This window comes from Nuphar pumila, chromosome 10, assembly GCF_984573655.1.
Source record: "Nuphar pumila chromosome 10, dmNupPumi1.hap1.1, whole genome shotgun sequence".
NCBI classification, from domain to species: domain Eukaryota; kingdom Viridiplantae; phylum Streptophyta; class Magnoliopsida; order Nymphaeales; family Nymphaeaceae; genus Nuphar; species Nuphar pumila.
This window is the reverse complement of record NC_143258.1, coordinates 99,579,702-99,651,790: the sequence shown is the minus strand read 5'-3', so window position 1 is coordinate 99,651,790 and position 72,089 is coordinate 99,579,702. Positions and strand designations below refer to the sequence as shown.

The following is a 72,089-nucleotide window of genomic DNA, read 5'->3' as shown; positions in this document are numbered from 1 at the left end:
TTTGAGACTTGATTGTGAGTTTGGGTCATGGTACTTGATGTAGTCAGTTTTGAGTCTGATAGAGCCTGACGTCCAGTTAGGAGGATTACGGTTCCTTGGAGTCCAAGTTAGAATTTAGAGTAAATCTATTAACACAATTGTAATGGGATTCATAATCAATGAATATTAATTAGGTCCTTCCCACCGAAGAGAAAGAAGTATGCGTGCGTGATGCATGGTGCATTTCTCTTTCTGGCCCTTTCTCTCTCATCATCTTCCTTGTTTATCTTCTTTCCCTGTCTTCTGTTGAGGAGTACATTATCATTCATGATAATAGACTTATTCTAGTTAGGTTTGACGTTTTTTTGTGTAAAGACATTTTGTTTATAGATGAGGGGCAATACTGTGCCTCCTTGTAAAACTCTGGTTCATACTCAACAGGGTTTTTCCTCGCTTCGAGTTACGCAATAAATCTTTCCCCTAGTGACTTACACTTTTCCCTTATCACTTGGGCGTCATCAAACATGTTCCTTATATTGTTGTACGAATTGATTAATTTAGGCCTGATCTCCGAATAAAGGAAAAGAGGATAGTGAAACCCATAGAGCTTCTTCCCTTCTAACTCTCTCTTTTGTCTTCCCTACTCTCTCTTTCTCTCCCTTTTTTCTATTCTTCCATTTCCTTGCACTAACCTGTCTTGTGCAGCCACTAAACATGAAGAGAAAACAAGGTACCAAAGGCATGCTTGTGAATATTTGAAGATCTTCGACTTTTTCTCCCATCCTCTTCTTCTCCTTTGCCCCTCTTATCTCTCTCACACTCTCCACCTCTTGTCCCTCCTCTCTATCTATCTCCCTTGTTCAAGTCACACCCTGACCTAGGTATAGACAAGCTGAACACAAGGCAACCAACCCACCATTCAAGCTGATCAATTGGCTGACTGCCCAGCTTGGCAACCAGCAAGTACCTTATGCCAGTAAATTGTAGGTCAATTTCTGGAGACTTTGACTGCCTAGCCATAGCAGGCCATAGTTTCCTAGCCATGTGCTATCACAAAGTCAATGTTCAACATACAACAAAAAATAAAAAACCATGAGCTCATATATTGCAAAACTAAGAAAGCAAACCTGGAATTTTAAAACAATTCTATTGATTTTCACTATACAAGAAATAGTTTTCATGATTATATTTCACAAAAAATAAACCAAGGGACTTGACATTTACCGTGTGGAATTGTTGAAACAATCACAGCAAACCCTAACATTGTAATTTATTCCAAATTGTGGCAGTGTCTGCACTAAAGCCATTTAAAAATAATTAGCACTTCAAAGAATGTTTTAATTTTTATTAAGATCAAGTAAACAAGAAAATACACAAATACATTATGCTAGGAATGAAAAAATCACCATTTGATTCGATGAATGTTCATTGCATAGAGTCCTACCACAGCAACGACAGTGATGCTGCATAAGAAAAAGGTTGCAAGTTTTCAAAAGGAAATTCAGGCTGAAGATTCCATGTTAACAAAACTTGCTGTATATTATAGAGACAACTGGAACGAGAATTTCTTTCAGATATGTGATTCCACGTATTTCACCTCATGAGTTAATGGAAGATTGCAGGCATACGTGGAAGCCATGACCTTGTACGCACTTACAGGAGCAAAGTTCACTTATCAGAAAGATTAGAGATGCCAGAATCGAGAAGTCTATTCTCAAATTAACAATTCTAGTTTCTAGAACAAGTACAGACCACATGAACACAAGCATGCAGACAGATAACCCGAGTCTAGCTACACCAAATAGACACCGTTTTAGTAATATTTTTTTTATTTGTTTCATTTACAGAAGTTAAAATCATAAGTTAAGCAAAAGGAGAAATTCACAAGAGAACCTACCCTGCGCCTGAAAGTATTAAAGCTGCATTTGCAAACATCACAACGTGAGGCTTCTTGAAAACATGGAGATTCATCCATTGTATCTCTTTCTATTAGATTGTGTGTGTGTGCGTGTGTAAGTGTGCTTTATCTCCCTTGATTGGAATTCGGAAGAGCTTCCCCCACACTTGAGTCTGCAAGTTAATAGGAAAAAATGAATGAACGTCAGATACTCCTCTCATGGGATGACCCAAAGCAAATAACCAAACGAACAGATACAATTAATGTTCGGCCACTCGACTGCCGCCATCTTTCTTCATCCTAGGGGCTTCAAATTTTACTTGTTATTGCACTATTTGTCAAAAAATCTAGAACTGTTTGGCCTGAAGTTCATGGTTTCCAGTGTCTAGTAACTTTCTCTCAATTATTTAATTGTTTCCCTGTCTCCTTATCAAAATTCAGCAAAAACTTACACCATTATCAGCAACAAAAGCATTATCTCCCTCCTCTGTTATTACAAAACAACATTTCAGATGAAGGGCTTAAGAGAAAGAGTTGCAGGTTACATTCCTACAATTACAAGCATTCTTTAAGCATAATCGAATAAAACAGCATTTCAGAGGAAGAGTTGCAGGCTCAATATCTAGAATTACAGGCATAGATTACGCATGACAGAATACGACGAGCTTTTTCGTAACTGCAGGCATCTTTCCTATGTGCAAGCCTCTCATTGAACAAGCGGTTCGCGTGAACCGCACAATTTCATACTTCTTCACCTGAATTGCATCCCTATGTCATCTTCCATGATCCCTCAAACATCACCATTGATCGGTCCGCACGCACGCAGAAACTGGTAATGAACTAACAAGATCAGTTGTTGCAATACAGCACGCACGATATCGGCGCATAGAATCTATTATGCATAACATGAAAAATTTCGTCCAAAAACAACGATGCCAAGATCATCAAACAATCCAGATAAGAATTGGATAGACACCATCACGGTGGATCAGAAAACCAAGACATGGACATCTCTACTAGTTTTCTTCCCCTATGCGGCCGAGTACAGTTGAGCACTATTTCCAGCCACACGGATCTATGTATCCATTGATGAGGAAGAAGGTTCCCTTGCAGACGTGAAGGAAACAATTGCACGAAAGTGGATGCCCAAATCCCATAACAAGCATTACACAACTCATCAAACAATGGCAATGAATAAGCAGAGCGCGTGATCGAATTTACTCACCAAAATCGTTCAGATCCCGTCCTCTCGACGGACAGCGCCACCACTGTATCGTGTCGATCCTCGATTTCGGGCTGCCTGTGGGGAGGAGGCTGAAAGGGGGTGTCCCGTGTTCTGGTCTGCCCTCTCCTCCTCATCCAATGGAACCAGCCCCCTTTGTCAGACAGACAAGAATTTCTTTGCTTTACTCTGTCACAGGGACACGTCAATTTGGTGCGTGTCCCTGGTGACATCAGAAGACATGCAGAGAAAGACAGACACTTATGGCTATCGTTTAATATTTTTAATAATGTTTTATGGTTTTTTAATAGTAATTCAATAAAAATGTATTTTTATTATTAAAAAATATCCAAATAACTTTTTTATTACTTGAAATTTAAAAAATTTCATGTCTTTATGTCTTATTTTCTAAAAAAAAGTGAACTAGTCCAACTAGCCTCACATGTCCTCGTGTCCATGTATCTTCTAGTGGTCAAATAATCGCCGGGCTACATGTTTGTGGAAGCTTGATCGAACACTTGTTTATATGGAGTTTGTTGCTTTTTCTTGTCCCATATTTGCCTCGGATTCGAAGACTAGTTTCTATACATCCTTCTCTTCAAGAGGTAAGTTTTCCAATGTTGGTCTAAGCCCACTTGGTGGCAAGTGGGTTGCTTTACATTTGGAATCTACAACGATATAAATGGTTTTATCTAAAATTTGAAGAATATTTGTAATTAAATCTTTAGATGAGTTTTAAGACATCATTATCTTATCTTAATTAATTATCATATGAGTTGTAGATAGAGTTTTTTGTTTGGATCTTAAAAATGTATAAATATGTAAATTGGAGAGTGAATAAATGAGAAAGAAAGAGAATGTGAGCTTTTTTTCATTGATGTAGGCATTTAGCCAAACCTAGTATATTTGGTGTGTTTATCATTTTCTCTTTCTTATACTTTGATTTTATTTGTATTCAATTTCTATTTTATTTTTTAATGTAGTATTAAAGCTGATCTGTCTTTATCAACTTGAAAGCAACAATTTTTTTTTCATCGACAAGTTTATACAACAATCAACACGTTGTGCATTTTTCAATGACTTTGGTTAATATTGTAGCTCGATGCTTTATTGCTCATTGCTAAAACATTGATGTCTTCAATCTAAATCAATTATAGTGTCCATTTTCAAGTTTCAAGTTCTTTTTGTTCACCTTCCAACTTGAAGGAGTGTGTTGAAATCTACAATGATATAAAATATTTTATTTAAATCTAAAAAAAAAAAATCAGTTACAACCTTTTAAAGATTGGATGAATTAGATGAGCTTTAAGCTATCATTATTAGATAAAGTTTCTTGTTTGAATCTTGAACCTCTATGACAAATATCGCAATATTTATAAAAATATCATCGATATATCGTGAGAAATTGCCTAAAAGTTTAAAACGATAATTTCTCATGAGATTTTCAAACGGTGATAAATATTGCAATATTTATATTTTTAAAATATATTTATTGTGAAAACTCTTGAGATTTTTATTTTTAAGTGTGTTTTGTTTATATTTTCTTATAAAAAGTATTTTTATATTATTTATTTATTTTTTATTCTCAAGATTTTGCCAAAAATGAGAAATTTATGAAAATTTTCAAAATCACCAGAGTTTTTTGCCTATCGAGATTTTGCCATTTTTTAAACTTTTGTCAATGTGTCTTGAACCTGTATAAATATGTAACTTATGAGATTAAATAAATAAGAAAGAAAGAGAGTGTGAGTTTTTACTCGTGGTGTAGGCCTTTTGATCAAACCTCATATATTTGGTGTGTTTATTCTTTTTCTCTTTTTTTATATGCTGATTTTATTTGTATTTAATCTTTATTTTATTTTTCAACAAAAAAGCTAAAAGTTTTTCAATCACATGAAAATCTGAGTCCCCAACCATGAATTTGATAAATTTAAAGAGATACATATATGGGTATAAAGTTTGTTAATTTTACAAGCTAAGTTGGGTGCACTATGGCCGGATGACCCTTGTAGAGAAGGCCTAGCTTCTCATATTATGGGGGAATGTTTCCTATCAAAAAGTATACTTTTTAGAAAAACTCTCTAGCGAAAAAGTCTCTCTTGTCCGGAAGAGTAAAAAAATCTATATGAATTTTTCATTTTGCATCACTTTTCCTACCTCTTTCTCGCTTCCAAACGTGTTCTTGATCAACCATGGCATCCCAACCTCATGGCAAGCATGGTAAAATGAAGAAATCGAAAATTGTCCATCATTCGAAAGAGTCCAAATAACAACCGATTGCTACTCATCATAAGAGATGAAATTGTGGAAAATGCTAAATGCTTTGACAATGTCCTTCCAAACTTGAGAACCCTACATACTGACTTTATAACCCAGGCATTGGGTGGGCAGTTAAACTTGTATTTTTCCTTAAGACATCAATAAACTAGTGCTACGTTGAGCTTAGAGAGCCGTCTAATGCCTAGGCCACCTTTTTTCAAAGGGCTGATGACCTGATTTGGAAGGGTATGATCCACTCCAAAGGAAGTTTCTAAAATTTTTATTTAGATTTGCCTCAACTTTCTTAGGCATGTCAAAGAGAGCAAGATGGTACATCAACATGCAGCACAACACATGATGAATTAAAATGGCTCTAGCTGGCTTAGAGAGGAATTTACCATCCCACGATTTCACCTTCGCTTTCACCTTTTGAACAAGGTCAGAATCGAACTTTGACTGCCCCTCTAGCAACCTTTAGTTCGTCCTCCTGAGACAGAGAGAGAGACCCACCAACCTTTCCTGCTGGGTTCAAAAGACCCGAGAAGAGTTGTTTAAAATACTTGGTGATAAATGGCATGCTACTAGGCCTAGGTGTGGCAATCGGGTCGGGTTGGCAAGTCGGGTCGGTGGGTTGGCGGGACAGAATACCTCAACACGAACCCGACCCGTTTATTAAACGGATCGGCTGTGGCAAACACGAACCCAACCCATTTATTAAACGGGTAACCCAACACGACATGGTTAACCCGTTTAATAAACAGGTCGGGTAAACGGGTTGACGGGTTAGTGGGTCGGGTTCGAGTAAACGGGTTGGCGGGCGGGTTGGGGTCGGGTAAATGGGTTGGTGGGTCGGGTTCGGGTAAACGGGTTGACCCACCCGCCTAACCCATCTATTAAATGGGTCAGCCGGGTTGGCATACCCCTAACACGAACCCAACCCGTTTAATAAACGGGTTAGGCGGGTCGACCCGTTTATGACACGAACCCGTTTAAGCCAAACCCGAACCCGACTAAGAAGCGGGTTGGCGGGTCGTGTCAGATTTTGCCACCACTAACTAGGCCCTTTCCTGGTGGTGCATCTACATTGGGAGGACAGAAGATGGGAATGTTTGGTGTTTTGGTCCTCAAATTTCAGCCAAGTAATGCTGGACCATTGACGCTACATGACCTCTTCCCGAAATCTCCAAGATTGAATATTCTAAACCAATACTATCACCACCACCCACCCACCATCTCACCCTTACCATCACCCTCTCTCTTATCTCTCATTTTTTCACATTTTGCCACTATGTTTTTCTGATGCTACACAAACAAGCGATTTTTTTTTTTTTTGAGAACTTCTCATATCAAAAACTCTCTTAGGCACAACTTTTTTTTCCTGTGAGAGTTTTTCTCTCTTCCGCATTTTTGATATGAGTTCTTCAAAAGAAAGTTTTTCGCTTATTTGTTTAGCATCAGAAAAACAAAGTGGCAAAATATGAAAAAATGAGAGAGAAGAGGAAGGTGGTGGTGATGGTGAGATGGTGGGTGGTGGTGGTGAGATGGGTGGTGGAGAGTGTAAGAATAAATTTTCTCTTGGTAGGAAATTAACATTCCTCCACTACCCCTTCATGGAGAAATGTTTCCTATCAAAAAGTGTACTTTTCAGAAAAACTCTCTCAACAAAAAAGTCTCTCTAATTTTGGAAGGGTCAAAAAATCTGTAGGGATTTTGCATTTTGCATCACCTTTTCTACATATTTCTCTCTTCCAAACATAACCTAAGGGTGCCCTTTGGAGTAGTGGCCCCTCTCCCCGAGTGAGGTTTGTTGAGATTACGATAAGTTTTATCCTTATCTGATTAAATCTCCTTAGCTTAAGAAAATCATAATCATAATCTCTTTTGATTAATTAAGGAGAATCATAGTTATCTTCTGTCTAATGTTACCTTTTGTATTTTTACCTTCCTTTTACTGGGGCTTCTGTAAGTCCGATATAAACAAATTGTAATGTTGATAAAAGATAGAGAAAAACTTTTCATCTATATTTTTTTTATAAAAGTTCACATGGTATTAGAGCCTAGCATCGATCTCTTTGCTCATGCCCTTTGATTGCTTTTTTTCTTTCAGACTTCTTATAGTTGAGGTATTGTGCCTCACTTGCTGATGTGGAGACACGATCGTTCTTGTTGAAGCGGCATGCAACAGATGTTCTAGTAGTCGTGTTCTTCGCTCAAGTTGTTATTCCAAGCATCCCACTGATCTGACGTTGTGATGGTGTTGCCCTCAAGCTCCTGTTGTACCAACCTACTCTTTTGCTGCAGACACTGCTCACTGATTCAACGTGCCACACCATGTCTACTACAGGCTGCCCACTGACCTGATGTCTACCTGCTGCTCAACCCTCTCCAAACAATTGTCTCCTTAGTTTATGTGTGCCATGGTTATGTTGAACCTGTTGGCACACTTTAACCTGTTGAACTCGTTGTCGTAATGACTCTACACAAATCGTGTGTAGATATGCTCATCATAGTCCATTAATTTGCTTACCATTTCAAGATTTTATTTAGAGATAAAGTAATCTCCATGTCTGTCTGGTTTCAATTAAATGGCTGCATTGGTTTTTATCCGTCCAAATTCACCTGATGAAACTGCAAGCTCATTTTTATTGCATCATTCAGACAATTTTGGATATGTCATTGTGTCTCAAACCCTTGATGGAGATAACTATGCCACCTGGAGTAGAGTCATGATTATGGCTCTAAGTGCTAAGAACAAAAACGAATTTATAGACGGATCTGTCTTGAAACCTGGAAATGATTCACCGAATTATCCTAAATAGGTCTAATGTAATAACATGATTCTATCATGGCTGTTAAACTCGATTTCTCAAGATTTGTCCAATAATGTCACTTATGCCACCACAACTCAGGAAGTCTGAGCAAATTTACATCAGCGATTCTCACAAAGTATTGCACCTAGGATTTATCAAATCCAATACGCAATAACTCATCTTCAGCAAGATTCTATGTCGATAGTCATATACCTCTCTAAACTCAAAGGATTTCGGGACGAATTGTCTTGGTATAATCATTTACCCTTGTGTACGTGTGGTGTTGTCACACAATTGAAAGATCAATAGAAACGTGAAAACGTTTTCAGTTTCTTATGGGTCTTAATGACTCTTATGACACAGTAAGGGGACAAATTCTCCTTAAGGATCCATTATCGTAAGTTGCCAAAATATATACCTTGGTTATTCAAGATGAACTAAGTAGGGAAGCTTGGTTAATCCTATAACTGAAACAAATAAATCGGCCTTGTATTTGAGTTTTCCTCATAATAAGCATTGAGAGCCATCAGTTAGTGCCATCCAATTTAGCACAAATGAGCGAACCAAAGATGTAAGACATGGTAGACAAACTTGTTCGTATGTGGTATTGTTGGACATGTTAAGAAAAAATGCTTCAAGTTGAGTGGATATCCTTCTGGACATAGATTTCATAAACCAATCCTGAGCAAATTCACCCCTACATCATCGGTTAATGCATTAGTACTACACGAAGGTGAAGCGAAAGGAGGCCCAAATGAGACTATTGTGTTCACCTGAAGTGAGTACAATACTCTCATGACCTTCATCAAAAGCAAGTCATCTACAACCAATTTTGTAGGTTTGTCCTTTCATTCTCCTCCAAATACATCTTAGATCATTGACTTAGGAGCCAGTGATCATATTGTCACTTCTTCTGAGTTTTTTGACAAATATGAAAAATCCACTATTCATGTCAAACTTTCAAATGGGTCATTCGTGGGTTCATCACATCAAGGTTTGGTGAAAATTTCATATTCAATCTCCTTGCAAAATGCCATGTGTATTCTTTTATTTAAATTCAATTTAATTTTTGTTAGCCAGTTAACCAAATTCTTGAATTGTTCAATCACTTTTTTTTTCTAACTCGTGTGTCATTCAGGACCTACCATCGAAGACGAAGATTGGTGCGGGTGAAGAACAAGATGGGTTGTACATGTTGAACGTCTCACCACCTCTTGTTGCATCATTATCATCTCCTATGAACAACCCGGATATTTGGCATCAACGACTTAGACATCCCTCGACTAGTCGTATAAAACTTTTTCTTAAGTATGATTTTAATTTTTTTTCAAACATTTCATGTCAATGTGATGTGTGTCATTGTGCTAAACGGACAAGGTTATCTTTTGGTTTAAGTGAAATATCTACCAAAAAAAGTTTTCGAGTTGGTGCATGTTGATATTTGGGGTCTCTACTCTCAAAGCTCCTTAAGTGAGGCCCATTACTTTCTCACTTTGGTAGATGATTTTTCTCGGTGTGATTGGGTGTACTTGATGCATCATAAAAGCGAAACAAAACATCTACTTTAGAATTTTGTTTATATGATCCAAAATCAGTTTCAATATCATATTAAATCTATTAGATCTGACAATGGGTCAGAATTTTTTTCTAAGTTTTTTTGAAAATAATGGAATTAACCACCAATACAGTTGTGTATCCACACCTCAACAAAATGGTGTTGTTGAACAAAAACATCGACATTTGTTAAAAATAGCAAGCGCTTTAATGTTTCAAGCTAGCCTACCATTCAAGTTTTGAGGTGAATGTATCTTAACCGCTACTTGAACAATCGCACTCCTACTCCTTGTTTAGGAGACAAATCACCATATGTGGTTTTATTCAATCAAAAACCAACTTTCAATCATCTCAAAGTTTTTGGATGTTTGTGTTATGCTACTAGCAGAGATCAAAACAAGTCCAAGTCTGATCCAAGAGTCAAAAGATGCATTTTCATTGGTTATCATTTTGAACAAAAAGCTTACAAAGTATACGATTTGGAATCTTACTCAACATTTTTCAAGCATGATGTTATTTTTGTAAATCAACCTTTCCATATCATATGCTTAAAGAGGGTGACAATGACATAGTGTTGCCAATCCTTGCTATCATGGATGAATTCTCTATAAATCATGATCAACTTGAAAATTGTTCTGTGTCAACATCCACTTATGAAAACACCATTTCTGAAAGTAACCATAGTACCCAATTACCTAATGTTGAACTAAATATTCGAAGATTAGTTTGAGAAAGACGTTTTTCTATCATGTTAAAAGAATTCTATTGTACAGTCACTCAATCTAATCATAATCCAATCGAAACTTTGACTAATGGACCAAGAGGTACATATTTTCCCTTAGTCAATTGTGTATGCTTTCAAAAGTTTTTTGCATCACATCAAAATTTTCTTCTAGCCATCTCTATTATAGATGAACCCACATCGTTCCATAAAGTTGTTCAAGTTGATTGTTAGCATGATGCTATGAGTAGGAAAATACAAACTTTGGAGGAGAACAACACCTGGTTTGTCACTCATCTCTCAAACAGAGTGAAACCTATTGGGTGTAAATGGGTCTTCAAGGTAAAATATAACTTTAATGGTTTTGTTGAGCGATACAAGGTGCGGTCTGTGACAAAGGGACACTCCCAATTCACAAGAAAGGTTAGATTACAATGAGACATTTGCTCCAGTGAAAAAATTAGTTTCAATTCAATGTCTCCTTGCTGTCGCAACCATTAAAAACTGGTCTCTTCATCAAATGGACGTACACAATGCCTTCTTGCATGGGGATCTTGATGAAGATGTCTACATGAAATTGCCTCTACGGATTGGCAAACAGGGAGAGAATTTGGTATGCAAACTCAATAAATTATTATATGGCCTCAAACAAGCGCCCAGAAATTGGTTTTCAATTTTTTCTACCACCTTGACTCAATATGGTTTTTCTCATTCTAAAGTTAATTACTCTTTATTCACATTTTGCAATGACAATGTGTTTATAGCTCTTTTGGTTTATGTGGATGCTTTAGTGATAACCAGAAATGATGATGCAACTATTATTGAGTTGAAAAAATATCTAAATCATAACTTTTGTATGAAGGATTTGGGTCTATTAAAATATTTTTTGAGAAAAGAAGTATTCATATCCAAGTGTAGAATATATTTTACTCAAAGAAAATATGCCTTGGATATCTTACATGAAGTAGGATGTTGAGAGTCAAGCCAATTGATTTTCCAATGGACCAAATGTTATCTTTAACATCATCTGATGGTGAAGAATTGAAAGATCCCTCTATGTATAGAAGATTGGTCAAACATTTAATATATCTAACTATTACACGTTCTGATATCATGTATGTAGTTCATATTCTAAGTAGGTTTATGCAGATGCCAAGAAAATCTCATATAGAGGTTGCATTTTGTGTGATATGTTATTTAAAAAAGGGTCCAGACCAAGGAATTTTGCTTTCAGTTGTGTATGATCTTCATGTCAGAGCATATTGTGACTCTGATTGGGTTGGATGTTTAAAGTCCAGAAAATCAGTAACTAGGTATTGTATTTTTTTGAAAAAAAGTTTAATTTCATGGAAAACCATGAAGCAAAGCACAATTTCCCAATCATCTGCAGAAGTTGAGTATTGAGCCATGGTAAATATAACTTGTGAAATAACATGGTTGATGTTTCTCTTTAAAGACCTTCAAGTGAAGCTGACGTGGACTGCTCATCTTATATGCGATAATCAGACAACTATTCGCATTCCTGCCAACCTTGTTTTTCATGAAAAAACTAAGCACATAAATATTCACTGCCATCTTATTCGAGAAAAACTCATCAAAAGTGTCATCCAAATAAGATATGTGCAGTCAAAAATTCAGATTGCAAATCTTTTTACCAAAGCTCTGGGGAAAAAAACAATTTTTGTTTCTCACAAATAAACTAGAAGTTTTGGATCTGCACTCTCTAATTTGGGGGGGGGAGTATTGAGATTAAGATAAGTTTTATCCTTATTCGATTAAATCTCCTTAACTTAAGGAAATCATAATCGTAATCTCCTTTGATTAACGAGAATTATAGTTGTCTTTTGTTGTAACCGTCTAATATTACCTTCTATATTTTTACCTTCCTTTTACTATGGCTTTTGTAAATCCTATATAAACCTATTGTAATGTTGATAAAAGATAGAGAAAAACCTTTCATCTACATTTTTTTATAAAAGTTCACAAGGTTCTTTGTTTGGGTCTTGCTCGTGAGCCAAATCAACACCCTGGACCCAATTCAGAGAATGGGAGTCTCTTTGGTAAATTGGTGCTATATGTGTGAAATGGAATCCAAGTAGGCTACCAACATATTTTGGTCATGTTCTTGCTTCCAGTTTATATTCAACAAAACACGGCATGGTGGTGAATCCAGGAAGAAAGGAACAATCATATTTTCAAAGATACTCGCAAGATAGTGGAATTGGTCATCATGTCCATTCGATCAGATTTGTTCATGTTCACAAAACTGACATGGGCAGAGTCAGATCTCTCATGGATTGGTGCTCAGTGACTAGTCCGTTCATTTCTAAAAAAGTCTCTTAAGTGCCAATAGTGTTTTAGGAATATGTTCTTTGTAACCTCATTGCAAGTTTAACTGAATCTCTTCATCATTTGTGCTCCTTTGCTTTGCTTTAATAAAGTTTTATTTTCCTCTAAAAAAAAGACAAATCCACAATGAGTGCCAAGATTAGATTAGGGTTGCTTTAGAGACCAAGTCATAAAGCTGGCTCACAAATTTAGTAATTAGTATTACTACGTTTAGATTATGATGACAAGCCTCATCCTTATGCAAAACCTCGGTGAGGCACAATGTCATGATACTTTCAAAAGTCCAGTTTTTTCTAAGAAATCTTCATCGATGAGCAGTTAGTGCACATCATCTTGTGTTGGGACGTTGCAAGTTCGAATCCCAATGGTGTGGTTGTATAATTAGTAGGGGTTTGCCTAACCGCAACTTTCTATGTCCAAAAAAATAGTAATAAAACATAATTCATTAACATATAACATATAGACAACTTTCTTTGGACATGTCGAATACCGGTATTGGGGTAGCGCTCAGCTAAGAACAAGCCTAGCCACATGAGGGTGGATGCTTGGCACTGGTTGCAGCGTGTGACAATAGTTGTGAGGCAGGGGTTGCCTACCATCGTCATTGCAGCAGGCAACTCCTTGGATGCACACTCTCCTCTTTGGGTTGGCTTTCATGGGGCACATGGCCTACCACAACCTCCATATTATGGGTTGTGATCTCTGCCACTAAGATATCTAGCTTCTTGAAGATAGCGTTGGCCTTTAGTAGTGTAGGATTCTTTTAGGTCTCTATTCCAGAAATGGTGAAGGGTTACTGGACAATAGGGCATGTGCGCTAGGGGGGGTTGAACCTTCAACCTCGTGAAGTCACACGCTCTACCTGATTGAGCTATTTTAACTCAACTCTAAGTGTGAGTTTCTTCATAATCCTCCAAAAGAGCTCAAAATAGCTATGTTGTATAATCTGTCACAATCATGGTCTTCTTATATAAGCAACCATGGAGGATTAAACTAATTCCAACACTAATTAGAGATAGTGCCCCATAAAATCCAATAACCCTCTCTGTAACCATTCTTTAGGTTACATGCAACTCATAAAAATATATAATTATATTTTATAATTTAGCTTAATAAGCCCGCCATTCTTGTAGCTCTTGAGGTTTTATTTGTAAGAGCCTATGATCACAATAGAACCAATACCAAGATCCCACATCTCTCACTTGGCCATATGGGGCAAACATTAGCATTATGAGGATTTCTCACACACCAAGTGAATTATTCACTTATATTCATTTATACTTACTTCAATCTTATTTGATTCACATGTCTTGCAAAGACATTTTCAGAAACTAAATTCATCAATGGATTAGCTACTATGTACAACGAAAGTAAATAAACAATGATGAGTTTATCCTTCTTTAACATACATAGCTAGACATCAACCCAAATAAATTTGCATATTTTCAAGAGTTATATCATATTTTTAATCATGAGATTTTTTACACATGCTATGGATTTATTTATCACATAATCATATGAATTATTCTATCATACCAGAACCCATCATTTCATGCATGAAACAAAATGATCATAACATCTCGAGAATATATTCATCAAGATTTATTGATTTATCAAGTTATCATGAATATATGATGTGACCATGAGACTTATTCACATATATTATGCTTTATTCAAGACATCGTGAGATATAATATATTGTGTGTATGATTTATCACGAAACTATTTTGCATAGTTATATGAATTATTCATCATGTCAAGATTTCAATAATACCCGTTAATGTGAAATTTCATGTGCATGCTTTCATTTCACATTTACTACATCAACAACTATGCAATCTATAACTTTAAAGCAAATAAATATACATCACTATATTGAACTATTTTGTACATGTATCATTTAAGTTGTCTTGCTTACAATACATTATAACATATGAGTCGCACCTTCTTAGTTAATCATGGGGTCTCTTATGACTCTTCCATGATCATACGTCATCATATGCCAATTATCTTGCACATAGTCCATATATGCACACTAATGGGGTAATATGGATTTTCAATTCATGGATCCATGATCATATTTGATTTATCAAGTTTGGCAAAAACTCTCATTTTTCAAGTTTTTTTCATAGATTGTTCTCTCACTATTCATGTGCATTATACTTAATATCACATGAACATGTTTTAATTTCATCAGGTTAACCACCACCTAAACATTTTAGATCGATATATCTAAATTCAAATAGTGATTAAAAAACATAAATACAACCATGTTGTATACCATGCATAAAGCTTCTAAAGCATGAAAATATATTTTCATGCATTAATAGAAGCAAACCATAGGAAACACAATTTATGATGATTTATTTATCATCATATCCACATGCATGTGCAAATAAATCATCTTTCAGTTTTTTAACACATTGTATTTAAGCAATATATATTCATTTTAAGACATTAAAATCAATATGCCTTAAAACTAAAGCTCAAGTCCTCATATCTATATTCAATTTGAATGTGCACCATATCCATAAACAATTAGAGTTGTCATCTTCATTTTCATTATCATTTAGATATGCCAACCATTATAAGCTCATTTATTTTCAAGGCTTTTAATATTATCAATATGATAATGAGTAACCAAACCACAAGCATGTCACAATATAAGTACAGATTCATTAACATATCTAGAACAAAAATATATATCTAAATCTATTAGATTTTTATGGCTCAATCACCAAAACCAACTTGCGATGTTATCGTCAAGTCCAAACATGGCCCATAAAGACTTCATGCATGTTTAGATAACTCAAATAAAATCATGAGGCATATAGGATTTGACTATAGTCTAAATCCATTAGATCCATGGATCTATTATATTCCACACGCATTTCAGATATATCAGTTAAGAGTGGACACTTGACTCATATCATGGACCATCCACAAGGAATATCCAACAAAATATTCTAGGATCTCATTGTGTTGTTACTAATTAAGATAATCAAATCAATACATTCAAAATAAGCTCAAATCTAAGCACAACGTTGATGCTTATGTCATGAGTCTATTACTTATTTGGATTTATGCAATATTGAGTTTGGACTGATTATTTATCAAGTTCATTCTCATATTTAATCACGGGTCACTAGTTTTTTACTATAGTCTAAATCTGAATGAATCCACAACATACATAATTATATCCAAACATATCTAGCATTATATTATCCAAATCCATCTTAAAAACTAGACCAATACTATGTTCATACCATAAAGGCATCCAATGGAGACATATATCATGGTGTCTACAGTTACCTAAACTAAATAATCTTGAATCCACATAATACTAGTTTGAATCCAAACTCACCCATAACATGTAGTGATTCAATTAAACCATAACTAAATCCAAAGTATACTTTTGAGTTTTGTGTCAACAATTCTAAAGTTGGATCACAATATTCAGATCCACTGTTGGGTTACCAGACCCAACCCAAAAACACCCACAAATTCATAAGTTTGACCCATACACATATGATAATCAACATAAATCCAAATCATCATATAAATAGTTGAGGACTTACCTTGATATCATACAAGCAGTAATCTATAATACATGTATGTGGATTCCATATTAATAATTTGTCTAGTTTTGATCCTAGTCTCATAGGTGCAAACCAATTTGAAATAAGTCCACTCAGTCCAATCTATTTAACCGGATCCAATATGGTTCAATTGTATCTTTGAGCATGTTGTACTTGATCACTTGTACCTATATCCAATTTGATTTGGTCCATATATATTTGATCCATATCCATGGATCTAATCCATTTGCTATTATTTAAGCCATATTGAGTCATCATATCCAGTTCAAGGAGACTCGCTCCAATTTTGACCCAATAGACTTGACAAATCTGATATCTTTCGAAGATCTTGTCTGGTCCAAATATGATTGGTGGGTATATCAAGCAACCAACAAAGAGTGAAGCACCATATAGATCATCCATGATCCATGTGGGTTATAGCTATCACACAAGGTTTCATGAGGTCCATCTAATACCAGTTTGATTTGACCCAAATTGAATAGAGGCTTTATGCATACATGGCCCACTCTGAATAGGTTTGATTTTAATCGGTCAATTTAACCACAACTTGTACCATAATCTTGCTTATCAAATCTGGTTCAGGTATGATTTTTTTGATTTGGATCTAATCACCATAAATATGACTCGATCTTATCCAGTCAATCCAATTCAAGACCCATAGAAATCCAATCCTATCTTCTTGGTCCAAACAAAAAAAGTTGTTTTGATGCAATTAATGCCCAACTAGATCCAAATGTGATTATTGACCATCAAGTATATGAATCTACTTAGATCCAAATAGATCCAATATGACCATCAAGTCACTGGATCCACTTAAAACCAAATAGATCTAATAGAAAATGAACCCTTAGTGAAAAAATGCAATATTTTTATTTTTTACATTTTTTTTTTGCACATATGACCCTTCGGTTGTGATCTACATATTAAGTTTAGTATAAACTGACCTTTGGATCATGTTTTATAACATATATGTCATTTATGATGATAAAAAAACCAATGGCCTACATTGTACTAGATTCTAACATATATGTGAACTGAAAAAATGTAGTTCTTGGCGATGCGATATGGGCAGAGACATGATACAACATGATGGTGCAAATATTTGTGCAATCATATTGCACCTGATTTTTTCACCACAACCATGGGATTTTGTTGTAAAAATGTATTTGAATGTCTTCGTCAACATATCAACATTAAGTGATGGCAAGGCACTTTCATAGCAAGAACAACAAGCAATATACTAAATTGTTTTGGCCATAAGTTTTGGCATGATTTTTGTTGTGTTAAAAAGCAAACACCCTGCACCTTGAAGGAACCCCTTAGTGCGAAAATGTAACTTTTATTTTTTAATATTTTTTTTTGCACATATGGCCTCCACTTGTGATCTACATATTAAGTTTAGTAGAAAATGACCTTTGGATCATGTTTTCTAACATTTTATGATAGATTGAAAATCCAATTTAATAGAAAATGACCTTTGGATCATGTTTTTCTAACATATATGTCAGACTTTTTGATGATTGAAAAACCAACAACTTACAATGTACCAAATTTTTTATAGTAAAAAAACGTATTTCATGTTAAAAAGTATGATCAAAAGGTCAATTCTTACTATTTTGACCATGATAAAGACATCCATGAGGTCAAATTTGGTAAAAACAACCTCCCCCTATGAGTTCAAACCAGGGGTTCCTTGCCCACGAGGAGAAATGATATCCCCTTACATTAATATTTCTCTTTAGTGCAAAATAAAAAAACATTATTTTATAGCCAAAATGGTGTTACAATCCAAGGTTTGTTGGACATTATGGGTTAAGGGTCCAACCCACAGTGTCACCCGATTTGACAACCATTAGTGGGTCACATTAGTGGCCACATAATGGGGTTAATGGGTGGGAGTTACATGAATGTGAAGAGACCACATTCACGTAACTGCCTTATTCTCTCATTATATAAAGGGGTTGGTAGGCTATGAAGATAATGAGTTATTCATAGCAATTATCTTGCCAAAACAATTTCACATTTTGATATCGTGGAAGGGTCTTGCTCACCATCGACCTAAGGCTTAGGCTCATTGTGGGCGTCGACCGACTGAGGAGAACGTTGAATTCCCTACACGTAGTTGCGATCCATGGCGAATTTAGGTACATTTCTTGCATTTTGTTTCACTGGATTTGCCAACATTAGTTTATGGGCCCACGCCACGCATTTTTGCTGCGTGTGGCCGTGTAGAGCCTTTCGGCGTTCGCTCTGACATTATCTGAATTCTGCCCTCTGACAGCATGTCATCGTGGGGTGACATTCCGGCAGACTGTCGCAAATAGTGATGTTTGCGACAGAGGATGGCGATCATTGTTTTCCGCAAACTATCATCGTGGGGCGACAACCTTCACCTACGACAGAGCCATACTAGTTTGTGACCGCCTGTCGCTATGGGGCGATGTTTGGTCATCGGAGGTCGGCAACTGTCGTCGTGGGGCGACAAACATCCCGACAACAGATTAGATCCTTAAAAACAAAAAATGGGAGGATCGTTGTATACCTGTGGCCATCGGACTGCAGGGAGGTTCTGTCAGCACCGGGATCGCCGCTGGATGTGTCGCCTGTGGAGGAGTGTGGTCGTTGGGTCATCGATTACCGGTCGATCATCGCCGGCAGAGGTAAGTCCCCGCATCTTCTGTGGTCGTTGGGCTGTAGAGGGGTTTACCCTCGTCGGTGTGTTTTAAAAGCAGGGGTTTCAGTTGTTGACTTTTCGCCGGAGAGGCGAGACGGCGGCCTTGGCGTCGTCGCTGAATGCCCGACATCATCGTTGATTCACCGACAACTCTTTCTGCATCTCGGACACCGAAGGGGCTTTTGCCCTTATCAGTCGCCATCGCAGGCGACTGTTGTCCGAATCGAGTCCACCACCGATGTTGGTCGTCGTGGGGCAACGTCAGTCATCGGTGGGGTGACGCAGGTCGTCGGCAGGCGACGTTGGTTGCCATTTGGCGACGTGGGTCGCCATTTGGCGACGTGGGTCGCCGTGGAGCCGAAAAGGGTAGAAACTCTTTCAGTTTCTCTGAAAATGCAAACAGAAACCCTTAGGTTTCTGTTTCGTTTTAACTTGGGTACCGGATCAGGTCTGGCAAGGTGACCCGGTGACAGACCCGATCCAAACCCATTTTGGGTGGATCGGGTCTGTCGTTTATTCTTGGATCTGACCCAAACCCATAATGGTTCTGGGTCTGGGTCTAATCCGAAAAGATCTGGGTCCCTCACGGATCGGGTTGGGTCCAGGTCCATTTAGGACCGGGTCCGACCCAGGTCCATTATGAGTCGGGTCCGACCCGGGACCATTTCGGAACGGGTCTAACCCGGGTCCGGTTCGGACCAGGTCTAACCCGGGTCAAGTTCAGACCGGGTCTAACCCGTATCAAGTATGGGTCAGGTGAGACCCGAATCCTATTAGGACCGGATTGGATCCAAGTACTGTTTGGCCTGAACCTGATCCGGCCTTTTTCGGAACCGGTTTGGAGCCATTTTTGACCAGTTCCTTTCAGTTTTTTACCGGTTTTGAGATGCTAAGACCCTGTTTTCAAGAATCTATAAAGATACAGAGATTTTGGCATACGGTTATAAGGTTTTATGAACTTTTGTTCATATTTAGCATTGGTTCATAAAGCTTAGAGCCGGTTCAGACCTTTTGATGATCGGTTCGGAGCGATTTCAGACTGATTCATGGTATTTTCAAATCGGTTCCTACATGAGGAGCCTGGGTTTTACCCATATGAGCATGCTTTTGTTATTTTTTATACTTTATAATGTGTATAATGCATGACTTATGCATGTTAATTCATGTATTCTTAGTTGGTTAAGTTGTGCATGATGGTTTAAGCATGAATTGTAACTAAATTCATGACAATTAGTTTATATATATTAGTTAAAGCATGAACTTATATTATGTCATGAATATACATGCATTAAAATGTGTGCATGAGCATGCTCCATAATACGAATAGAATTTTCAGTAAAAGATCTTGATTGACCGATTCATGTAATCACCAAGGTGATCTGAGTCGTATTAATTAAGGATTCTTTAGACCGTATTAAGATTCGTTATTATGATTGTGTGTGAATTTATGAAACATCGATTCTACCCAAAGGTAGGTCGTTGTGTTCCAAATTTATACAGGGTGTGATAGTAGATGTGTATTACAGCCCATGAAACATGTTCGTACCCAAAGGTACAGTGTTGAATTGTCTCTGGTTATATAATCTGCTAGTTTCACCAACTGAAGTCAATTTCTTGACAATTGAAGAGACAGAGCAACTACAAGTATTGTCATTTTTACCAAAGTGGAACGATAATGTCTCAAGTAAGCTTGTCTCAGAAAAGGTAAAAATAAAGGGTCTCAATTTTACCTTTTCATCACGAGTCTCGTCTGAGCAATAATAGTAATGTCTTTCTGTTTTTTGTTCCTTGTTTTATCAGGTTCTTTCCTTATCGACGGTTCTAGTAATATCTTTATTTTAAACGGATCAAATTTTTTTGATTGGAAAGAAATTGTATTATTCACTTTGGGCTATATGGATTTAGATCTGGCCCTTAGAATTGATGAACTTTCTGCTCTTACAGAGCAGAGTACAGCTGATCAGAAGGTTGCTTCTGAGAAGTGGGAGTGCTCGAACAAACTTAGCCTATTGCTTTTGCAATCTCGAGTGGTTAAGAATATTCAAGGTGTCATTCCTCGCTGTGGAACAGTGAAAGAATTTCTGTGAGCCATTGAGTCTCAGTTCGTCACTTCTAATAAAGCAAAGGTCAGTACGCTCATGTTCAAATTAGTGTCTATGAAATATGTTGGTGACAGCCACATCCGACAACACATTTTGGAAATGAGAAATATTGTGACTCAAATGAATGACATGAAGTTCGCCATCTCTGACTCCTTAGTTTATCAGATCCTAACTTCGTTACCTACTGAGTATGGACTCTTTAAAATCTCCTACAACACACATAATGATGAGTGGTCTTTTAATGACCTCTTTGCTAAGTGTGTTGAGGAAGATGAGAGATTGAAGGATGAGAGGGTGTGAAGTGCACATATGATCTCTCATAAGGATAAATAGAGGTTGATGCCAAAGAAAAGCTTATTAAAAAAGAAGAATCAGAAGAGAGCCACTGGGGAGAGTTCAAACTCTCAAGCGAAAGCTAAATCCCAGTTAGGAGGCTCTTCTAAAAAGTGTTTCTTCTATAAAAAGAAGGGGCATAAGAAGGTGGACTGTTTGAAGTACAAGAAGTGGCTCAAAAATAAAGGTAATAAGTCATTCATTTCTTATAAGTGCAGTCTAATTCATGTTCCATTGCATAGTTGGTGGATTGATTCTGGTGTCACGGTGCACATTGTCAACTCTTTGCAGGCATTTCTGAATAAAAGGGAACTAACAGAGCATGAAAAAAGCATCTTCTCAGGAAATAAGATGTGTTCGCATGTCAAGAGCATTAGGACCTGCAGAATTGTGTTAGAGTCGGAATTTATATTGGATTTGGTCGATACATTTTATGTTTCATCTTATAGTTGGAACCTAATTTCAATTTCAAAACTTGATAAGTTTGGTTTTGCTTTTAAATTTGAAAAATCTGAACTTATTATTATGAAACATTCAATGAATATAGGTTCTGCATAAATGTGTGATGGTTTGTATTGATTAAGAACCAAATTTCAAATTCAGAAATCTCACTTCATTGAGAACACAATGATTGGTAATAAACGTAGCCTAAAGGATGATCAATCCTATTTGCTTTGGCATCGGAGGTTAGGACATATCTCGAAAGAGAGAGTCCAAAGACTCGTGAAAGAGGGAATCTTCAGATCTCTTGATTTTACGAATATAGAACCATGTGTTGACTGCATAAAGGCTAAGCAGTCTAACACGTATAAGAAAGATGTCAAACGCAACAATGAAAAGTTAGAAATAGTGCATATGGATGTGTGTAGCCTTTTTTTACCATGTTATACAGGTAAAAAATATTTTGTCACCTTTATAGACGATTACTCATGGTATATGTATCTCTACTTATTATCTGAAAAATCAGAGGTCTTTTAGGTTTTTAAGGACTTCAAGAAAGAAGTAGAGAAACAAACAGGTGAAGTTATTAAGGTTGTCAGGTCTGATAGAGGTGGTGAATATTATGGCCGTTTCACTGAGATGGGACAAAAAGAAGGTTCATTAGCGCGGCTTCTAAAAGACAAAGGCATTGTACCTCAGTATATCATGTCTGGTAGTGCTTACCAGAATGGTGTAGCTGAAAGAAGAAACCGTACACTTAAAGAAATGGTTCGAGCGATGTTGAATCACTTAAACCATTCTTTGACCTTGTGGGGTGAAGCTCTTAGGACAGCAGTGCATATTCTGAATAAGGTTCCTACGAAGTCTGTTTAAAAGACTCCTTATGAGTTATGGACAGGTAGAAAATCTTCTTTGTCATATATGCACATATGGGGATGTCCAGCAGAAGCTAAATTGTATAACCCACATATAAAAGCTTTTGATCCTAGGACAACTAGTGGTTTCTTTATTGGTTATCCAAAAAGATTGAAAGGCTTTAGGTTTTATTGTCCATCTCATACACCACAGATAATATAAACAGATAAAGCAAGATTTCTTGAAACTGGTTCTGTTGGAATAGATGCGTCTCAAAATATTGATTTTGAGGAAATGCAGGATTCAGGTTTCACGCCTGCTAAGGATAAAAACCTAATTTTCTTTATCATTGTTCCTTCAAATAATGTAAGAGAAAGTTCAGTCAATGAATATCAATCCCAACTAGATCTGGTTGTTGATGAGGATATACAACAACAACAAGATACAGAGGCTCATTTTGAACCACCTGTAGCACCTGTATGGAGGTCCACCAGAATCAGAAAATATGCTATCCATCCAGACTATATTGTGTATTTACAAGAGTCAAATGATTTCATAGACATTGATGAAGATCTTTTCACATTTGCAGAAGCCATTGAAAGTGAAAGATCAACACATTGAATTAATGCCATGAAAGAAGAGCTTGACTCTATGGCAAAGAACCAAGTGTGGGATCTTGTACCTCGACCTGATGAAGTTAGACCTGTTGGTTGTAAATGGGTTTATAATACCAAAACAAACTCTAAAGGTCATGTAGAGAGGTACAAAGCTAGGCTTGTTGCAAAAGGTTTCACACAGATAGAGGGCATTGATTATAATGAGACTTTTTCTCCTATCTCAACTAAGAAATCATTGAAGATAATCATGGTCGTCGTAGCTTATTTTGATTTAGAGCTGCATAAGATGGATGTGAAAACTGTCTTTCTGAATGGAGATATGGATGACGAGGCATACATGCAACAACCTCCTGGTTTCAATATAGATGACTCGAATAACTTAGTTTGCAAATTGAATAAGTCAATTTATGAACTTAAACAGGCCTCCCATCAGTGGTATAAGAAGTTCAATCAGGTAATAATGAATTTTGGATTCACTGAAAAACATTGTTGATCAGTGTAGTGGGAGTAAGTTCATAATTTTGGTTTTATATGTTGACGATATTCTTCTTGCAACTAATGATTTGAGTCTATTACTTGAAACAAAAGATTTTTTTCCTCTCATTTCGATATGAAAGACATGAGTGAGGCCACTTATGTCCTTGGAATCGAGATCTGTCGAAACAGAACTAAGAGTGTCATTGGCCTCTCTCAGAAATCCTATATCCTTAAGGTTCTTAAAAGATATGGGATGGAGAATTATTCTCTTTGTTCAGCACCTATAGTGAAAGGGGATAAATTGAGCTTAAAGAACTGTCCTCATGATGATATTGCGAAGGCTCAGATAGATGTTGTCCCATATGCTTCGACAGTTGGGAGTTTGCAGTACGCGCAGACCTGCACTCGACCTGATATAGCATTTGTTGTAGGAATGCTTGGTAGATATCAGTCAAATCCAGGCATTGCGCACTGGAAGGCAGCAAAGAAGGTTATACGCTATTTATAAGAAACGAAAGACTATATGTTGACCTACAGAAAAGTTGATCATCTAGTGGTCGTTGGATACTCTGATATGGACTTAGGTGGGTGTATTGATAGTAGAAAATCCACTACTGGATACATTTTCCTACTAGCAGGTGGTGTTGTCTCATAGAGAAGTGGAAAACAGTCTACCACTGTTGCTCATACCATGGAGGCAGAATTTATTGCTCTATATGAGACTTCGTCACAGGCCATTTGGATAAGAAACTTCATTATGGGTCTTAGTATAGTGGACTCTATTGAGAGACCACTAAAGATCTTTTGTGATAATGAAGCAGTCGTGTCCTTTTCAAATAACAACAAGAGTTGAACATCGTGTCGACACATAGAGTTAAAATATTTTGTTGTTAAAGAAATGACTAAGAATCATCTGGTATGTATTAATACAATTGGGACGAAGAAAATGATTATGGATCCCCTTACTAAAGAGCTAGCACCGGGATTGTATTCCCAACATGTAAAGAAGATGGGTCTTTTTTATTAATCACATTTGTGTTTATGGTTTTGATTCTCTAAGGTTTCATGTTATTGTTGATTTTGCATAAAGAATCTCTCATATGGGTTAGAGAGAATAGCAAAATAACAATATTAAAGGACCAATAAAATAGGTGAGAGACCAACCTATTCATAAAGGTAATTTTCTACATGCTTAAGCACTGAAGGTGAATTGTAGTGTAGTACATGAGAATATGACATTTCATAAAGGAGTGTTCATATCAATGACTCATATGATTCATCCTTGTGATAAAGGGTGGCATGTGAACCCACATGAAGAATTAAATCGAGATAACGGTATACACCTTGATTTAGTACACTTTTGGTATCAATAGGTCAAGTGGGAGAATGTTGGACATTATGGGTTAAGGGTCCAACCCACAGTGTGACCCGGTTTGACAGTCATTAGTGGGTCACATTAGTGGCCACATAATGGGGTTAGTGAGTGAGAGTTACGTGAATGTGGAGAGACCACATTCATGTAACTGTCTTATTCTGCCATTATATAAAGGGGTTAGGAGGCTATGAAGATAATGAGTTATTCATAGCAATTATCTTGTCAAAACAATTTCACATTCTGATATCGTGGAAGGGTCCTGCTCATTGTGGGCGTCGACTGGCTGAGGAGAACGCCAAATTCCCTACATGCAGTTGCGATCCATGGCGAATTCAAGTACGCTTCTTGCATTTTGTTTCACTAGATTTGCCAACAAGGTTATCTATTCCAGCGTGTTTTGACACTAACTTTTGTTGTCACTGTCAGAATCAAATAATTCTTGTTTTATTTGAAATCAAATAAATACCTTCTAGTTTGTTTTAAGTTTATTTCCTGCAATTTCTGGGTTTCAAGATTCATCTTGAACTTATTTTCTTGAATTTTAGTTTTCCATGTCTTGAACTTATTTTCTTGAATTTTAGATTTCCAAGTCGAAATTGGAGTGTCTACAGAAATTGACCATACTCAATCTCTTCCTCTCACTCTTAGCATGAAACCCTCTGCTATTTCTCTTCTCCACACCCTAAGTTGACACCCAAACCAACATCTCTCTCTAACACTGCATTGACTCGGTCAGCACCAATCCATCCAACCACGTACTCCCCATATGGACATTAAGCTAAACCCAAGGACCACCCTCACCAATTACCTATCCCTAGCCTTGCACACCATTTTCATTACCATTTCCACCCAATGTGGTCTAACTACTACAACCGACCTCACCCAGTTTAACTCAAGTGTCAATGGATCGGGTATGACCCGAATCCAGCATGTACTGGATCCTATAGGGTCAAGGTTTGGTTACAAAGAAAGGGGCTGATTAACTATCCGGGTCGGACCCATGAGGTCTGATTATTAAATGGGTCAGGTATGGTTTATGGAATTTTATACCAAATCCAAGTCGGACATGAGTTTCAATTAAGATATGTATTTTTTCAATGTACAAAAATTAAAAAGTATTATTTTATCGGGTATGAATCGGGTCTGGTTTATGTAATTCATTTAGATCTGGGTATGGTTTTTCTTATGAAAAATCTGGTCAGACCCGAATCCAGGTCTAATACCTGCATCACTTTGTCGGATTCGGGTTTGGACATCCATTTTAGTGGGGGTCCAACCCGTTGTCTCCCCTAGACTCAACACACAACCAAAATCAACCTACCTGACCTGCACTACTAGATTTGTGACCCGATTCTAACCCATTTGGCTCACACACAACTTGAACCATAACTATTCTAACCCTTATTTCTTGGATCTAAAACAACCAGTCAAATTGGGTCTAGGGTATTGACCTAAGTCAAATGCCTAGAGATCCTGGATTGGTATACGCAATATGAAGGGCCTGATGACAATAAATTTTAGTTCCAAGATAAGGTTGTTCCAAATTCCCCTCCCAACCCTGCATACCAAAACAACCCAGTGATACAACCACAATTTTCCCGATGGAACAAAACAAGGCTAACTTTTGTTAGGCACGTTTGAAAGCAAGAAAAAAAATTCTCATGAAAAGTTTTGATATGCTAACTTTTCTAAAGAAAGATTTTCATTTGTTGAAAAAAATAATGAAAAATATGAAAAAAAATGAGAAAGAGAGAGAGAGGTGGTTGACCACACCAGCTAGCGACCTAAAATGGCGGTGGGTGGGAGGATCAGCCCAAAGAGAGAGACCAGAAAATGGTGGTGGGTGGGAGTAAGATAAAGATGCGATAAGCTTTCTTGTGGCAGCTCAAGTAGAGGAATTTTGTTTATAAAAAATATTTTTTAGAAAAAATTTTCTTTCAAAATTTTGCTCTCGGTTGCAGTAATTGAAAAAGTTATCTTAATTTACTACTTGCATTTTTCACCATTTTTTTCCGCTTTCTTAACTTTCCATCTCCTATTCTCATATTTAAGTTTTTTTAGGCTTTTTTTTCTTTTTATTTCTTTTTTTTTTTTGATAGACCAAGATAAACCCTCCATCAGTGACTCCTCTTTTTGTAGGCATCTGCACGGCTTTTGTGGTTTTCCCTTGCCATTCAGGTGTGGCTTCCAGTCAATGGCTCCTATATTTTTTGGCCTTACAGCAAACGACATTCCATGTGGCCCCCAGTCAACTTGTGATATCCACATATAGGAGCCATTATGAGCAGATTTTTATTAATATTCTACTTATTACCTAATGTCCTTTTTTTATCTTTTTACATGGGCTTCGATTGTTTGGTAGGAGTTGTTAGTGCACGTCACCATGTGTTGAGACGTTGCAAGTTCAAAACCCAATGATATGTTGTGTAACTGGTGGGGTCTGCCTAACCCCAGCTTGCCTGCAAGGAAAAGAAGACAAAAACAATGATGCAGCATCACATGGCACACTTTGAGACAGTATGTCAGTTGTAGGGCCCAAAAGTAGATGGAAGGCAGCCAGGTTCAGAGGCACTTAGAAAGTAGGCCATGTGATGGCACTTGATCCACCCTTTTTTTCAGCTTGGACTTAGTGGTAAGGGATGCATCCCGTGAGGTTTTGAACCATGGTGGTTTTATTTCAGGTGACAAACCACAGTTGCTCCTGTCCAGGAAGGACCGACCCTTGTGGGCAGGTTCATTGAATCTGCTTTTAAGGCTATCCTTGTTGGAACGGCTGCTTTAGCTGGGTGGTCCTGTAGCTGAATGAGGTGGGTCTAACTTTATTTGTTTGTTCAGATTATAGGGTCAATGACTGCACCCTTAACACTTCCGTGAGTGGGACAAGAGGGACGTTTTGGCAGGTCATGCAGTGTCAGCTGGGACAGGGCGTTCTTCTGGGACACCTGTAAATAGCTTCGAGACAAAAACATTATCTCATTTTTTATACGGGGGCACTTTCATGCTCCCGCTGCTGATGACCATCCATTTCAACAAATTTTTTTTTTTTGAGATAGACACCACGGTGACCTGCCCTATCTCGAGAAATGCCAAGGTGGGTAGCTATCAAGAACGCCGTTGTTGTCCATATAATATGAAGACTCATCCCGATCCGGTTTCAATAACTGTGGACCAAATTGACGTGTTGGGTTACTCGTCGTCTGGGATGGGCTCGATCTGATACCAGCTAACCCTTCATTGGGAGCTCAATTAGGGATGGCAGTGGACCGGGGCGGAGGTGGGGACAAGGTCTCAACTCCTGCCTCATCTCAAAATTTTATCCTCCATCTCTGCATGTGTTTTGATTTTAACCTCCATCTTTGGTTCATTTGTCGTTTATCCTGAGACTATTTCTCGTTTCATGTCCTTCATTTTCGGTTTAAACGGGACAAGGCAAGGCGAAGCCTCATTTTCCTGATTTTTTAGAGTAAGGAGATGAGAGAAATGAGAGTTTGTGCAGCTGGTTAAAAGAAGGAGAGATGAGAGATTAGAAAAAGGGTTTTATGTTAGGGTTAAGAATATATATAAGATTTTATAATATGTATAATGGTATAATAATAATTTTCTCAAGGGTGAGAGGAGGCAATAGTAAGTTCATCCCCCGCACGGGTTTTGATTTTAATCTTCATCTCCGATCCATTCCTCGTTTCATGTCCTCCATCCTCATTCCAAACAGGGTGAGATGGAGCGGGACCCCATTTTCCCCCCAATCCACAGCCATCCCCTAAGCTCAGTCATTGGCAGAGCCTTTTGGTTGGCTGCCTATTTTCTCCCTTATAGACTGATCATCTAAAAGAGGGAGATGGGTGGTGTGCATGTGATGGAGTACCAATTTTGACTTTTTCTCCCTACTATTTGAGAAAAAAATCACTGAGGGTAGGAATGGCATACCTCCGCACTGCCCCGCCCCATCCTGTCTTCGATCTTCGTTAAGAAAATTATTAGTATACCCTTATACATATTATAAAATTCTCTCTCTCTCTCTCTTTCTATATATATATATATATATATATATATATATTTCTAATTTTAACTACTCTAAGGCCAAAGTGGAGGAAGAACAGGAGAAACAAGGTCTTGCCCAGCCTTGCCCCATTTAGACCGACGATGGAGGACATGAAACGAGGAATGAAAACTAAAATCAAAACCCTTTCAAGGATCAAGACGAAGACGAAGGGCAAAATTTTAAGATGAGGCAAGGGCGGAGACCTTGTCCGCCCCACCCCTACCCTAGTCCACTACCATCCAGGGACTGTTACAAACTTTTTCTCCATGATAAGATAACCCCATTGAAGGGAGTGGCAAACCAGATTATACAGCAACCTCTTAAAGAGGTATTTGTATAGATGACAACAATATGCAGATGGATGGTGATCTTGTTTGGAAATATGACCACATTTGGAAGGATAAATCTTCGAACTAATCTATAATGCGTTATATATTGTTTTCTAATCTCTGTTGGAAGAACCAACGAGGCCTCCCTTTGTCTGGCAGGACCTGTTAGCGGACGTCACTTTGTGTTGGGACGTTGCAAGTTCGAACCCCAGATGCTACGGTTAGGGATGGCAGTGGGGCGGGGCCCCGCCCCGCCTCAAAATTTTATCCTCCACCCCCGCCCCGCCTCCGCGGCGGGGATGGATTTTATCCTTCACCCCTGCCTTCATCCCCGTTTCATGTCCTCCACCCCCGCCCCGTCCCTGTTTCTGCCTTCATCCCCGTTTCATGACCTCCACCACAATCGACGCAGTCTGCGCCCGGTATGCCTCCTCGAAGGCGGAGTTGAACCGCCTGAAAGCCCGCCTCCCGCTTTCGGCATCGATCACCACCGGCATCTCCGCCATGGCCGTCACGACCTCGCTCCACGCCATGCGCTCGTAGTTAGCGACGTACTGTCGAAGCTTCTTGGTGTGCATTCGCACCCAAGCGTCGCCGAGGACGAGTCGGAGATCGGAGCTCTGCACCTTAACGATGATGTACTGAAGATTGTTCGTAAGAAAGAGGTAGGAGAGGGGTACGTCTCGGTAGAGCTCTGCCCTCCCGTCGAGCTTGCAGAGGAGGCTGAGTATGAGGGTGGAGGCCTCCCCCTGCGACGGCCAACGGTGGTCGGCGACGGTCCGGCTACAATGATAATGCGGATGGGGAAGGAAAAGAGGCGACGGCCCGGCTCGGCGGCTCCAGGGTTAGGAAATTAGGAAAGGAAGTTAGGGTTAGTAAACAGTAAAAATATAAAAGGTTGGGGGCGGGGATGGGGCGGGGCGGGGCCGGGACGGGGATGGGCCGGGGCCGGGGTGGGGCGGAGGAACGTGCCAGTCCATCCCCGCCTCCACCCCCGGACGGGGATAGATTTTAACCTTCGTCCCCGCCTCCATCCCCGTTTCATACCCTTCATTCCCGGTCCAAACGGGGCGGGGCCCCGCTTTCCCCCGGTCCACTGCCATCCCTAGCTACGGACGAAATTATGAAGTCACGTGTTTGGCGAGTTTTTTGTTGGCACATTTGTTTGGCGAGAAAAAGGGAAAAAGCAAGGTATTGTTCGGCGAGAAAAATGATTAAAAAAAAAGAAGGGTGCGGCCAACAACCGGGCCCCACCTTACTTTGGTTCCACGTCTTACCGCGTTTGGTCTTTGATATTGGAAAAATATATATTGGCCAAAGTACGAGCACGTGCGTGAATTATCTCTCTCTCTCTCTCTCTCTTCATCAATCGCCTGTTGCTTGCCCTACCTTCTTATTGATCACCTTAACTCGGCATTTGTCTACTCTCTTTCAGAGAACCTGAGAAAAAAAAAAAAAAACGTTGTGTTCTTTTTCTCGATCTCAAGAGAGAAGAAAGAAAGAGAAAAGAAGAAGAAGAAATCAGCGAAGTTGGTGGCGTCGGTAGATGATGACGACGATGGACGGGTCTGTCCCCTTGAACATCGTGAGGACGGGGAAGGAGGAGGAGGTGATTCCGGGAACGGAGAATTCCGGCTTCGGAGAAGGAGATCGGCCGAAGGTGGCGGGTGGCGGTAGCGTTCGCGAGAGCTTCAACCTCTTCAGCAGCTATTTCCGCGAGAGGGGGAGGGAGAAGGAAGGGTTTGAGGACGGCAGGGCGTCCGTCGACGCCTACGCCAACCAGATGGCGCAGCTCGGCTGGTTTCTCAAGCATAACACCGCCTTCGCTGCCGCTCCCTCCGCCCCCATCACCCAACCCAGCAGGTACCCTTTCCATCCCAAAACTCCCAATCTGGTTTTCTATACATCATTTAGCGAAAAAGTGGCAAAGAAGAAGGAAACAAAAACAAGCAGCCCTTCCTTTCCTTGTTCCCCTCGTTCCTCACTACATAGTCTTCATCCCGTCACATGTGGGTCACGTTCTTTCCCTCTTGAAGTCCAGCTACATAGGGACAGCATCCTGCAAGCCTTATCACCCTTTTCCCAGACATTGTTTTTTCTGAGAGCAAAATTTGGGCTTTTTTTTAAGGAAAGAACAAAATTTGGGTTGTTATTGTTATGATCCTTGTTCACTCCACACAGCCACCAAGATGGGAAGAGAAGACCCCCAAGAGTTTCCCACATGTTCTTGGGCTTGTGGGTAGGGAGCTTTCCCCCCTTACCCAAGTTGGGAGTCTCTATGTGGGCAACCCCTTCCGCAAGGATAAGCATGAAGAGGTTCCTTTGGGGACAAAGGGTCGCCCACGGAGTTTTATGGTGCCCAGACAACGGCCATAAGTACAGCAGGCTAAGACCACTGCAACCAGGTCTCTGATCCCGGAGGCGGTTTATAAGATGAGAAGAAAAGAGGGAAGATGAGATAATCTGCCTATCAGAGCTGAAGGACTGCTTCATGCACTATCTCCCTTAAACTCATTGAGCCAAATGTGGCAAAAGGAAGAAAAAACCATGGACCGACCCCCATCGTCTCCGCACCTAACCACCAACCAACCTGATGGGTTATAAATAGCTTGACCTGTGCAGATCTGCTTAACCGCAATTCTTCGTCTCAGTCTTTTAACAAAAACATTAATCTTCTTGTGCCGTGCTTGCCGATTAGTCTAGTAAAATTCTTAACTAATAATTATTTTGCCTTGAAGGTCCGCCACGGCACAACTGCAACCGCCACGGCACAACTGCAACCATCCCCCCCAGCTCACCATTTTCTATGGTGGGACTGTAAACGTTTTTGATGACATCCCAGCAGAAAAGGTGACTGCCATTAACCTAAAGTTTCTTCTTTTTTTCTTTGTTCCTTCGCGTTGCTATTTTTTTTTGCTACTGTTTCTTTCTTTCTTTCTTTTCAGAGGGACTCTAAATATGAGTAATGAAATCATGCTAAATATGTTTTTTTAGGTTTTTCAATGTTTTTTGCGGAATTCTGACCTCACAGACGTGTTCAGCATGATCAATTTGCTAGGAATCAACTCCTAGATCATGATTTTACAATGACAAAACTATATTTGTAGCCTCAAAGATTTTGGGTCATTGATTTTTTAAATCTTATTAAAACCTATTCATGTCTTGGAATCAAACACTCCAAGAGCTGATCCCTATAAAATCAAACTCATAGATCACATAGGTATGATCAAATTTTAAAAATAAAGCAAAAAAAAAAAACCATTTAGCATGTTTTCATCACTCATCTAAATGTAATGCATATATTTTGCTTCCCTGTAGTGCATTAATAATCAGTTGCATGCTTGCATTTATATATCCGTGTCTGAAAAACTTGTGGGTGTGTAATTAATGGAAATTTGGAAAAAAAAAGGTCCAAGCTATCGTGATGCTTGCTGCTGCGAGTGCTGTCAATCCAAAGAAGAATGTGGAGGAGCCAACTGCAACGACCGTTCCTGCCCTGACTCGTTCTCCCTCCCTCCAGAGTACTTCAAATCAGGCTCTGGCTGCAAACCTGCCCAATCCAACCATAACTGTCCCACTCTGCAAGTCTCAATCCGGTAATCTGCTACTGGAAACACACAGAATGACGTTTATTATGGTCAATGATGTAGCATTATATCCCACTATTATCTAACTAGTCATTTATCTGATGATGATGATGATTATGACAGACCTTCCCATTGCGAGGAGGAACTCATTTCAACGCTTCTTAGAGAAACGCCGGGACAGGTAAAACATTGTTTGCCCGCGATCATGATTTGTGCCTTAAACTACAATCCACAGAACAATGAAGAAGCCATGAAACAATGAAAGTTAAAGGAAAGTATTATCCATATTTCTCAGTTGGTTGCTTCGTAATATTGTTATGTCTGCGAGCATATAGTAACCTGATAGCAACTGGAAAAATAGAATTCAGCTGCAGTGGTAGTGATGGTGGTGGCTTGCATATTGGCCTTTGAGTGGGGGCTGGGTCCTTCTGGAAACTGGCTTCTGTGTCTGGTTGTGCTTTCTGACCCAAACTTCAATCTCCTTTGGGTTGGGGGTGATTTAGGCCCTACACAGTACACGGTAACCTGTTGGTGTGAAAAAATGGTGTCGTGTGACACCTGATCACAGTCACCAGAATCACCACACCAGTTTATGACCATATTTAGCTTGAAGATGACCATCCGGTGGAGCTTCATGCTTAGCAGAAAGAGAGCATTGTGTTTGCGTTGCCCCCACCAGTGATTATTCAAAGAACCACGTTTTTGAACCTGCAACTTCCCACCACAAGGACACATGCACTGGCAACTCCTACCGACAGTTTGAAGACACACACACATACACACACACACACACACACACACCCGTTGGTCATGGGGTACAAACTCTTGGTTTGCTCACTTTCTCAATCTCCTCTATTTTAGCAGGTTGGCGAGCAAGGCACCCTACTGTAGCGCAATGAAAGAAGGGGATGGCAAGGCAGCGGCGGAGATGGGCCGCAACCAGCTGGGCTGCTTCCCAGTGTCGGAAATGACTAAACGAGAGCGCCCTGCAGACCAGCATCCCTCCATGAACCCAGCAGCTAAGACAGCCGGCTGAGACTTCTCCTGAAGGGTTCTTTTAGAGGAGCTCTAATCCTCACCTTTTTACTGTGTTATATTATTGCGGACACACCAACTCGCTGAAGTGCTTTTGCTTTCTGATATTCCTATTTCCTCTGTCGTTGTGTAGGTCTTAGACCAGGCTTAACATCACATGGTGTTTTCTGCCTGCCTTTTTACTGTATGGGATGCTTTGTGGTTGGCCGTTCGTGTACTTATTTGTCCTTTGTGATAATTTCTTTCATGAACATGTATGCACACAGCAGACCTACTACCAACCTTTTCTTACTGTAGGGCCTATCCTACATTCATTCCTTGCCGTAATGTTCACATTCTTACGTGGATGTGACTCGATGCATTTTTTTTTTGAAAGGCAAGCTGCGGTTAGACCGACCCCACCAGTTATTATTCAATGTACCACTTGGTTTTGAACCTACAAAGTCCCACCACAAGGAGACGTTCACTGACAGCTCCTACCAGCGATGCTATCCAGATGCATTGGTTGGACAGGGAGGATCAACACAAGTTCCTCTGCATCATATGTCAAAAGATAAGATTCTTTTTGCTTATTTCCAATGTTTGAATTGACTGCTATTGGCGGGAGGACTCAACAGGCGACTCCCATGTTGAACGGTAGGTGACTGGAAACACAGGGAGGTCAGCCCAAACATTCTGAATGAGACATTGCTCTACAGGCTTGTGCAGGACAAATTTTAAGCTCTGTTTGTGGGTGTGTGCATTGAGATGGAAACTTCATTTTCATGTGTTATCAAAATATGGTTTTGCCTAAATCTGGTGTTGACGATGGAGTTCCCAAAAACATACTCTCTGGGCGAATGTTGTTGAAATGTGGTGTTAGGGTTGTCAACTCAGGTTCCTAATGCAGTGTTCTGACAACACTGCTCCCAAACAGTAAACATAAGAACACTAGGGGAAACCACAAAACACCTCCAATTTAAGGCTCCAAAACAGATCCTTATTAAAGATTTACTTAGAGCCTCTGGAGGCAACTTTTCTTGATTAGGACTCGTTCGCCAAAAACCAGCCAAAGGTGAAGCTGTCCATACAGTTGGGTCCTGAAGCGAAAGCACTTCATAGTTTCCCTGTCAAAACACTTTCTTGAGCCTTTGAAATAATCCTCCGTTGGAGGCAAACATTCATGATCTCATGAGTTTCTCACGCCTTAGTATCTCTAAATTGTTAACCCGAACAGGCTGACTTGCTACCACATCATGATGCAAACCAGATGAAGAGGCACAAGTACACCCGGATCAAGTAGAGGACAACTTGTGGAGACAATGGCTTCCATTCCACCCCTCCAACTTTTTGCATTTTTAAGTACCCCACTGATATGTGATTGAATAACTGCTTGATTGCATAGCCACCAGTAGAGTTTGTCTACTAGAAACGATTGCAAACATGCCACCACTGGCAATTCTCATCCCTTTAGAAATATCAGTCTATCACATGTACATACTCTCATGTTTCACTAACCATGAGAAAGTGTTGTGATTGACAATCACTGGATCTTGAGAAAATCCAAGAATAACAAGGCATTGCAAACATGCCCCTTGTTTCCACCACTAGCAATTCTCATCTCTTTAGAAATAGCTTGGACATCAGAGTCTCAAAACGTGTGAGATTCAGGGGGCACTCATACATTTCAAACTGTGGCCTCGACCAATAACATAAGCCATGCGTTGGAAAATCAAGGGAAAGGTAAAATTAAGGTCTTGTTTGACAGACTTTAGCTCACGTTGCAACTGTTATTTTTTGAGCCAAGACTAGGCAACAATGACTTGGTTGAAAGACAAGCAACCAAGCAAGACCAATGAATAGATGAGGCAAGGAGGTATTCCAAATCATCAAAGTCAGGCCCCTTTCTGAGTCTTATATTTGGGCGTGCATCACCATTTTGATAGATCCCCAGCTTACAAGCACTAGTCTTCCAGCTAATAGAAACATCAAGTCACACATAATTAGTGAAAGCTATCTACTAAAGTTCTGCCACTTATTCATCTTATAAAACGTCAAAAAAGAAAAGAAAAACAACCTCAACCATTGCAGCACAGTTGAACACGTAATTATAGTCCTCCAGTGAAAAGCCATGCTTATCTACTAAAGTTCTCACTTGTTCACATGGGGAAAAAAAAAGAAAAAAGAAAAACCTCAACCATTGCATAAGGGAAAACTAAGCCACAAAAGGTTCAAGAAGCAACAAAATATGCAAAATTAACAAACAAGGGTATACAGAGCCACTAAACTACAGAAAGCTCAAGAAGTGAGTTGAAAGGTGACAAAACGGTTATGTGATTCCGAGGATTATGCATGCAGACTGCGCATTACTCCATGGAGGTAGCCACCAGTCATTATAATAGAAACAAGAGATACAACGCCTGCTGGAAATATCTTCCCCGATTTCTTGAAGCGAGAACCCATTACTACCAGAAGTGCAGCAGACACACCTGTACCCATGGCAACAACAAGCTTAGCTTTCACAAAATAAAGGAAATATAAGAGATCAATGTGAATACATCGACAGGTGGGGGAGATCAAAAGGTTGTGAACAATGATGATTCTTACCAAGCCCCAGGGACGATGCAAACACTGGATGTGCTGGAAGCTGTGTGTAGACATAAGAGAGTAACAAGGCTGAAAAGCCGCCTGCAGCAAGTGATTTCTTGCTGCCACCTTTGACAAAACCCATGACTCCACCAGCTGTCCATAATATCAATGATTCAGGAAAAAATACGTTCAGATTCTAAACTGCAGTTGCACATCTTAGCCATACATGTATAGTTTGGAATTGGCAGCAGATTGCGCAAGAACAGGAAGAAAAATATATCTGACCTTGCTCTTTGATGTTACAGTTAATTAGTACTAAAATGGGCTCAAGCTATGCCATGACCCAAATCATCCTGAGATACGCAAAGCCAAATTTATCTGAGATAATATTTATAGGTTTGTGCAAGTCACGACCTGTTAAAGATATAGGTATAGGGTCTGGATTAAACTGAACCCTAATTTCTTTTCAATCTCTCCTTCAAATTCTTTGTTTTCTCATTAATCAGATCAGATCGCATCTAATCTGACCTAAGCCCCTATACCCTTGAACAGGATGACATCATATCAGTTAGCAAAAAGGACATTTCCATATATATATATATTTCAAGATTCATCATGGTGTCTGATTTCAGATATGATCCAAGTCAAGCCATATTGCTGACATCAGCATCTCTATTCCTGTTTCTTTGTCTTAGATCTGATATCAGAATTCATTCTGATATATTCTTCCTTTCGTTTATTTTGTATTTCTTTATTTATTTGTCTTTTCCTATGTCATTACATCCGATTCTTCTCCTATTTCTTCATCCTTTTAAAGCCAACTTGTTATTGAAAAACTCGAATAGCAGTCATAATCTTATGGGATACCTCGACGAATCGATCCTAATACCCCAAGAATTCATTCCTCAGGACAAGTCAAAAGATAAAAAGGAAAGAGGTCTTTCTTTTGTAGTTATAGTCAAGAACCCAAAGTATGTTTTTTGGAAGAAAAATGATCAGTGTGGTCGCTTTTAACACTGCTATATTGTCCAAAGAAGTTCTGTTGTATATTCTCACTGGAATTTTAGCTGAAGAGTTATAGAAGATCTTACATGGGTGGTTCGAACAGATTTTAATTCCTAAGATCTACCGCTTGAAGACTAAATACATTGAGTTCAAGAGAGATAACTTTAATGTTTTAGAGTGCCTTAATCGTGTGAAGCAAAAAGCAGACCAGCTAAATGCTATTGGAAGTCCTTTATCTAATGAAGACATCTGCATGAAAACAGTACGAGGACTAGGTAACAAACATGTGTTTGTTACTATGTTTGCCAGCTGCATCCCACGCCCAAACTTTGACAAGCTTCACATCATGTTGCTGGAACATAAGCCGATGTTCAGCATCTCAAAAGAATGAAGAACATCATGATGCCATGGTTGTTGCAACCTCTCAAAACATCCCACAAGGTGGCTCAAGCTTTAGAGGTCATAGAGGACGATCTAGAGGATGTAGGACAAGTCTACTGCCTACTCCTTCAAGATCTAAACAAAGTGGCACCATATGTCAAATGTGTGGAAAGAAAATGCATACATCAATGTTGTTACTAGCATTGAGGTGTAACGAGGCACAAGACCAGCCTACAAATCAAGGCATCATCCTCAAAGCGTAAAGCATAAGCTTAACAAAAACAAATAAAAAAATTTACAAAATAAAAAACACAAATAAACAATACACTGTTTATGAATCAATAATGAATAATCAAATAACAATTAGAGAATCAGAATTTATCAAGGTATCATTTACATCACTAGTGTGGCTCAGTCTTCTTTTATTTTATCTTTGTTTCATTTAGTTGTTATTGCACTCTGAATTTCATTTGTGCAATTGTCTCGAGACTTATCACTTATTATTTCAATAAAGGTTTGGTTTGATATGGATGATAATTGTAAGCTCTATTGTTGTTGGTTGTTTTATTCAATTGGGAGTGGAACTGTAAAGGCCCCAGGTTTTTTAGAAGATTTTCACAATGATTTTGATAAAAAAAATCGCATTTTCAAGGAGTATGAGTTGGGGTCGTTACAACCATGAAGGGGTGGAAAAGAAAGAAAAAGAGAAGAAGAAAAATGAAGCAGGAAAAAAAGAAGAATAGAAAAAAAAAGGAAAATAAGAAGAACAAAAGAAAGAAAAATAAGAAGAGAAGAAAAAGGAGGGTAAAAAAAGAAAGGAAAAAGAAGAAGAAATTAAAAAAAAGAAAGGAGAGAATGGAAGAAGAAGAAGGAAAAAAAGAAGGGTTGGAATGGAAGAAGAAAGAAAAATTGAACGAAAAAATAGGAAAAGAAGAAGGGGTAGAATGGAAGAAGAAGAAAGAAAAAAAGGAGAGTGAAAGAGAAGGGAAAGCGCATACCCTAATAAGAGCCCCCTTCTCCATTAATGCTTTTATGCTTTCTTTCTTTTAAATTGCGGTCAAATAAGGGCTTTGACCCCTATTTGAATTTATGCCATTTGAGGTGTATGCCTCATGTTTGAGGCACACCTTAAGGCAAAAGCGTAACTCAAGACTCACGAGGCACACGCCTCAAGCCATTTGCACTTTTTTCTAGCACCTTGTGGCATTTCCTGGTCTGCTTCACTTTGAGACGCACTTTTTTGAGCCCTGAAGCGTGCATTTAGCAACATTGGCATACATGTTCAGACTATTATTGGAGGTGTGTGCCCATGTACAAGTGTAACGACCCCAACTCATCTCCATTGAAAAGTGATTTTTAAAAAAAAAAAAACAATTGCGAAAACAAACCCAGAGACCCAGGGCCTTATAGACATAACACATTCCAAAGCCACAAGGGATCTTACATTAACTATCAATCAACAACAACAACAACAACTACGCCTTCATCCCAAAACAATTGGGGTCAGCGATATGAACCAAAAAAGAAATTCATTTTGGGTCTTCCACATGAATCCTTTTCCTCCAATCATTTCTATCCAACGCCATGTCCTCGGTGAGGTTCAAAGCATTCATATCCTTTCCTATCATCTCCATCCAAGTCTTCCTAGGCCTACCCCGACCTCTTTTAACTAATATATTTTCCCATTTCTCCAACCTTCTAACTGGAGCATCATTAGGCCTTCGCCGAATATGTCCAAACCACCGTAAACGATTCTCTCGCATCTTATTTTCAATGGGTGCAACACCTACCTTCTTACGTATCTCTTCGTTCCGAATCTTATCTTTTATTGTATTTCCACACATCCATCTAAGCATCCGCATCTCAGCTACACTCATTTTTTGAATATGATGTCTCTTGGCAGCCCAACATTCCGTACCATATAGTAAAGCGGGTCTAATAGTCGTCCTATAAAACTTTCCCTTCAACCGCAATGGCATTCTACGATCGCACAGCACTCCAGTAGCACTTTTCCATTTCATCCACCCAACCTTTATCCTATGATTTACATCTCCATCAATTTCTCCATACTTTTGAATGATGGATCCCAAATATTTGAAATAATCATTCACCGGTATATCTTGCTCACCAAGATTCACTACACTCCCATCACTACTTCGTTGCTTACTAAACCGACATTCCATATATTCAGTCTAACTCTTACTCAACTTAAAACCTCTAGCTTCCAATGTCTGTCTCCATAATTCTAACTTAGCATTAACCCCAGCTCTAGACTCATCAATCAAAACAATATCATCAGCAAACAACATACACCACGGTACATTTTCTTGAATTGATCTCGTAAGCATATCCATCACTATCGCAAATAGGAAAGGGCTTAAAGCAGATCCTTGATGTAACCCAACCGTTATCGGAAAATTGGTTGTCACCCCTCCACAAGTGCGGACATTGGTTACTACTCCTTCATACATATCTTTAATTATACTAATGTACTTGAGAGAAACACCTTTCTTCATCATTGTCCACCAGAGAACGTCCCTAGGTACTCTATCGTATGCCTTCTCTAAATCAATAAAAACCATATGCAAATCTTTGTTCCTCTCTCTATATCTTTCAATAAGTTGTCTAAGAAGATGTATAGCTTCCATAGTTGATCTTCCAGGCATAAAACCAAATTGATTCTCCGATATCATGACAACCTTCCTCAACCTAGACTCAATCACCCTCTCCCAAAGTTTCATAGTATGACTCATGAGTTTTATACCACGATAGTTTGTGCAATCTTGTATATCACCCTTATTCTTATATAAAGGCACCAAAGTACTCTTCCTCCACTCATTAGGCATCTTATTTGTTCGCCAAATCAAGTTAAAAAGATTTGTCAACCATTCTAAACCTTTCTCTCCCAAGCATTTCCAAGCCTCGATAGGTATACCATCTGGGCCAACTGCCCTTCTTGATTTCATTTTCTTCAAAGCCTCTGCAATTTCTTTCTTTTGAATCTTGCGCATGAAGTCACGATTTATCTCATGAAAAGGAATGGAGAAGTCTCCAAGATCTTGAGCATGACTATCATTAAATAGCTTATCAAAATAATTTTTCCATCTCTCCTTAATCTCCTCATCTTTGACTAAAACCCTTTGCGTTTCATCTTTGATACATCTAACCATACCCAAATCCTTCGATTTCCTATCTCTCATCTTTGCAAGCCTATAAATATCCTTCTCGCCTTCTTTGGTATCCAACTTGTCATAAACCTCCTTATATACCTTAGCCCTCGCGTTTCGAACAACTTTTTTAGCTTCCTTCTTTGCTATCATATACTTTCCCAAATTCTCATTATCACGACTCTTACTTAGATTTCTATAACACTCTCTTTTAACCTTAATAGCTAATTTGACATCCTCGTTCCACCATGATGTATCCTTACCTAGTGGTGCACCGCCTTTAGACTCACCCAATACCTCCTTAGCTACTTTTCTCATACCACCCGTTATCTTATTCCACATTGATTCTGAATCCTCCTCGAGACACCAATCAACTTCCTTAACTACCTGCTCTACAAACATTCCTTGTTTAGCTCCTTTCAGTGCCCACCACTTAATTCTAGGATCTATCCTATGTCTATCCCTTTTGCGGCATTGTCTAATTCTAAGATCTAAAATTAAGACTCTATGTTGTGTAGCTACACTTTCTCCTGGTATAACCTTACAATCGATGCAACAACCCCTATCTCTCTTTCTAAGTAGGAAAAAATCTATCTGACTCGTATTAACCCCACTTTTAAATGTTACTAGGTGAGACTCCCTCTTCCTAAACCAAGTGTTTGCTAAGATCATATCATAGGACAAACAAAAATCTAAAATCCTTTCTCCACTTTCATTTCTTTCTCCTATACCATAGCCTCCATGGATATTCTCAAATCCATCCCTACTAATGCCTACATGTCCATTAAGGTCACCGCCGATGAAAAGCTTTTCTCCATAAGATGTCTCTTGTACTACTCCATCTAAATCTTCCCAAAATTGATGCTTAATGGAATCATCTAAACCTACTTGAGGTGCATAAACACTAATAATATTAATAATATCCGTACCTAATACTAATTTAATAAGTAAAATTCTATCACCCTTCCTACGGACCTCAACTACATTATCTATAAACTGACGACTCATAACAATCCCTACTCCATTCCTATTCCTATTTATTCATGTATACCAAATCTTATATCCCCAAGGTTCTATCACTTTAGCTTTCTCACCTACCCATTTGGTCTCTTGAAGACATAAAATATCAATCTTTCTCCTACACATAACATCTACTAACTCTACCAACTTACCAGTTAAAGACCCTATGTTCCAAGTGGCTAACCTAATTTTATGGTCTTGGACTAACTTCTTTACCCCCACCCGTCCAACAAAGTGAGGGAACCCTTGCCTATTTGACACCACACCCGGGCGCCGGTGTGACGCGTCGCTTCTGGGCGACGACCTAGCAACCCTTGCACATTTATCACTGCCTCCGGGCCTAGAGAGTACAGCGCGTCGCTCAGTAGGGAACGCCCCAACGAAATTCTCATATTGGTTCATTTTCATAGGATATGACAGTTTTTATGCTGGCTGTCACAGGCCTACCGCAACCCTCCTCTTTTATCCGAGCTTGGGACCGGCAGTGTATAACTACACAGGCGGAGTTAATTTTATTTATCAATGATTAAATTTTGAGAACAATAAGCAAATGAATATCAATAAAGCAAAATAGAGTCACTCTATCTCAAAGTAAAATGTCAAAGTCATCATGCAGGTCTTTTAGGCTCTTCATCGCAGTCGAAAAATATAAAGAATACGGGATCAGAATCATAGATCTTGCGTACAAATTCCTCTAACAATTCAAACAAACAAGAAAAGCATAAATCAAATTCATGCAACATTTTTAGAGGAACATAACTACAACTATCTCATAATTTAAATAACCATTCATGCATTTAAGAAAAATACTCATACAACAACATATCACATATAACAAAACAAATAAGGATGCATAATCTAATGCAGAACAATTAATATGCATGATATAAATGCATATGCATGAATAACTTATTAAGTTATTATCAGAGTTTTCTTTGTATGCATAACCCTATTTAATGCACACAAATTTATTTTCACTTTTCATTAAAACCCACGGATACTCAAAACGGGCACAACAAATTCCCGAAGTTCAAGTTCGGTCTCCAGTTGTAACTTAACACACAATTTGTATTTTTATGACTAGCTCTCACACTTGGCCCTCGATCGATATCAAGAATCAACATCATCCATCGAAACATTAGAAATCAACATCTAATGTCGAGACACCAGGGAAATCAACATCCACTGATATCATTTTCTTGCTATACCAAAACAACAGTTGTATCTACACGCCACCCCCTGACAAAGTGACGGAAACTCCCTAAAATCGTAACTGGAAGGTGAACCACCATATCGAGTTAAGGGGCACAATCGGACACGGAGTTTTAGTATCCTCACAGTTCTCCAAAACTGCCATCCAGGATTCCCACACTGTGGAAGGGACATCTAGGAAGAAACAATAATTACATTGTTTTGGTTTCTTTTATCTTTTTATCAAAAGAAAGATTATTTAAATAATATTTGTTTTGCAAATCAATATGCAAAGCACAACACGAGACCTTGGCTCATTACAGTATTTTACAATGTAATTAATTTAGAAAACCAATAAATTTTATGAATTTTGCAATGCATTCAACAAAGCTTAGAGCAACACCTGCTCGCGGCTCACATGACCTACAGTGGTGCACATTTCGACCACTCATGCATTACATGCAAAAACTACAATGAGCATACAACTTATGCAATCATTCAACATGCTCACAAATGCACATTCATGCACACATAATAAGAATGTGCATGTATAACAATTTCATATGCATATAAACACACGCTTGGAACACACAACTTGTTCTCATATTTTGTCTCATGCATTTCATTCAAGCATGCATATGATTATTGATGATGCAACAGTAAGCAACTTCAACAATTTAAGTGTTCATAATATGCACAACCCTTCCATTATTGTATTAACTCTCATGTTAATTTTCTCATGTTAATTTTTGCATGCGTATGATGACCCCTTTTTCAACACTAGAGTACATGCTCTTAGTGAAGTTTCAATGCTCATGAACAGTCACATAGTAGGCATGGTAGTCACATAAAAAGCATGCCTAACAGTTACATGAAAACATACATATTGGTCACATGAAAGCATGCATGACAGTCCGACCATAAGTAAAAATACATAATCTAGACCTAGTCAAACACATGAATCTGAATATTTAACATACATAAATCTGAACATTTCACTTGCATAAATCTGAATATCTCACATGTGTAAATCTGAGTATACAACATGCCTAAATCTGAATATCTACCTGGTAAAAATCAGAACATGTAACATGTGAAATTCTGAGTATTTATCATGTAGAAATCTGAACATGTAGTATGTAAAACAAAACTGAATATCGATCATGTAAAAATTTGAACATGAAATATGTAAAAATCTGAGCATTTCCCATGTAAAAATCTGCACATTGAACATGTATAAACCTAAGCAATTAACATGTACAACCCTAAGCATTTGACATGTAAAAATCTATACATTAACATGAATAAATCTGAACATGTAATATGTAAAAATCTGAATATCAAACATGTAAAAATCTAGACATGTAACATGAGTAAATCTGAATATCGAACATGTATGAACATAAGCATCTAATCATGGGATATGTATATATATAGTTTTGTTTTGTTTTTTGTTTTAACAATTGCCCAACCGATTGCAGTTGGTTGGGCTTACCAGATTAAAATTTTGCTCTTCTTTTTTTTTTTTATATGAATCCACCCCCCAGCTGGCAGCAGACGGCTGGGGTGTGATACATAGGTTCTGCCCAGCTGACTGCAGTCAGCTGGGCATCACAGAGTACTCACCGTCGGCCGGGCGTGACAGCATGTAAAACATGCTCAGCCGACCGCAGCCGGCTGGGCTGTTAGCAGTCCATAAAAATCTGTTTTGAAATAAGTTTGATAATCAATCCAAAAATAAATAAATTCTTTTGAGATTTGGGTTTTGATGACCGTATGTGCAACATGAACAGTTTCGTGTCATGTATCAAATAGTCTCGTCAGATCTGTCCACCATTGCAGTGGACAGATCTGTCCGTACACATGACGGGACAGATCTGTCCTTGTCTCTCTCTCTCTCTCTCTCTCTCTCTCTCTCTCTCTCTCTCTCTCTCTCTCTCTCTATATATATATATATATATATATATATATATATATATATATATATATATATATATATATATATATATATATATATATATATATATATATATAATCGGATTTATCATTCTTTTCTTCGTTTTTCATACCACCCAAAAACATTCCGTGAACTCATTTACACTATTTCTTCCTATTTGAATCAAGAGAGAAGCCCGTACCTTAGTTGGAAATAGAAAAAGATCAGAGAAAACATCGGATGACCGGAGAAGGAGATGGATCTTCTTCTTCTTCTTTCCTCCCCCTCCCCCTCTCTCTCTCTTCCTCTTTCTTTCTTTCTTTTCTTTCTTCCTTCCCTTTTTTTTAAGTTTTATAATGGGGAGAGGCCTCTAGAGAGTGCCCCCCCCCCCTAAGGAGTCCCATATGGCTGGAGATAGAAATTCCCATATGAGAGACTATCTCCAACTTCCTTTCCTTATCTCTCAAGATTTCTTGTTGATTTTTTCAATTTTACCACTTTCCCTTTTTCCTTATCTTCTTTATTTACTCACTTTCTTTTTCTCTAATTATCTATTGGATTCTTCTAGAGGGTGACGTCCCCTCTAGAAACCCTCGCTGCTCTCATCCAATAAATTTCAGAATTTATTAATTTTACAATTAAAATAATTAATTATTTAATATTTAATAATTACTTAAAATTTTTCATAGGGTGCCTTATCCCTCTAGGAGTCTTTTTAACATTAGATATCTTCAAATTAAACCTTTATTCTGATTTTTAAAACTTTAATTTTATTGGATCTGGATTTTGGATATAGATCCAATATCCAAATCTATATCCAAAATCCATATGGATCCTAAGCTGGATTAGATCCTAATTAATATGGGTCTTGGACTGATTTCAGATCCATATTAATTTGGATCATATGGACCGGATCCGGTCTGATCCAATCCAGACCCGATCCCATCAAAGCGGGCCTTTTTTGAAAAAATATGATTTTCGGGACAACTGTAGCCCGAATTCAGAAAAATCAAATACTGTTGAACTCAAAATTTCGAGGTGCATCTAACGATATATAATTTGATTTTCGCCTCCGAATTTTGGATGAATTTAACTTGAATTTCGCTCAAATTTTGCTTGATTTTAAAGGTTGAAAATAAAAGTTTTTATCATATCTTGTTTGGCCCGTTTAGGTCTTGTCAATGAGACCGGGGCCAAGCCTGGACTCACATATTATAACCTAACATCGAGTGTTTTACCGATGTTTCTACAACACTTAGCCAAATTTTCATAAATTTCTAAGTCTAGCATAGTATAAAAACACACAATATTACAACAAGCCTCCAATTGTACATATTCCGGCATGTTTTCTTGCAATGGTTGAATACCTAAGATTGCAGCCTCAAATCATGGAAATCGTCAGGGCATTCTTATGCACCTTCAATTGTTGGATCACAGAATCTTGACTCTGGGTGCATAATTTGGGGGGATGAATTTTCAGAATAATCCTATTCAAAATCAATGGACAATCAATACTTGTGCAACCAGAAAATGGCCAACAACAATACTTGGGTTGGACAAAGACTTGTCTAGTAGTCTAGAACCTTATAAAATGGCTTCGCTCTTGTTTGTTCAGGTATGGGATTGGCTTTAAAGGTACATCAAATCTATGTTGTTTCCTTCTTTTGCAGTTTTTATCCCTGCATTTTTAGAGTTTTGGATAATCCTCCGATTTCAAGGCACAAAGTTACAACCTTTGTAAACTTGTCTATTGTCATGGATCTGAATCTGCACTTTCAAATCGTGTGATCCAATCACCCCATATATGATATGTTCCTCCTACAATGATTTTATGCTTGATGTGCCTCAAACATGCCAATAAGATATGTGTGTCATCTTCATAAAATTCTTCATTGAAGACGAGACTAGTATTCACATTGACTTTTTCAACAATTATGATAAAGATTTTCTTCTTAGATATCTTTATGAAGATGCGACCTACCTGATTCTCTTCATCATTGGAGTAAGTTTCTTTGGAATATGTTCCTCATGTTGATAACCAAATGAACATTTGGGTTTCGCTTCATAGCATGTTGCTAAGAAACACATCTTGACAAAAGTCAAGATCATATATGAGGGTTGATGCTTGCATAGTTTGGTGAAGAATGAAGAAGATAGAAATTGCTTCATTAAAAAGAATGAGAGAATACAACCCCTTTAAAGGGGGATGTGCTGTTAGTTACACTACAATACAAAACTTGTTGACTCTACAACTAAGGTAAAAATACAAATATATCCCTACAAGTAAATATATGTACACTAATGTGAGGTAGCACAAAAGAAACATGAAAACTATATTACATTCCAATACTGCCCCTCAAACTTGAGACGATGCTAATGGAATCATTCGAAGTTTGGAAAGAAATATTCTAAAGTGAAAAAAGAGAGAGACTCTTGGTGAACACATCAGCTACTTACTCTTTGGTTTTCATATGCGAAAGCGAGATATTCCATCCTCATAGGCAAGTATGGTAAAATGACAATCAATTTCTATGTGCTTTGTGCTCTAATGAAATTCAATATATCAGACCCAATGTAAATTGCACACATGTTGTCACAATAAAGAGGAGTCTTCTCACGAATGTCTACACCAAGATCTTTCAATAGCCACCTGATCCATATAAGTTTTGTTGTTTGTAATGACCCCAACTTATCCTCGTGAAAAGTGAATTTTTTTTAAACAATTGCGGAAACCAAACCCAAGGATCCAAAGCCTCAAAGACTTAATAATTACCATACCACAAGATATTGTGCATTGAATCAACAAAGGAAATAACCAACTTTATTAACCAATAAAATGAATGTCATGAAATATAAATAAATAAAGTTTGTAACATGGAGTCACGCAAACTCGCAGGCTTCAAGTAGCAGTCACCCCATCACTGAGCTCCTAATCCTGAAAAACATTTTAAAATACCGGGTAAGAACCAGAGATTCTTTGTACGAATTCCTCTAAAAATCCAAATAGAAAGGAAAGATCATAAATCAAATTCATGCGTAAATTCAGAAGAATATCACCATAATAATTTCATAATCAATTTACCATTCAAGCATTTAAAACAAGTATCATGCAATAACAATTTTCATATGAGACAAAATAAGTAAGAATGCATGAACTAATACAGAACAGTAAAAATGCATGAATAACTTATTAAATTACTATCAGAGTTTTCTTTTGCATGCATGCTCTTATTAAATGTACACAATTTTAGTTTCACTTTTCATTAAACCCGCGGATACTCAAAACGGACACAACAATTCTCGAAGTCTAAGTTAAAATCTTAGTTGTAGCTTAACACAATCTGTATTTTATTACTGGGTTTCAGACTTGTTCTTCGACCGATATCAGCAATCAACATCTGTTAAAATGTACACTCAAAATCAATATTGTAAGTATAAATATATATACTTATATACATAGAGATACGTATACATATATTATATGTATACGTATCTCTATATATAAGTATATATATTTATACATTTTTCTTCCTTTTTTACCCGAAAGGGTATTTTTGTCATTTTACATTTTGCGCATATTCCATTTGGAATATGCTGTAATTTTTTCATTATTTTTGTAATTCTTTTAAGTTTTATTTTTTTCTTTTTTGCACTCTCAAAAAGTGCATTGGGGGTCTCCCCAATAGAGTCGTTGGGGAGCCCCCAACGGTCACAATTGTGACCGTTGGGAGCTCCCCAACGACTCCTTTGGGGAGCCCCCTCTTGCCTCCTTTCTTCTTGTATAAATAGGGGTGTTCCCCCTTTGTATTTTCCTAAGCTTGAGAGACTCAAGCATTTGCTTTTTATGAAGTACATGCATTATTGCATGTTTATTATTTATACGCTTTTTGCGTATTTTGTTCAAGTGTTGTGAGAGTGCTTTTGTGCACTTCTTTTTCAAAGTATTTGTGCGTATATGCGTATTGTCTCTTCGTAGACAATTTCACATGGTATCAGAGCTCGATTGGTGATCAAGGATCGTGGGATTCTTCTTTTTTAAAGTGCCTCGGAAACCGTGCCTTCGGATTCTTAGAAGTAGAAGTGGTGGATCTCGCTTCTCAAATATTTTAGAAGGATCTTGTGCAAGCTAGAAGTTGAAGCATTGTGTTGGTACGCCTCCCTCTCCTTTTCTTTTCTCCATAATGGGTGAAAAAGAGTCTCACTTCGCGCTTGGCTTCAAGTTGAATGGGTCCAACTACCATATTTGGGCCGGGAACATGGAGGCTCACATAAAAGGTAAAGGATTATGGGGTTATGTGCAAGGTTCAATTCCGGAACCGGAACCCAAAATAACCATGATGGACGGAAATGAAATCAAGATTCTTGAGGGAGAAGAAAGGATCAAAGCTCTTGAAGAATACTCCAAGAAGCACGACGAATGGGAGATGAAGAACTTCAAGATTCTTTCTTGGTTCTTCGCATCCGTCGAAACAAAGATTAATGCCAACATTATCAAGTTCAAGAAAGCATCGGAAGCTTGGCATTATCTCGAAAAAATGTATACATCAAGAGATCTTTCCCATAAGTATTACCTTCAAAAGAAGGCTCTCTCCCTTACTCAAGGTGAAATGTCCATTAGAGAATATTATGCCGACCTCTCCTCCATTTGGGATGAGCTTTCCATGCTTGAACCAAAATGGAGTGGAGAGGCAATTGAACTCCGCCACAAGCAACTTGAAGAAGATCGGTTCTTCAACTTTTTGAATGGTTAAGACCGGAATTTGAGCAAATAAGGTCATCACTTCTATCCTCATTTACCCCTCCATCTCTTGAAGATGTTCTCACCAAATTAAGTGGTGAGGAAACTCGTATGAGTCTATGTAAACAAGGACCAAATGTTCTTGTGGTTCCTTGTAATCATGAAGAAAACCATGAGGTTAATGCCGTATCAAGACCCGAAAATAATGTAAAGCCCTATCGTCCTCATTTTAAATTCCAAAATCAAGGAGGAGATGGTGGACAAAGAGGAAGGAGGGACTATAGCAAGACTATTTGTCACTTTTGTAAGGAACCGGGGCATATCAAGCCCGTATGTCCCAAATGGAAGAAACTTCTAGCTATGGCCACCACCGGTGTACCACAAAAGGAAGAGGCCTCATCAAGTGGGTCACTCTCGTTGAATCAAATTGTGGAGGCTCTTCAACCTCTTCTCAAGGGAGCTACATCCGGCGCCGCCGTGTCTACCTCTTCCATTCCAGGTAAAGTCTCTTGGCTCTTGGACTCAGGTGCATCTTTTCATATGTCCCCAAACATGTTTTCACTTTCCGATTTTTCAAAACATGCTTCTCCATCTTTTGTTTCCACTGCGGATGGAACCGCTCTTGAAATTAAAGGAATAGGTAATTTTGAAACTCAAGATTTTTTCATTCCAAAAATTAGATTTATACCTAAACTTAACTTAAACCTTCTCTCTGTTTCTCAACTCTCGGACCATGGCTGCGATATTAAATTTTCATATGACAAATGTTTAATACAGGATCGCCGGTCCGGGAAATTGATTGGGGAAGGCTTTAGAAAAGGAGACTTATACTATATGGAATCTCTCCAAGTTCCAAAATCTTTTTGTAATGTTGCCCGGATCAAAGATATAAACATATGGCACAAAAGACTTGGTCATCCTAATGTCACCAAGTTATCCTATCTACATTTTGCAAAGGATCTATGTAAAAGTTCTTTTTCCTGTAATGATTGTATTCTCGGAAAAATGCAAAGTTTACCTTTTGAGAAAAGAACTATGTTATCATCTAAAACCTTCGAAATTGTTCATTCCGATGTTTGGGGACCCGCACCTGTTGTCTCAAAAGGAGGCTTCTCTTACTATGTTATCTTTGTGGATGATTTCTCCAGGTATTCATGGATATATTTCCTAAAATACAAACATGAAGTTTTTACATGTTTTAAAACCTTCCACTCAATGATTAAGAATCAATTCAATAGTAATATAAAGATTTTTAGAAGTGATTCTAGAGGAGAATATCTATCCAACCAATTTAAAACATATCTTGAGGATCACGGAATTATTCACCAAAGGTCTTGTCCTAAAACCCCTCAACAGAATGGTTTGGCCGAAAGAAAACATAGGCACATCATTGAGACCACTAGGACCCAGCTTATTTCTCAAAACATTCCTAAAAACTTTTGGGCTGAAGCAGCCCTCGCTGCTGTTTATCTGATAAATCGCTTACCCTCTAGGATATTAGGAAAAATATCTCCTTTTGAGATCTTATATAAACTTGAACCTGATTATAATAGGTTACGTGTTTTTTGGTGTAAATGTTTTATACTTACGGATAAAAACGACAAGCTCTCTCCCAAAGCTATCCCCTGCGCCTTTCTTCGGTATTCCGAAACTCAAAAAGGGTTTCGTTGCTATGATCTTCGAGATGAAAAGTTATATGTTTCTAGAAATGTAACGTTTTTAGAAAATGAGAGTGGATTTGAAAAAAATATTTCTCAACAAGAAAATTATGATTACTCATTCCTTTTTTATTTATTGGCTAGTAACGATGATGTATTTAGTGATGATGATGTATCATCAAACCACGATGAGGATGGTAATGTTGAAGAACATAACCCTCTCAATGATCAAGAAAACAGGATTTCAAGTGATCCGATAACCTACTCCCGTAGAAACCAAGACACCTTTAGAAGTGCCATTGACCAATATAGTGAGCTTGTTCCTACTCTCGATCACCGGAGATCTGAGAGAAATAGGAGACCGCCAACTCGGTTTGTCTCTTTTGATTCTTTTTCACCCCGGTATAGGGCTTGTCTTAGTGCCATTCATTCTTATTTTGAGCCAAGGAATTTTGAAGAAGCTAAAAAATGTATAGAATGGCAAGAAGCCATGCAGAATGAACTTAGTGCTCTAAAAAGGGCTGAAACTTGGGATTTCCAAACTCTACCCATGGGAAAGAAAACTATAGGTTGTCGATGGGTCTTTAAAGTTAAAACTAAAAGCGATGGATCACTCGAAAGGTATAAAGCTCGCTTAGTTGCTAAAGGGTATGGGCAAGAGTATGGAATTGATTATGAAGAAACTTTTGCTCCTGTAGCTCGAATGGTTACAGTTAGATGTCTCATTACTATTGCATCTATTAAAAATTGGAACATTTTTCAAATGGATGTGAAAAATGCTTTTTTAAATGGTGATCTTAACGAAGAAGTATATATGGATGCCCCACCAGGCATGAAGACTCCTGAAAATAAAGTTCTTCGTCTTCGAAAGGCTCTTTATGGATTGAAACAGGCTCCCAAAGCCTGGTATGATAGATTTACCAGTGTAATGTTGGAAAATGGTTTCTTCTCATGCTATACTGACACTGCTCTATTTACTAAGAAATCTAAAGCAGGGATTGTCATATTATTGCTCTATGTTGATGATATGTTAATTACAGGTGATGATGTTCAAGGAGTCAAGGGTATTAAGTCCGTCTTGACTTCAAAATTTGAGATGTCAGACTTGGGTTTTCTGACATATTTTCTTGGAATTGAGCTTGCTTATTCGCAATGTGGTTATTTTTTATCTCAGTCTAAACTTGCTTGTGAGATTATTGACAGATCCGGGATTTCTGATGACAAAGTATGCAAAACTCCTGAAGTTGTGGGAGCAAAAATGAAAATTGACGATGGTGTTCCTTTAACCGATCCTACCCCTTACAGGCAGCTGGTAGGTTCGCTAATGTATCTTAGTATTACTAGACCTGACTTATCACATGCTATACACATCGCCAGTCAGTTTCAGCACGCTCCCACAACCGTTCATATGAGTGTTGTTCTTCGCATCGTCAGATACTTGAAGGGCACAATAAATAAGGGAGTATTTCTATCTTCTTCTTCTGATTTAAAATTACTTGCTTATACTGACTCAGATTGGGGAGGTGACCCTAGTAACCGTCACTCCACCACTGGTTTTTGTGTTTTCCTAGGTGAATCTTTGATTTCATGGCGGTGTAAAAAGCAACAGAAAGTCTCTTTGTCATCCACTGAAGGCGAATACATAGTCATGGCATCCACTACCATGGAAATTGTATCGATTCGACAACTTTTGGAAGATATGGGAGTACCTATCCGAGAACCAACAAAGTTGTGCTGTGACAATAAAAGTGCAATCTATATTGCCAAAAATCACACCTTTCACGAGCGAACAAAGCATATAGAGATGGACTGCCATTATGTCAGAGAAGAATACTTGAAGAAGGTCATTGATCTACCATACGTGACGTCTGAGTATCAACTTGCGGACTTCTTCACAAAAGCTCTTTGTTCGCCTAGATTTCATTTCCTTCTGGACAAACTTGCGGTTATCACACCGTAAGTTTGAGGGGGGGTGTTAAAATGTACACTCAAAATCAATATTGTAAGTATAAATATATATACTTATATACATAGAGATACGTATACATATATTATATGTATACGTATCTCTATATATAAGTATATATATTTATACATTTTTCTTCCTTTTTAACCCGAAAGGGTATTTTTGTCATTTTACATTTTGCGCATATTCCATTTGGAATATGCTGTAATTTTTTCATTATTTTTGTAATTCTTTTAAGTTTTATTTTTTTCTTTTTTGCACTCTCAAAAAGTGCATTGGGGGTCTCCCCAATAGAGTCGTTGGGAGCTCCCCAACGACTCCTTTGGGGAGCCCCCTCTTGCCTCCTTTCTTCTTGTATAAATAGGGGTGTTCCCCCTTTGTATTTTCCTAAGCTTGAGAGACTCAAGCATTTGCTTTTTATGAAGTACATGCATTATTGCATGTTTATTATTTATACGCTTTTTGCGTATTTTGTTCAAGTGTTGTGAGAGTGCTTTTGTGCACTTCTTTTTCAAAGTATTTGTGCGTATATGCGTATTGTCTCTTCGTAGACAATTTCACAACATTATCCATCAGAACATTAGAAATCAACATCTAATGTCGGGACATCAGGAAAATCAGCATCCACTGATGTCACTTTCTTGATATACCAATAACAACAGTTGTGTCAACAACAACACCTCCAGACAAAGTGGTTGAAAACTCCCTAAAACTGTGGTCGGGAAGTGAACCACTGATCATGCATATTTTATTCATATTTTTATATATTTTTATGCATGATATTGTGCATATGCAATGTTAAAAGCCTGTGTTTAGTCAATTTTGATGCATTGTCATACAATATAGCTTTGTGTCGAATTCCATCGAATTTGGAGTGAAAATGAGCAAATTGGAGCAAATAAAAGACTTAGATCGAGCCCGATAAACAAATTGGGTAAAATTTTAAAACTCCAGATTTGACCCACTTGTGTTTGAGAAATATCTTAGTTTTTAACATGTTTTTAGAAATAATATCTTAAATTGAGGCATTTTAAAAATCGTTGAAATTAAGAGTCTTTTTGAGAAAAATTCTAAAAACCCCTTCTAACCCTAACCCATATTATAAAAAGGATTTTTAGAGAGAGAGGGGGCGTCTTTTTCCTCCTTGGAATTCATGCCCCCCCCCCCTCTCTCTTGCCTCTCTCTCTCTCTCTTCTCTTTCCTCTTTCTTCTTCCTTTCTTCTTCTTCTTCTTCCTTCTCCTCTCTTGGATCGAAACTCACCTCCGAAGGCGCGTGACAAGCCGTAATGAAGAAGAAAGGCGACTCTCTCTCCCCAATCTGTCGGAGGCGAACCATAAGGTGATCTCTTCTCCCCTCTTTCTTTCTTTTTTATAGCATATAGATTAGCTTGTTATTTCTTAATTTCTGCACGCATATAGATCAGTTTTTTTTATAGTTGTTGCATATAGATTAATTTGTTTTTATTAGTTTGTTTCAGCATTATAGTTTAGATTTTTATTTTTTAAAAAAGAAATTAAAAAAAAAACTGAATTTTAATATTAGATCTGCCAACCTGATCTGCAATCATATCAGACCAGCCGATCAGATTCAATCAGATCAGTCAACCGATCGGACTAACCCGATTTGCCGACGACTGATCTGCCGATCATACTTGAGCGTGCAATCGGTAGGTTGAACCTGATTATCGTGATTTAACTTCTTTTTATTTCAACAACAAGAAGGTAATTGATAAGAGATGGACTCACAAGCTCCATCAAGACATTCACGTTGTTGACTCTTACTTCAATCATGCTATCAAATTCTCCCCCACATTCGTGTATGATAGGGAGGTACAAATAGGGCATCTTGAACTCCATTAAGGAACTTAATGTAGATCATAGTCTCCAGAGGCATTCATTTGGAGTTAACCAAGTATGAACAAAATGAGGGGGACAATGGATGAAGGAACGCAATTCAATTGTGTGGCTCATTGCAGCCAGGTATGCATTTGAAATTCAATGTTATTATATTGAACTATATATTTTTGTGTTGCAAGGATTTTCTCTCATGATATTTTTTTGGGGTTGGTTAAGATCAATGGTGAAGATTCTCCTTCATTATCTAGGTTTGCACGACAGGGATGCAACACGAGTGGATGCGAGAGAAACTGGAGGTTTTTTTAGTACATCCACACAAAGAAAGGAAATAAAGCAGATCACTCTCGATTAAATGATCTTGTATTTGTCGCCAATACGAGATTGAAGCAAAGGTATCATTAAGATATATGTTTGTGGATTTACTTTAATATAACTTGTATTCTAATATATATATATATATATATATATATGTGTGTGTGTGTGTGTGTGTGTGTGTGTGTGTGTGTGTGTGTGTGTATGTGAATGTTGTAAACAAATACAAAGAGAATCGAGAAGACACCAGAGGAGCAACTACGACCACGTGACGACCTCGACATATTGAATTAGTGGGTAGAAAAAGAACTGGGTGTCATGGATGGTGATGACGATGGATGGTGATGACGATTAGAGCCAACTGGAGGCTGAGATGAGGGCTCAGGTGGATGATGACAATGATTATGTTGGCCCAAAAATGAATGTGGATGAAGGAGAAGAAGAAAATTCATCATTTGAATATCGTTTTCATTATGATTGATAGATTAGGATGTCTCTTCTTTTGTTTTGTTATGTAATATATAACTTTGATATCAAACATCCATGCTTGTGAGTTGTGACCCTTGTTAAATGTTTGTTAGGAGTGTTATGAGTATCATATCAAACATTTTACTAGTGCATGTTTATGTTTAATTACTCATGATGGATATGTTCATGTCCCTTCTTTTTCTATTGCATTCTATTTTTTCTGAATTTTTGGAGAATTTTCTCCTTTTTTACATTTTTCAGACTTTTTGTGATTTTTAATTCAAGTTTTTTCCCATATCTTGGGATGTGGTACAATGCAACCTTATCTCAGGCTCATGCGATACAGGTTCTAACACGCTAATTACAACATTGGCTAAAATCCTAACTTTGTGCCAAGATGTATAGACCAAGGAAAAGTTTTAAGCAAACAATTTCTATGGGTTTAGGCTTATCGAAGTGTAACAAAGGCATGTAAAATCTCCTTAATCCAAATCAAGATTAGCCCAACTGTCATTCCAAAAACACAAAAAAAAAAAATCAAGATTAGTCCTTGCAAAAGCAGAAGAGCATTTGATGCAACATGTACACAAGCAGAGATAAAATTTGGAGCACCCATGAAGCCCAACAGACAAAATTTATGCAATAATCTGTGTCAAAACTATGCAAAACTACAAAATGAGCTTCAGACAGGATGAAGCTCTTCTCAACCTGCTATGGCATCAAATCATGCATAGATAGACCAAATTTGAAGAAATAAAGAAAAATATTATAGATTTTCGTCAGTCTTTCTGATACCCTACTTGTAGTCATTGAAATGGTACGCATTCAAGGTAACCAAGAGACTCTCATACAAAGTAAACCCAAAACAATGACATAACAGGGTCTCAATAACACTGAAACAAAGCAAAACCAACCAACCTTCTACCGAAGATCGAACCAACCGCAAATAAAATGGACCGATACGTGTGTCATACTGAATTTTATAAATTGTGTATGCAGAACGACTCGCATGGATGGCAAAAGAAGAGGGAATTAAACCGAAAAAACAAACAGAAAGGGTAGTGAGAGTTCTGATACCTCCAACGAGGGCAGCATACCCCAATGTCAGCTTCTGAGACATCGACATCTTCTTGTTCTTGTCCTGACCCCCTTCACCCTCCTCCCGATTCCCGTCTCCAGAATTCTTGCCGTCGTTGTTTCCGCCGCCCCCATGACCACCGCCTCCAAACCCACCTTCAAGGCCTCCGCCGCCGCCGCCTTCCAAGCCAATATCCTCCCCGCTGGAACCCTTCAACTCCAACTCCCTTGAACTCAAGGATTCGACGATCAAGGACGGTGGTTCCGATTCAGCCGCAAATCTGACGCCCTCGAACTGCCTGTCTTCTAGCTGCGCTACAATTACAGCCCTATGCCCCAAAACACGGGTGGCGATGGGGAAGGTACCGAAGGACCTGGACGATGACGGCGAGGGTCTGAACTTGATGAAGAGGGGCGGCGGGAGAACCGCCGATCTCGGTGTCGATCCACGCAGGCACAGGGGATCGGTGGGAACAGAGAGGATATCTGCAAGAGGAGACGACCCAAGGACGATGGGAAATGCCATTTTGATGGCTGCTCCCCCCTTTTTTTGTCCCCTGTTTTGCTTTCTTCTTTTTCCTTTCCCTCCTCCGCGTCCCCCGTCTTACTCAAACATTCTCGGAAGTCGGAACGTTCGTTACACCAAGACAACGGAAAGAAAGTGCTTACGTGGGCATGTTTGACGGCACGTCCCGCGAGTCGCGCGGGACAAAAATCACAAAAAGTTTGCATTTTTTAACAAACGTGGGACGATGAAAACGCGCAGAACGCCGTCCGTTGCATCCATTATTTAGTGTTTTTTTCGTTTCCCATACCCCTCTTACAAAAATAACAGGGATGGGCAGAACGTCTCTCTCTCCCCCACCCTGGTGTAGCTCATCGCTGGCATCTTCGAACTCTCTCTCCCCATCCGATCGATTATCCAACTCCAAGGAAATCAATGACGGGCAGATTGATCTTCTCGCTACCATGGTGTGTTTCCTGTATTGCCAACTGGTCCTCCTGTTAGCTATTGTTTCGGCCTCTGATATCCCTGCTTTAGAATTCACCTCCACCATCATCTTCATCTGCGGCATAGGAGGATGATCGCCAAAAAACCCAACATTGGAATCTTACTTGTTGCCATCTTCGCCAACAACTCTAGTCTTCTAATCAAAACTTATAAAAACAGTTTTCAAGATGCTCACAAAGTGTTTGTGGAAATTCTCAAACGAGATGAGCTGGAATGCCATTATTTCAGGTTGTTCGCAGTTGGTTAATTTGATACAGATAAGCTCTTTGAAGAAGAAAATCGGTGTTATTGTTCCAAAAAGTTTTCTGCAAAGAGTGAAGAAGAGGTATCCTCACCAATGAAACAAGGTGCGGAGTGAAACAGTAAAAGCAAGTGCTAAGACATTTTTAGATTTCAGCCTTGACACTGAACATGACAGTTCTATCAGCAGTTGTTGCTTATTCAATATTGGACAAAATATATGTTTTTTTTCAAGACAAGTGCTCTAATATCCTGTATTTTCACACTTAGTTAAACTTGAGATTTTTGAAAATTTGATTAAGTATAAAAAAAAATTGATAGATTCTCAATTTTAGGTTGATGCTTTTGAGTAGGGCTTGGTCCAGGTCTCATTGTCAAGGCCTAAATAAGCCACTTAAAACGTGAGAAAGAGTTTTATTTTCAATCTTTAAATTCAAGCAAAATTCAAGTTATTTTTAGGTGAATTTCAAAGACAAAATTCAAGTTATTTATCGTTTGATGCGTCTCGAAATTCTGAGCGTAACGATATTTTAGTTTTCTAAATTCGGGCTATGGTTTGCTAGAAAATCATATTTTTTTTTTAAATAAATAGTTTATTGGTTTGGATTCAGAATTGAATTAGATTGGATCCATGAATTTGATCCAAATTGATATGAATTTGGACTCTATCTAAAACTCATATTAATCTGGATTTAATCCAACCCTAGACCCATTTAGATTTTTGGAGATGGATTTAGATCTTTGATCCAGATCCAAATCTAAATCCAAGCCCATGAATTTTCAACTTTAAATTCATTGGACACCTTTAAATTGAAGTTAATTAATGTTAAGAAGTCTCTCAAGTTGATATGGCAACTTTTGAAAGCTTCTGAATATTTATTTATCATTTAATATTTAATAATTAATTAATTTTATTTAATTCCAAATTTTTATTTTGGTATTTGTTTAGGACTCTTAGTAGAGTCCTTAAACACTTGTGAAGAGCTAAAAAGGTTTTAGAAAACCTATTTAAAATGAAACTTTGAAAAGTCAACACTTAAGAATTTTAAAAATTTCAGAACTCTAGTGGGTGAGAGAATCCCATATTGGGTTGCACTATCTTCTCCAACCCATCTAGAAGGGGCTGGAGAAGGGGGGACATCACCCGCTCTTTGCCTATATAAATATCAAAAAAAAAGGAAGAAAGAGAAGGAAAAAGGGAGAAAGAAATAGAGTAAAAGAGGGAAGGAAGGAAGAAGAAAAGGACTTTCTTCTTCAATCCTTTGACGTTTTCACCATCCGTTCTTAATTCTTTTTCGATCTACAGTTAAGGTATGGGTCTTTCTTTTGTCTCGAATGAGAAAAAGAACTTAAATAAGTTTTAGGCAACGTTTTGATAGGGAACCATTGATTCTATCTTGATTTTTCATAGTTTAATCCATAAAAATCGATGTAGGAAGCCTTAGAACATGTGGTATTTGTTTTTCTACAAATTTCTGCATGTTTTTATATGTTTTCCTCTATATATATACACATGCAGAAGCATGTATACATATGCATATATATGTTTTTGCCTTGTATGGATACTTTTGGCAGGTATGGACAGTTTTGATCCATGCTTTTATCAGGCAAATCTGGACAGATCTGGCCACAGTGATGAGGAGCAGATTTGAGCCCCTATCGATGTTGTTTTTTCTGGACATATTTGTCCCCTGGATAGGTGTGTACATATAGACTGGTGGACACAGGGTTGTGGTTCTTAAAACTGAACCAGATTTATGGAAATAAAACTGTGCAAATTCAGTTAAAATTAAAAAAATATATTTTTTGGTGATTTTTTGTCCAAGACAGGACGGACAATTGTCCAGTCTTAGCCTGGATAGTCGGTTAGAACAGGACAGTCTGTTGTCCAGTCCTAGACCACTATCTAGTTTTGGATTGGACCGCTGAAGATGTGCAAAATATTATAATGCACACACACACTGTGTTTGTGTGTGTGTGTGTGTGTGATGGCTCCAGCCTATTTAGTCAGCTGAACTGAATCTGGAGCAGACCATGGCACACTGTCAAACATAGAAAAAAAGGTAAGATATAATAGTTGTGAGCCTCCAGCCGACTCAGTCGGCAAAAAAAATTATGGCTTTCAATTGGGCTGTCTGGCAGCCCAATCGAACTAGGTTCAGCTGGGGCTGGGCCAAGTGCCTGCATACTAATGAAAAAAAGGGATTTTTTTTTATGTCAGCTGTGTAGCCTGACAGCCCAGCTAAACCCAGTTCGGTTGGGCAGTTGCAAGCCCTGTCAAGCCAACAGGGTACGGCTGGGCAGGCCTTCTTTGAAAAAAATAAAATAAAATAATATATATAATACTCTGGGCAGCAGCCTGCCACGCCCAGCCGACTGGGTCGGTTGGGCTCAGCCTGGTCAATTTTTCAAAAAAAAAAGGGGATTGTTGGTGTTTTGATTGGGCAGCCATATGTTGGCAGAGCCCAGCCAACTGGGTTGGGGTCGAGCCCCAACCAACTGGGTCGGCTGGGCTGTGTTTGGTCAGGATTAAGACAAAAAACAAAAGGGTGTTAACAAGTAATGAAACACAAGGGATTTTTGCCGATTTAAAAAACCAAAAATCTTCCACGTATACTGAACCTAATGGTTATGTTGATTCACGTTTGCTACATGTTCAGATCTTGATATGGTTCATTCTTTGAGTCCCGTTGTTGTGTTCAGATTTATATATAGTTGATGTTCAAGTTTGAGTATGACAAATGTTCAAAAATTTGCAGATTAAATACATTTATTTGAACTTAAAAAAAAATCAATTGGCTGCACTAAATTTTTAGATTTTGCCCATTATGAATGTTTAGGCTATATGCATGCAAAAACTTGGTTTCTTATGATTGATTGACTATGCATGATAAAAAAAAAAACCTAATGCAATGTTACTTATGTATGCATCTTATAGCTTGTACAAATCCTAAACGTATGCGTTTTGCATATGTATATTTGCATGGTTGTTCCCATTAGAGCATGAAATGACTCATGAAAAGGAACATGTATTATGTATGATCATGTGAACACCTGCTTGTGAGATTTGTTTAGCATATATGAATTTGCATACATGAGATAGATGATTTTGCATGTAATAATTACATGAGTGTTCACATGTCTGATTAAATTGATTCGTGAATGGAAGCATGCATTTGATATGAAGGCGTAAACCCATGCACATGCATATGAATATTGTTGTTTCATGCACATATCTATATTAGCATACATGATTATGTATTAAAAGGCATGTAGAATGAATGCATAATGACATGTGATTCATGTATTTTGCATATGATGCACCGATGATCAAATAATAGAACATTGTGGGTTGTGTGAGCCTTGAGTTTAGATTATTCATTCTTTACTTGTTGTAATGTATCGCAAAAGTTACATTGATATTGTTTCACTATATTGCATTGTTCTACATTTTTTACTGGTTGTAGTCTCGTGATGAGCCTCGCATTTGGACATGCGAACTTGTGTTACTAATTTTGTATGTTGAATTGCAAATTAATGAATGAGTATTAATAACAAGATAAAGGAAGAGAACAATATAATATACGTTCTGAAAAATCCCGTATTTAGAATGAGACTCTTAGAGTTGCGGTTTCGGAGAACCATGAGGATACTAAAACTCTATGTGCGTTATTGATATCACTGAACCCGATATTTATGTTCTTCTTCTGGGCACGGTTTTAGGGAGAATTCATCATGTTACTTGGGGGTGGTGTGTAAACACAACTGTTATTTTGGTATACCAAGAAAGTGGCACTTGTGGATGTGAATGACTCTGGTGTTCCGACATTAGATGTGGAGGTCTAATATTTCAAAGGTTGTTTCGGTCGAGGGCTAAGTTTGAAACCCAGTAATAAAATACAAGTTGTGTGCTAAGTTACCCTGAGAACCATACTTGACCTTAGAAAATTTTATTCATTTGGAGTATCCGCGGGCAATGATAATAAAAAGAGAAACTTAAATGATATGCATTTAATATAGACATGCATATGAAAAGAGAACTCTTATAAAAGATAATAATTTATTTATGCATGTGCACTGAAATCATGCATATTCCTGCTATGCATTAGATTATGCATATTTATTTGTGTCTTACTTATGATGTCTGATTGATTGCATGATATTGTACCATGTGGCATGATGGATGTTCTTATTGCTTAAATGAATTATGAAAACTGTTTTAGTAGTAACGCTATAAAATATTATATGAATCTTATTTATGTTATTTTTACTTATTTGTTTCATTAGAGAAATTTGTACACAGATATATTTGGATTCTGACGCCCCTATTTTTGTGTTTTTCACTGCCTTAGAGGCTCACTGAGATGATTTGCTTTGCGAAGAGCTACGATAGTAATTATGCGACTGATTGGTAGACTTTTCTTATGACAACACAGTTTTTTTTTGCTTTATTTATATTTTATTTACTTATGTCTCAGACTCTATGCATTTTAATAAATACATTTTGGTTTGGTTCAAAAGATGAGTATAAGATCACTTGTGGTCGTGGATATGTTGTAACTGTAAAGGCCCCGGGTCTCCAGGAATGTTTTCGCACTGGTTTAAAAAAAGTTGTCACTTTTTTATGAGTAAGAGTTGGGGTCATTACAAGTTCGGGTTAGGCAGACCCATAGTGACAAGTTTTTTTGGCAAAATCTCATTTTGCAAAAACTTGTAAGAAATTTAAAATTTTTCGTAAATCTCGCATTTTTTGGCAAAATCTTAGCAATAGAAACATAAATTAAAATATATAAAAAATATTTTTTATAAGAAAATTTTAATAAAAATCATTCAAAAATAAAAATACATGTTTTTTACACAATAAATAGTTGTTTAAAATGTAAATACTACATTTAAGTTGCAGTATTTATGTTTTTTTTTCATAAATTTCATGATATTTTGAAAATCTTGCGAGAATAAAACAATAATTTCTCATGAGTTTTTCATAAACCACTGCCACATACAAGTATACCACTGGGTTTTGAACCTGCAACTTCCCAACACAAAGGGTTAGGCAGACCCCTACCTGACAGAGAAAGTTCGGGTTAGGCAGACCCCTACCAGTTATACAACCTACCATTTGGGGTTTGAACTTGCAATGTACCAACACAAGGTGAAGTGCACTAATTGCTCCTACCATACAAGTTGAGGCCCCATTCTCTTGGTACGAAGCAGGTTATATGTTCCCCCCCGAAACATGCATGTGCGTGTTCTCGGGTCCGAATGAGCGCCATGAATATAAGCACGAAGGGCGCATTTCCCCATGTGTATCAGCATCACTTAGCATCAGAGTCTGGTTTGTTTACAAAGTCTTAATTACCCTTTCCTACCATTAGCACCATGAAACAACATTTTTTGTAAAAGACATAAATGTCCTCCCGCCAGAAGGAAGGGTTAAAATCATCATCATTTTCGCCCTAAGGAGTAAACGATTCTACTTTAACAGGAGCTCCTCGCAATATGCCACCCTAAACGTTATGGCTCACCCTTTGACGATGCACCATCTGTTGTAACAGAAGCCCTCTTTGACGATGCAGCCTTTGACGTCGTCTGTTGCCGTCAGAGCACCCCTTTTCGTTGTCTACTATCGTCGGAGCATAGTCAGGGCACCGTTGCCACCATCGGCTGCATCTACCTTCTAGGTGTTTCTCCTCCACTGTCAAATTAGCAAAACTTGTGTTTTTTGGGTGAGTTTTGTGTAAGGTTTCGTTATGTAAACAAATCGATTTTCATTATGTAAATCTAAATGCTAAATGTTACAACTGTTCATGCTAAATAACACCTATTTTCATACTGAAATAAATTGATTTGTACCTATCCACCTTCTGAGCATCGAAAAATAGTTAGCACGATTTGTTCTTATGAAGGCCAAACATTATAACACTATGTAGTTATTAGGGCTAAATTTCTACAACGATTTGTAAGTTTGAATTTAACATTGATTTATGCATTTAATGCAGTAGTAATTTGATCGATGCAGCAACGATTTATACGTTTCAAGCAGTAGCGATTTAGCTGATTTATGATTCATGATTTATATATTTAAAGTAGCCACAATTTATACATTTAACACAGTAGCGCTTTATGATTTACAACGATATATACTTATAAAGGGTTTGATTTCTACAATGATTTGCGGTTAAATTTATGTGTTGTGCAGGTTAGCAATGATTACAATTCGTAAGACAAGAAAGCCTTCGTCGTTACAGGGGATGACTCTTGGAGAAATCATTCACCAATCCGATATATATGAGGGTTATGTAAAGTACCAAAATATAATGAACATTGAGAATGAAAAAGAAAGGAATAAATTGTTGGATGTTTATTATGCGGAGCCTGATCCATCAGATATTAAAGATGAAGAAGAAGGATGACGAAGAGAAGGAAAAGAAAAGGAAGAAGGAGGAGGAGAATGAAAACTACATGCACTTATGAGGCAAAAGGATTTCTTCATGCCGACCATGCAAAATTAAATCTACATGCACATCATTCTTTATGTTATCTGTCATGATCGTCAGTTGCATCGCACTATACTATGCATCGAGTTGTTATTTATTTTACTAATAAAAGAAATGACTTATCGTATATGTGTGTTGACGATAGCGATTCACGTGATAGTGATTTGATGACAGCTATGACGCTGTGAAGCAATTTCAATTTTAATCGCTAAATGAACAACGATTTGAATACGCAAATCGTCGTTGCAATCGTGTAACAATGTAAATGCCACACGCACACATTTCAATATCATAATACAAATATCTTACAAACCGACACTAGCAAGCACATAATATGTTACAAATCGATATACATATCGCATAACATATTACAAATCCATAAAAAAATTTAGCATAATAGCTTACAAAACGATATTAATAAACAAAACAATATCTCACAAATCGATAGTATGTTACTACAACTGTGATTTGCGTTATACTATTTCAACATTTTATATACAAAGGCAAATTGTTGTGACTAACATATACGTCATTGCGTAAATCACATAAATCGTCAACTGGAATCCAGGTCTCACAAGGCATATCAATTTTTGACAACGAGCAGAATGTGGAACGACGTTTACTGTTGAAGCCTAAATGTTACAACGATATGTACTTATGAATAGTGTGATTTCTACATTCATTTGTACGTTTGAAGCAGTGATTTGTACGTTTAAAGCAGAAATGATTTATACGTTTGATGAAATAGTGATTAAACTTGTTGACGATAGCAATTCACGTAACAACTATTTAATTATAGGTACAAAGTTTTGAAGCATTTTTCATAAAAAATGCTAAATGAGCAATGATTGGAACACGCAAATGGCTACCTCATGTTGCTACAATGTTAATTCCTCACCCATAGTTTTTAATTACATACTACAATATCTAACAAATCAATACTAGAAAGCACTTAATAATTTATAAATTGGTACATATATCCCATAATATATTACTATACCTAACCCTATATCCTAAACCCTAAACCCTTAATATCTTATTAATCCCTAATCCTAAACCCATAATATATTACTAAACCCTAAATCGTAAACCCTAATGCCTAAACCCTAAACTGTAAACCCCAAACCCTTAATATATTACTAAACCCTAACCCTAAACCCTAAACCTAAACCTAAACCTAAACCTAAACCCTAACCCTAAACCCTTTAACCCTAAACGTTAAATGCTAAACCCTAAACCCTAACCCTAACCCTAACCCTAAACCCTTGATATCTTACTAAACCGTAACGCTAAACCTTAAACCCTTAATATATTACTAAACCCTAAACCTAAACCCTAAACCCTCAATTTATATGTTGATTTTGTATATCGATTTATAAGCTGTCAACAAGAATTTCCATATCGATTTGTATGAGATTTGATCATCAATTTGCGTGATACTATGACAATATTTTTCGTAATAAAGGCAAACGACTAAATATTACAACAATTTTTAAGATATCAATAGAAATTGTCATATCGATTTTAGATAGTGTTTTGATTCTTAATATCGATTTAAGATATTGTTTTGATTCTAAATATCAATTTTAAATATATCAATACAAATTTCCAAATTGATTTAAGACATTGTTTTGAATCTTAATATTGATTTCTATGTTGATTCTTAATATCAATTTAAGATATTGTTTTGATTCTTAATATCGATTTAAGATATTGTTTTGATTCTAAATATCGATTTTTAAGATATCAATATGAATTTCCAAATTGATTTAAGATATTGTTCTGAATCTTAATATCGATTTTTGTGCTGATTCTTGACATCGATTTAAGATATTATTTTGATTCTTAATATCGATTTATATCCTGATTTTGTATATCGATTTATAAGATATCAACAAGAATTTCCATATTGATTTGTGGCCGACAAAGACATCATTACATAAACTGCCTAAAACGTGAACCGCTTAAAGGTATATGTTATTTTATTATAAAATATTTGGTGGGTCCCATAAGCATTAAACTCCTCTGCTATAAAAGGAGATCCTCACAATATGTCCCCATAAACGTTCCACAAAAAATCTAATGCTTCATTTTCTTTTGTCGAAGCACCTTTTGCTGTCTCGGTGAGTTTTTGTATTGTGCAGGTTACCAATGGCTTACATTCGTAAGAGAAGAAATATTTCATCGTTAGAGGGGAAATCTCTTGACAAAATCATCGAAGAGGATGCTTTGTATGAGCAATTAGAAGCGTACTATAAAATAATGATGATTGAGAATGATAAAGAAAGGAAGCAATTGTCGGTAAAGTATAGAGCGGAGCCTAATTCATCAGATATTGAAGATGATAATCCAACGAAGAATGATGAGGAAGGAGTACAGATAAAAAAGAAGAAGAATGATGATGACGAAGAGAACCAAAAGGAAAGGAAGGAGGAGGATAATGAAAAAAAGCAAAGGAAATTGAGGCAAAAGAATGAGGAAGTGAACGATAGAGAAAAGCAAAGGAAGAATAAGGAGAAGGAGGAAAAGAAGCGAAGGCAAAAGGAGGAGGAGGAGGATAGGGAAAGCCAAAGGAAGAATAAAGAAAAGGAGGAAGAGAAGCGAAGGCAAAAGAAGGAGGAGAAGAGGGAAAAGCAAAGGAAGAATAAGGAGGAGGAAGAGAAGCGAAGGCAAAAGAAGGAGGAGGAGAAGGAAAAGCAAAGAAAGAATAAGGAGAAGGAGAAAGAGAAGCAAAGGCAATTGAAGAAGATGAAGGAGGAGGAAGAAAAACAAAGACGGTTGAAAAAGAAGGAAGAGGTGGAAGAGAAGCAAAGACAATTGAAGAAGAAGAAAGAGGAAAGGCAAAGAAAGCAGATTCAGGATAAGCAAGAGAATGAAAGACAAAGAAAGGAGGAGGACAAGGAAGAGAAGGAAAGACAAAAGATGAAGAAGGAGGACGAGGAAGAGAAGCAAAGACAAAGGATGAAGAAGGAGGACGAGGAAGAGAAGGAAAAAGAAAGGAAGAAGGAGGAGGACGAGGAAGAGAAGGAAAAACAAAGGAAGAAAGAGGAGGACGAGGAAGAGAAGGAAAGACAAAGAAAAGAGAAGGATGACAAGGAAGAGAAGGAAAGAGAAAGGAAGAAGCAGGAGGAGGAAGAGAAGGAAAGGGAAAGAAAAAAATAAAGGATGGACGTGAAATAACAAAGGAAGGAAGGGGATGTAGAGGAGAAAAGTGTGACCAAGGTACGTTAATTGCTACTGGATGTCATGATGTATTGTTGTAGGTATTATTATGTATAGTGATTACTCTATATAGCGATTACTATAAATAGTAATTACTATTATAGTGATTATTATGTATAGCAATTACTATGTATAGTGATAAATTGTGATTGAATATTTTATGTTACAGGCATGTCAGAAGAGAAGCAGAGCAGTAGGTAAAAAGCTGAAAGGATGGTGTCAGTGGTCTGTAGTTATGTCGTGGTAAAGAAAACTGAGTGAATATCAGAAAGACCGATTACAAAGAATGCACTTCGGCGACCTTCTTGACCAAAATTATTTTGAAAATTGCTGAAATACCATGACCCACCATGTCAATAAGTGAAACCATAAGACGAACATGTTTCAGTTTGGGGTTTTTGAGATGACCATGACCCTAGAAGATGTGGCACAAATTATGGGTCTTAAGTGTCATGGAAGTGTTGTTCTAACGCGTGATTCAAACTATAACCTAAGGGACAATTGCACGACCCTTCTAGGAATGTCGATGAAGGAATAACGTGAGTGTATTTTTGGTGGAAGCAATTCCTCATTGATGAAAGTTTATTTTTTCATAATAAATATGAAGGCCGGTACACTGTATGTGCATCTAAAGCAGCTGACCAAGAGTTGTGCGGCTTCCTTCTTTATTTTTTTGGACTTACTTTATTTTTTTATTGTTATGGTTCGAGAATAAGTTACTTGTGGTTGCAGTTCCTGGAAGACTTAGATGAAATCGACAACTAGGCATGAAGTGTTGCTATGCTTGCACACTTGTACAACCAACTTTACTGTATATCAATTTGTAAGATATTATGTGTTTTCTAGTGTCGATTTGTGAGGTATTGTAACTTCATAAATCATAAAAACACATGGTTACATGAAACACATCGAGACGACAATTCATATATTATGTGTTTTCTCGGAACAAGCAGGTCTGTGAGATATTGTTTTGTTTGTTAATATCAATTTGTAATATATTATGTTGAATTGTCGTATATCGATTTGTAACATATTATGTGTTTTCTAGTGACAATTTTTGAGATATTGTTTTAGTTGTTAACATCGATTTGTAATATATTATGCTGAATTCTTGTATATCAATTTGTAAGATATTATGTGTTTTCTAGTATCGATTTGTGAGATATTGTTTTGTTTGTTAATATCGATTTATAATATATTATGTTGAATTGTTGTATATCGATTTGTAAGATATTATGTATTTTCTAGTGTCAATTTATGAGATATTGTTTTGTTTGTTAATATCAAATTGTAATATATTATGCTGAATTGCCGTATATCGATTTGTAAGATATTATGTGTTTTATAGTATCGATTTTGAGATATTATTTTGTTTGTTAATATCGAATTATAATATATTATGCTGAATTATCGTATATCGATTTGTAAGATGTTATGTGTTTACTAGTGTCGATTTATGAGATATTGTTTTGTTTGTTAATATCGATTTGTAATATATTATGCTGAATTATCGTATATCGATTTGTGAGATATTATTTTGTTTGTTAATATCAATTTGTAATTTATTATGCTAAATTATCGTAGATAAATTTGTAAGATATTAAGTGTTTTCTAGTATCGATTTTTGTGAAATATTGTTTTGATTGTTAATATCGATTTGTAAGCTATTATATTGAATTGTCGCATATCGATTTGTAATATATTATGCTCAATTATTGTATATCGATTTGTAAGATATTATATGTTTTCTAGAGACGAGTTTTATGATATTTGTAGTATGATTTCTATTATAGAATTACAACAAAGAATTATAACATTACAATAAAGAATTATAGATTTACAACAAAAAATTATAGAATTACAACAAATAATTATCGATTTATAATAAAGAATTATAGAATTACATCAAAGAATTACAGAATGCTAAACATTACAACGATTTACACTAATGAAAGTTAAATGCTACAACTATTTTGTAGCTGAAAAACCCACACGCGATTCCTGTGTTGCGTTGCTCACTTTTGAATTGAACCGAGCTTGTCATTAAATAGAAAATTATCAGGCACTACATTAAGTTCAACAAGAAATGCAAACATCCTCCCAAAATTATTACATATCGAAACACTTGTCAAACTCATGCCATCGTTTCACTCAAACAGGTTGGGGTGATTGCAGGTTCCAACGTTGTAATGCACGTTTGTAGGGTATTGTTGCATGTTGGAAATTACACAAGTTAGATATTGATAAGTTGCACGTAATATAATTTATATGGGAAGCAATATACTGTATTACATACATGTTCATGCGAAGGGCTTGGTTGCTTAGGGCTTGGTTGTTTCTTATACATTTTCTTGCAAACCAATTTCAGTGCACCCCTTGTCCTTCGACGACTGCAATCAGAGGCAGGTTTTCTTTTGATACCCTTCGCTAGGTGAATATTTCAATCATAATCTACAAGGTTTACTCGTTACTTGTCGAACATGATGTTGATGTTGCGACGCAACTTATCATAAGGGTCAGGGAAAGCATGATTTTTACCTACGTTGTTCGATCTTGTTTTCTTAATTTGGTCTTCATGAGCTACAACAAACTCATGGTGAATTAACTACACTTTTTTCAAGTAATTCCCTTGACACTTTTCTTATACATATATAAGCTTCTTCGCTTTTCGATGCCAAATCTGCAACATGCATAAGTGACCTATATAGTTGTTGTTAACGAGAGGCCATGTGGCACTTCTCATCAACTCCAAATGGACTGACATTATTTGTATTCAGCAGTTTAATTTTTGCTTGTCTCGTCCATCTTCGCATTATATATGACTCATATATTTCTTGTATCTTCTCTTGATTAAGTACCTTTAATGCATGACGACATAAAATATCTTTGAATTCAAACATTTTGCACGTATATTCAACTGTTCTGTTGTCAACATTGTACGTAACATGTGCTTCTTTCCTTTTTAGTTGCTCTTTGCCCTCCCATACGACATGGTATTTATGCATATTCTCATATTGCATATGTCCTTCTATGTTGCAATTCATGACTTGTATAACCTCCTTATTGGTTCATTCTAATACAATTAATGTATACAAATCTGCAGATCGCGCCAATATTTTCATGCCTAAAGTTACAGGGTGGGTGTTGAAGCATTTCACATCTTGTTCAAGCTCATTCTGTCTAAGATTGTCTATAAATAATTCATATTGTTTCATGAAGCAAAACATTGTTAAACATGAATACAAGGTTTTTTTTAGTGTGGCATGCATAGATTCAACTCTTTGTGTGCTTATCATACCTGCACAAAAGTAATGTCTTCCATATGCCAATGTCCATTTCTCTTTGTCTGCATATAAATTTTGTAACCACACACAATCTTCAAGGTCGTACATCTGAATCATTTGCTCCCAATCAGACAAAAAAGTGACCTTGTCCATGCTCTCAAGTACACACTTTCTAAACTTTTTATCAAACTCTGTCTTCTGATTAAAAATGTGTCTTATGTTCTTTGCTGTAT

At 37.5% G+C, this 72,089-nt stretch overlaps 3 protein-coding genes across 12 annotated transcripts in view; 1 reads left to right on the top strand and 2 right to left on the bottom strand.

Annotated features, from left to right (window-relative positions):
* The window catches only part of LOC149827554 (uncharacterized), a 23,217-nt gene extending 19,964 nt beyond the window's left edge, over positions 1-3,253 (bottom strand). For 4 of the 9 annotated variants that reach the window (XM_090019475.1, XM_090019476.1, XM_090019478.1 and 1 more), the window contains exons 1-4: positions 3,102-3,233; positions 1,877-2,705; positions 1,386-1,442; positions 1,204-1,271 (exon numbers count right to left, since the gene is read on the bottom strand). In XM_090019475.1, coding sequence (XP_089875601.1) covers positions 1,204-1,271; positions 1,386-1,442; positions 1,877-1,954 — 203 coding nt within the window. In that variant the 5' untranslated portion in view covers positions 1,955-2,705; positions 3,102-3,233. Of the gene's footprint in view, positions 1-1,203; positions 1,272-1,385; positions 1,443-1,876; positions 2,706-3,101 lie in introns of all 9 variants that reach the window. The other 5 variants (XM_090019471.1, XM_090019479.1, XM_090019472.1 and 2 more) reach the window with 4 other exon arrangements.
* A 27,780-nt stretch (positions 3,254-31,033) lies between these two features.
* On the top strand, positions 31,034-34,508 carry LOC149827553 (jasmonate ZIM domain-containing protein 1-like). 2 transcript variants are annotated; one of them, XM_090019465.1, is made up of 5 exons: positions 31,034-31,498; positions 32,374-32,485; positions 33,045-33,231; positions 33,346-33,403; positions 34,087-34,508. In XM_090019465.1, exons 1-5 carry the CDS (start codon positions 31,182-31,184, stop codon positions 34,256-34,258), a joined length of 846 nt encoding a protein of 281 aa, XP_089875591.1. In that variant the 5' UTR covers positions 31,034-31,181; the 3' UTR covers positions 34,259-34,508. The 2 variants fall into 2 exon arrangements, with proteins under 2 accessions (XP_089875591.1, XP_089875590.1); XM_090019464.1 differs by having other exon boundaries at positions 34,084-34,508.
* Positions 34,509-36,347: 1,839 nt separating this feature from the next.
* LOC149827552 (uncharacterized) lies at positions 36,348-58,209 on the bottom strand. Its single transcript, XM_090019463.1, has 3 exons — positions 57,602-58,209; positions 36,844-36,978; positions 36,348-36,725 (listed from the first exon to the last, which is right to left on the bottom strand). Exons 1-3 carry the CDS (start codon positions 58,125-58,127, stop codon positions 36,583-36,585), a joined length of 804 nt encoding a protein of 267 aa, XP_089875589.1. The 5' UTR covers positions 58,128-58,209; the 3' UTR covers positions 36,348-36,582.
* Positions 58,210-72,089: the final 13,880 nt, after the last annotated feature.

Coding starts and splice junctions, on each gene's coding strand:
- LOC149827553 (XM_090019464.1), top strand. CDS start 31,182: ATGATGACGACGATGGACGGGTCTGTCCCCTTGAACATCGTGAGGACG. Junction 31,499..32,373: donor CCCATCACCCAACCCAGCAG/GTACCCTTTCCA, acceptor TTTGCCTTGAAG/GTCCGCCACGGCACAACTGC. Junction 33,232..33,345: donor ACTCTGCAAGTCTCAATCCG/GTAATCTGCTAC, acceptor TGATTATGACAG/ACCTTCCCATTGCGAGGAGG.
- LOC149827552 (XM_090019463.1), bottom strand. CDS start 58,127: ATGGCATTTCCCATCGTCCTTGGGTCGTCTCCTCTTGCAGATATCCTC. Junction 36,979..57,601: donor GTATGCTGCCCTCGTTGGAG/GTATCAGAACTC, acceptor TATTATGGACAG/CTGGTGGAGTCATGGGTTTT. Junction 36,726..36,843: donor TGCATCGTCCCTGGGGCTTG/GTAAGAATCATC, acceptor CCATGGGTACAG/GTGTGTCTGCTGCACTTCTG.